The 72,089-nt window shown below is 37.8% G+C and overlaps 1 protein-coding gene across 2 annotated transcripts; it reads left to right on the top strand.

Annotated features, from left to right (window-relative positions):
- The first annotated feature begins 21,826 nt into the window (after positions 1 to 21,826).
- On the top strand, positions 21,827 to 61,340 carry Smc2 (structural maintenance of chromosomes 2). 2 transcript variants are annotated; one of them, XM_057790930.1, is made up of 25 exons: positions 21,827 to 21,978; positions 22,701 to 22,919; positions 23,517 to 23,666; positions 26,644 to 26,766; positions 27,619 to 27,657; positions 28,711 to 28,821; positions 29,005 to 29,049; positions 30,037 to 30,270; positions 30,434 to 30,583; positions 34,119 to 34,352; positions 35,593 to 35,752; positions 36,680 to 36,797; positions 37,586 to 37,724; positions 38,336 to 38,455; positions 39,835 to 40,039; positions 41,846 to 41,981; positions 43,853 to 43,977; positions 45,686 to 45,879; positions 46,696 to 46,839; positions 47,162 to 47,356; positions 48,928 to 49,128; positions 50,554 to 50,670; positions 55,130 to 55,290; positions 57,528 to 57,675; positions 59,601 to 61,340. In XM_057790930.1, the coding sequence occupies exons 2-25, from the start codon at positions 22,752 to 22,754 to the stop codon at positions 59,757 to 59,759; spliced, it is 3,576 nt and encodes a 1,191-aa protein (XP_057646913.1). In that variant the 5' UTR covers positions 21,827 to 21,978; positions 22,701 to 22,751; the 3' UTR covers positions 59,760 to 61,340. The 2 variants fall into 2 exon arrangements, with proteins under 2 accessions (XP_057646913.1, XP_057646914.1); XM_057790931.1 differs by lacking the exon at positions 21,827 to 21,978 and adding an exon at positions 22,111 to 22,192.
- The last annotated feature ends 10,749 nt before the right edge of the window (positions 61,341 to 72,089 follow it).

Below are 72,089 nucleotides of genomic sequence, written 5' to 3'. Positions count from 1 at the left end.
TGGCAAAAGAATTTATGTACATGACTCAATCATACTGAGAAGTAATGCATGGCAGGAGAGCGTTTTTCTTTTATAAATGGGAGAAATGATTGCTTAGTAGGCAATTAATACAATTAATAGATTCTGTCATAGTTAGCAGCCTGTGTACCTTGGTTTGTCTGGACAAATCTGAATTCAAGGCCAGGCTGGTCTACAGAGTGTGTTCCAGGTCACCTAGAGCAACACAGAGAAACTCTGTTTTGAAAAAAACAAACAAAAAATGGAATAGTATGTTTAAATATTTAGATTAATACTGGATTGGAGATATTTGCATAATAGTTGAATCGATAGAATTTGAAGTATGAGGAACGGTTGGAAATAGAGCTATAAACTCTGAGGTTATGAGAAAAACATATATTTAAAATATTGGGCCTTCTCTAGAGAATGAACACAGATGAAAGAGAAAAACTGTCTAGGAACTGATAGTCCTGAGATATTTCAGTGTTGGGAGATCAAGGAGATGTTTCTGAAAGGTAGGGGATCTCTGAAATATGATTGTACTGATTTAGTCATGTCCTAATAAATGTTTAGCAAATAGTTCTCAAAACTTAAAATTCTTAATTCTCAGTGCTTATCAAATTTAGTGATATATTTTTACCATGATCATTTTTCAATGAGCTGTGCCAAATGCTCCTAAAGAACAAGCCAGATCGAGATTACTAAATGATCATTAGAGGCTAAAGAGATGGCTCAGAAGTTAAAATCTCTTACTGCTCAATCACCAGGGCCATAGTTCAAATCCCAGAATCCGTACAAAATCCAACAGGACTAGAAGTCAGGGTTAAAAGTGGGGATAAAGGTGAGAGGGAATATTAATGACTCTCAAGTCTGGTCCAGTCGAAACCGATCTGTTCTTGTCCAAACCAGCAATGGATTTTATAATCTGAGTTGAGAGCTTTACTTAACTCTTGTCTGGACTGCACTGCCCTGGCATTTAAAGACATAGTCAATCTTACCTTTTATCAATCTCAGTTAACAGCCCTACCTCTGTGTTGTTTTTATGTCAGAAACTTCGACAACTGATGCTTTTTCTTCACTGTGTCAATCTCAACCATCATGCATCTCATCAGTTTCACCCACAGCTGTCTCCAAACTCTATTCTGTCTACCCTTCTCACTACTGCATTTCTTTGGTTTAGCCCTGCACAGAAATCTTTTACTCACCAATGGCTCTTCTTGCCTCCAGTCCATTGCTCTATACCAAAGAGACAGGAAGCATGATTTTTATCACCTGGTCTTCATAGAACACTTCCAAATTAAGAAAGATAGCAAAATGGTACCTTTTATTCAAATCTTACTTCTTTTTTAAGTAGAGAAAGAAACTCTTAAATGTAATAGCTAAACTGTGATATGCATCACTTTATTTTCAGGAATGTTTTCTCAACACTCATTCTGAAAAATATGGTAAACTATATGCACTGAAAATTGAATAATTATATTTGTACAAATACAGCACAAAGGATTTAGATAGTAATACATTTTATCTCAATAAATATAATTATTACTTTTGTATATGACAAATTGTGTATTTTGTTTTAAAAGCATGACCAAGCTCATTCCAATTTATGTTCTGTTACCATCTGCCAATTTAATGGCAACACAGAAATTATGAAACAGTAGTCAACGGTACTCTGTAAAAGATAGGTGAAGACAAATGAAAACGGGAAGAACTTCTCAGGGTTTTTAAAACCTCAAATTTCAACAGGCAAAATGAATCCGTGTGTAAGGGTGCCTGCTGCCAAACTTATGAAAACATAAGTTTCATCCTGAGAACCTACGTAGTGGAAAGAGAAAAGCCAATTTCCTCAAATTGTCCTTTGTGTCCTCTGACCTCCACACATGCACAATTACACACACACACGAGAGAGAGAGAGAGAGAGAGAGAGAGAGAGAGAGAGAGAGAGAGAGAGTAAATAATAAATAACGTTAAAAACCTTTCATTTCAATATGCATCATCCGCGTCATACATTTTGGGTATCATCTGCTTCAGCTTGGCCCTGTGCTGTAGCTCAATTCATGCTTCTCATCAATGCACTACCTCATTAATTGTTTAGCTTTCACGTGAAGCTTTGAACACATTCCACACCTTTGCGTGCAGATTGTAAATAACAGTTGACCACCATTACTCCAAAAGGCTCACCTTTCTGTAGCCAGTTAAGGTGCGATCCACTAAATGCCCCTTATTCACAATCAATCGTTTCTCTTCATGCGAATTCCTCTTGGGTTTGTCTATCCGGAAATTTATGCTGATAATGAGCTTTTGAATACTGATTTGGTGTGACACGGGGTCATAATTGAAAGCTTTCTATCAAAATAACTGGAAATGTAATTTTACATTCACCTCACTAATACAGCTGTCTTTAATCTCCGGGGATAAATAGTGACAAATGAGGCTTGGTTTTTGACCAGTTTAGCTTCATCTAAAAGAGAGTGGGTGTTTTAAGGGAGCTTTTAAGTGGATAACAGGCGTGCGGTGAGCATTCTGAGGGATGATAATGAGCTCCGTGTATAGATACAGAACTGTTTTTCACTATGCTTCTGCACAATAAAGTATTTGCAATTTATAAAAGAATCAGAAGTCTATTTACATGGCCACTGGAATACGTGCTAAATTTCCCTATGCATTTAAATATCCCCATTTTCACACCCACTCCAACCATTATTTAGTTTGCAGATTCATTAAACTGCACAATGTGTACTTATTAGCTGCCAAAGAAATCATGTCAAATTAGGTGTGCATTTTTATTACTAGAAAGGAAGGAAGGAAGGAAGGAAGGAAGGGAGGGAGGGAGGGAGGGAGGGAGGGAGGGAGGGAGGGAGGGAGGGAGGAAGGAAGGAAGGAAGGAAGGAAGGAAGGAAGGAAGGAAGGAAGGAAGGAAGGAAGGAAGGAAGAAAGAAAAGTATACAAGAATGCAACATGCTCAAAAATGTTTGACTCACAAAATAGTAACGAGGACAAAAATGCAAAAATGTTTGGATAAAAACCTTTCAACCAAGTCATAAAATTAATGTGTTTGGTGTACTCCAATTAAAGAAAATAATAGCTGTGATTTCAACGTTGACTTGAGGAAAGCAAATGTAATTCTCTACTTGCTAAAATGTTGAGAGACCACATAAATGGTCTGTGACTGTGGCCAGAATGGAGGAGCCATGGGATCGCTGCACATAGCAGAAACTCTTAGTCTAAGCAGATCTAAGTGTGGTTAGCTCAAATGTATATTAAGGGTAAATTAAAAGGCTGGGCAGCCTCATGATAGAGCCCTGACTCCTAATGGAACCAACAAGGGGTTTTCTCAAATATGCTAATATGAAGACCTACAAAAATGAGAATGCCAGTATACCTTATATTTATGTTTATCTGTACGCTATAAAGATGTGGTTTTAAGGAAACAGCCTGGACTGTGGTACAGAGAGCTCTTGATTCAGACCCTATCTCTGGCACTTCTTAGGCATACAACTGTAGGCGACGGCATATCCCTTTATTCTTTTTTCCACTATTAAAACATATCAAGGAGGGGCTGGGATGCAGTTCAACTGGTGCATTGCTTGCCTCCCATGCATAAAGCCTTGGGTTCCACACCTAGCACTGCATAAGCCAGGCGTGATGGCAGCACATGTCTGAAACGCCAGTAATTTGGAGGTAGAGGCAAAACCTCAGACATTCAAAGTTGCTTTCAGCTTTCTTAATGAGTTCAAGGCTAACCTGAGATACATGAGAGCAAGGCTCAAAATAAAGCACCAAAGAATAAAACTTCTAATTAAAATGATGAACTGAGCCAGGTAGTGGTGGCTCATGCTTTTAATCCCAGCACACGGGAGACAGAGACGGGCAGATTTCTGTGAGTTTAAGGCCAGCCAGGTCTACAAGAGCTAGTTCCAGGGCAGGCTTCAAAGCTACAGAGATACCCTATCTCTAAAAAAGCAAAAAATAAAGGATAAAAATAAAAAAATTAAAAAAATAAAATGATGAAATGACTTTATAGTCCCATAGAGTCAAAATATTCTGAAATTCTTTAAGTACTAAATAGATATTGTATGTGTATATACACTTTTAAGATATTTCTAGAATTATAGCAATAAAGTCTAACAATCATGCTTAAAAACTGCAACACGTCACTAAAATGAAAAGTTTCCCTATAATAACTGAAAGGTATGAGCAGGTCCTGTATTCAGGATCTTATCTGAAGACTTTTCCTTAGAGCAGCTGTATATTACAAGCATTAAAATTAAGAATTGCAGGAGGCTAAGAACTGAAAAGCAAGCAGAAGTGGCTACACACTGAGTACTGGCATCAAAGTTCACACAAAGGCACATGTCAAGTGTTTCTTACAAACGCTCATCATACATAAGTCTTTGGGATTTCCATACGCTAAGGTTAAACAAAACCAAGTTCACACTCAAAGACAGCAAAGCAAAAGCCTAGATGAACGTGGGTAAGAAAGGATGGCACAGTCTCGAATGCATTCTGAGGTCAGCATTATGTTTGTAACAAAACTATAAAACAGACATTGAAAGAGAACAAAACTATAAATTGATATTCTTTAATACACAAGTTATTAACAATGCATTTGTAAACAGATTGCAACAATGTTCACATATAAATGTAGATACATTCATATACATAGATATACAAATATATAAATACACAATATATGCATGTCTAGGTATGCAAAAGGATAATAAATCATGAGCCAATGACTGACTATATTATACTACTAAAAGCCATATGATCCTTTCCCAACGAAGCCTTTCCCAAAACTCAACATCTCTTCATGATGCAACCACAACAAATAAAAATAAAAGAATAAATTAAATTTTTTTTTAATTTTTTGAGACAGGGTTTCACTGGGTAGCTGTGACTGTCCTGGAACTAGCTCTGTAGATCAGGCTGACCTTGAACTCACAGAGATTCACCTGCCTCTGTCTCTCAAGTGCTGAGATTAAAGCCACCACAGCACAGCAAAGAAAAAGAATTTTTAATAAGCAAAAAATCATCTGAAGGTGAAAAAGGGGTGGTTGAGCTGACTCACAAATAAAGGCACTGAATGAGTGAAATCCTTTGGCCCACAGTGGAAGGAGAAGACAGGTTCCCAGAAGTTGACTTCTGGCCTCCACATACACACTGGTATGGGCATAATAACAACAATAATAAAATTTTCAAAAGATAAAACCTACAAACAATATGCTTAGTTATAGATGGCTAATTAGGTTCCCCCAAGAATGTACTTGGATTATTTTAACCAACATGGTACCTGTTAAAATTGACTAGTTCACTAAGTCAAGAAATATAAATAAAATCATTCTATTGATAACAATTATTCTTTCAATGTTCAGTACATAGCTTGCATTAGCTTTTTGTCTGTAATCCAAACCACTGAGGAAAAGAAGACTCATTTGGGTTCATGCTGCAGAGGTTTCAGTCATTCCTGGTGGGAAGGTAGAGTAAGGCAGGGCAAGATCAGGCACTCATCTCTTGGTGGTTAGGAAGTAGAGAGAGACAATGCCTATGCTAACTGGGTTCTTCCTCTTTGCCTGCTATTCTATCAAGGTCCTCAATGGACTGGGTGGTCCTGCTCGTATATCAGGGGCAGATCTTCCCTCCCAACAGAATAATCCTCCTAAAAACACCTCACATCCTGATTACAAATGTGCTTTACAAATCTAAGTGCCTCTCACACCAATCAAGTTGCCAAACAGAACTAGCCATCAAAATATCCTTACATAAAATTAATTTAAAAAATAAGAGAAATGAGGAAAAGTATATCTTAATGTGTAAATTATGCTTAATTGAGAAATTATGTAATTAGATGAAATCCTTATAACTAACATAATTAAAAGAAAATATTTTTATTTTTCAAAAAATAATTGATATTGAAATTCTTATTGTTACAGAATTTGTTTCTTTTTCCTGTCCAAAATGAAGTACTTAGGAAGAAATTGGTTAGAAATTATTCTATCATTCAGTATAATTTTACCTAACTTAGAATACAGTCTACAGTCAAGCTAATTTTTCTTGTAGAATTAATTTCAGGTTGATATTGATTTACTGTTTCTCGAACATTTAATTGAATGTTCAATAAGGAAGATAAAGCATTTCTGTAGATGGGTAATTACACTGATATTGGGAAACTAAAGAAAGCATGGAGGTAATAATTCTGTATATTAATTTATCATTCTGTTTTCTATTTTAGCACAAGAAGCATTATGTCAACACGGAATAAAATGAACTATAAAGAACAGGCTAGGGCTAGAATTCTGCTTAGTGGTAGTGTCTATGCTTAACAAGATGGCACTGGGTTCAGTTCCCAGTGCTGCAAAGAACAAAAGAAAGAGAGAGAGAGACAGAGACAGAAGGAGAGAGGGGGGGAGGGGGAGGGGAGGGGGAGGGAGAGGGAGAGACCAGGAAGGGGGAGAGACAGGGAGAGAGACAGACAGAAAAAAGGAAGGAAAGGGGTTCTCAAAGCAAGTGCATTGTTAGTACTTTTTCATAAAAAGGTTTGCTTTATCCATTTGCAGGTACATCATACACTTTAATGCATTTCCCTTGGCCTTATGTTATGGACTTTTCCTATTTTTCCATGTTGCTTTTTCCACCACAAAAATTAATAGATGATTTTTAATCTACAAATTGATACCATGTTATTTATTGAATTATTTATCTATTTCTAAATGTTACTATTTCAATTTATCAACATTATATGTAAGTTAATGATCATTCTGCATGTGATTTTTTGCCCCGCTCCTTAATACTAATGAAGAGTTTTGGCAATAGCCACAAGTCAGAACACTTGAACAATTTCAGTTTTGTTATTGGTTTGGAACGTTTACTATAATTTATATTTACAGCAATGTACATGAAGATATCACTTCCAGGACAAGCTCATTTATGAAACAGTTGTAATGGTAAGTTGTTGGCTTGGCTGGATGAGGGGACATACTGAGGAGAAAACAGAGTATTGAACCTACTATGAAAGCAATCTGCCACCAAAGTACATCCTGGCCTATGTCATCTGGTTCTACTTCTTTAATTAGCACATCAAATTTGTATTTCATATTTGTATCCTCTGTAGTGTATAAGAGGAATTTAGCCTTTCGAGTCATATAAATGTAATCCAATACTCAGTTCTAGTTATATCATTTTCTAAAGATTGGCATGTTTGCTAATGACTGTTGCATCAAAAATTACTACACATATGTATATACATAAATATTTTTGTACATAACAGCAATTAATGAAGGAAGGCTATGAATCAGAAAAAAGGCAAAGAGGAGTATATATCAGGGTATGGAGGGAGGAAAATTATGCAATTTCAAGCTAAAAAAATAAAAGTTTTTTGTAAATAAAGTAAAATAAAACACTAAAACTCAGTGGGTTAAAATATATATTTATTTATTTATAGGTCAGCTATATGATTCTTCTAGAATTGTCTGGGGTCATTCAAAGAACTATAAATACTTACAATTAAGAAGGTAGCTCAGAGAAGAGGTTAAGGAGCTAGCAAGGTTAAGGACACTACAAGGAAAAAAAGCCCACAGAATCAACCAAGAAGGGCTTCTAAAGACTCACAGAGACTGGAATGATAATCATAGACTCTGTATGAGTCTGAGCTAGGTCTTCTGAACATAGCTGTTGTTAGTTTAATAATTCTGTGGGACTCCAAAACAGTGGGAGTAGGGAGTATCTCTACTCCTTTGCCTGCTCTTGGGACCAGTGAAAGACACTATTTTGGGACTACTCCAATTACTGAAGCACCTAGCCTCTAGAGTCTCAGCTCTCAGGTGTGATTCTGCCATTACCATTTTACTATTTTAAAGCTGATTTAGTAAATTTACATTAAATATTAATAATATATCAATTATTATTGATTAATTATATATTTATATATTAATATATATTAATCCCATTGGATCTTTTCCTCTAGACTACCCTAATAAAGGCTTAAACTAAATGAATAATAATAATAGCAATAATGACGGTCACACCCATACATTCTTTTGGTCGAACACCAATCACAAGGGCAGCTCAGAATCAAGTCGTAAAAAGCAAACATGCAAGTCTTGCAGCATCAAAATTCTCATGAAGGAATGTGTGGTTTTCAAACTTATTACAAAATTAGGCAGAATATTTGGTTACAAAGACCTTAGCAATGGCTTTGTGTTTAATGCATTCTCTGTATGTACTAAACGTGTATCCTTTGTATGGTTTTGCCACCAAACCCCTGCCTGTAGTTGTTGTCTTATTGGAGTTACTATTGCTGTGATGAAACACCATGACAAAAAGCAAGTTGGGGAGGACAAGGTTTATCTAGCTTACACTTCTTCATCATTGTTCATCATTGGAGGAAGTCAGGACAGTCAAGACAGGAACTCAAGAAGGACAGGAACCTGGAGGCAGGAGCTGATGCAGAAGCCATGAAAGACTGCTGCTTATACTGGCTTGCTCCTCCCTTGCTTGCCTTATAGTACTTCTTATAGTACTCAGAACCACAGCCTAGGGGTGACTCCACCCACAATGGGCTGGACCCTCCAACATCAATCACTAATTAAGAAAATGCCCTACAGGCTTATCTACAGATTGACCTCATGGAGACATTTTGTCAGTTGAGGCTCCCTCCTCTCTGATGAGTGAAGTTGACATAAAACTATATAATAGGTCTACAAGGAATACTAAATGAACATATTATAATAAAAATTTTGGAATGTGTTCTGAAAACAGATTTTAAAGATCCTTTGGTATTACTACATAGCTAATTAAATACAATACTGCCAGAAAAGTATATTTAATTTATGTCCTGTAAAATATTCAGCTAAATGAATACTGATGCTAAAATCTATGGCAACTTAGCTATTCTTCTTCAACTCTTACGTTTCCTGATTTATATTTACAGGCACATAAGAAGTGGGGATTTTAAGAGGAGATATCTGATCATACTCAATATGTAATTTGTACAGGACCATTATTTTTGGCAATAGATTTTCTTTATAGTAGGAAAACAGAGTATATAAATTCTGCATCGTGTGCTGGGAGAGAATCAGTGTGACTACACACTTCTCATGCTTCAAGGATTTTTACTATAATAGAAATCTATAGGAACATGACACATTCGAACTTCACTGGCTCAGCGTGTTAGCGACAGACATGGTAAGAATATATTCCCATGAGCTTTACTTGCTGAAATAAAGCTCGTAGGCTGTGTAATAGCCAAAATATCACTACTTTCTTTACAATTTTAGAAGCTATTTTTCAAAGAACTTCGAAACATTTAAAAATAGGTAGACTAAAGTATGTTTCTACATCAGAGCTGAAGTTTGAGACAATGAGACAATATAATCATCTACAATAACAAAATGTTATCTCGCTAATTAATCTCCTGCAGGTTAAGATGTTCCTTTGGAATGCTGAAACCCCCCTTCAGCTAGGTGCAGCCATGCACACCTGCTATCCCAGCGCTCTGAAGGTGAAGGCAGTCAGACTGCTGTGAGAGCAAGGCCAGCTCAGTCAGAAGAGTGTGTCCAGGCCAGTCTGGACCAAAGAGTTTTCACTCAAAAAAAAAGACAGTCTTTAATCATGTAACACTATACCCAAGCTTGCAGGTATTGTGAATAAGAGTGAAGATTGAGCTTTGGGGCCTTTTGAGTCATGCCTCAAAATCATAAGCTAAGACTTTAGAATTATGTAATAAAAATCATGAGCTCAGCTATGTTTTCATTTTTATATCTTCTTTGTTCTTTTCTTATTTTTATATTTACATATAAAATATCATATTTTATACTCATTTAAGATATAGTTGTTCTTTCTAAAAGTCTTTATGTTTCCACAATCTTTGCTTCTTCTCAAAGATAATCTACTTTCATTAATCAAATGCTTATCATTTATATTTGTTTCTAATGTTTAACATCTATAAATACATGAGTGGTACATTGATCTTTAAGAATTAATAGTGTATAAATAATATCATTATGTATGTGTAACTTATCCATCCCTATATTGATAACCATTTTAAATATTTCCAATGCTTTCCCTTTTGCAGTAATGATTCCATAAATTTTTGAACGTATCTTCTTTTGTGTGTATGGAAAAGGTTCTCAGTAAAAAAAAAATGTAAGGAATATACGTCTTCAACTTTACTGTATATTACTATAATTCAACAGTTGTATGTGAAAATATCTGCGTTTTTGACAAATTTTCTTCCCAACGGAAGTTAGGTCTTACCTTTTGGTCATGGTAGAGCACCATCTCTAGCCTACTGCTCTTTCATCCTCTGTACTAAGACCTCAGTCTAGGACTCCACTATGACACTCGCCCACCTAGCTCATCAGCACGGTGGACCATGCTGATACAACAGGAAGAAACCATATCTGCAATGGCCCCTTGTTTCACAGCCAAGAGAAGGAGTTTATTTTGTGCCAGGTTGAGGTAACTAATGTGAGGATGGGCACTTCCCTGTGTCTCCATATGGAGGAAATGTCGGATTAAAGGCTGGCTATTTCCAGGTAAGACTTACTCAAATGAGTTTACAGAGGTCCAGAAGTCACAGAGTAAAACTTTATCTTCTTTTGTAGCCTGGAATTATTACTGAAACCTTCTCCCCTCTCCTATGTGATGTGTGTGTGTGTGTGTGTGTGTATGTGAGAGAGAGAGAGAGAGAGAGACAGAGACAGAGACAGAAAGAAAGAGACAGAGAGACAGAGACAGAGAGACCGAGACAGAAAGACACAGAGAGAATGCACTTGGGTATCATCTATCTTGGTTTTGTTCAGATGCAGTTTTCTTTGGTCCAGCACTCTTGGATTAAACTAAGCTGGTTGGCCATCAGCCCTAGTGATCTGCTTGTTGCTTATCTCCCCCAGGACTTTGACTACAAACTCATGCTACCATGGACTGTTTGTCATGATTTTGTTTGTTTGCCATGTGTATACTGTGCATGTATCTATGCATGTTCAGGTGTATGTATGGGTGCACATGTGGGTGCAAGTTCATCCATGTTGAATTCAGAAATTGATATTGAGTGTTCTCCTCAGTCAGCTCCCAAACATGAACCCAGAACTCAACAATTTGGCTAGTTTAAGAAGGCAGCTTGCTACAAGGGTTCCTTGTCTTTGTCTCCTGTGTTTTAGGGTTACAGGCAGATCTCCAAATAGCATCCTGGGATCCAAACTATGGTCCTCAGGCATATATGAAAAGAACTTTACCCATTGGTCCATTCATACCTAATAATAAGTCTCCATATCATGATTTGGAGGTTGGCAGTCTGAGAAGGCCTACTAAAGAATATAGCTTCAATTGATATGAGTCATGAGTCACATAGGCAGACAACCTTCTCCTGCCTGCATACTGAAGGACTGACTCAGCTATAGTTACCACTTTTTAAAGAAGAATTTAACTTTTGAAATGTGTATGACTGTTTTGCCTACATGTATATATGTGCACCACCATGCCTGACAAGTTCAGAAGAGGGTGTTGGAGTCCTTGGTACTGAAGTTAAAGATGGTTGTGAAGTACCTTTGTGGGTTCTGGTAATCAAACCCTGATCAGCTACAAGAGCAACAAGTGTTACTAGCCACTATGCATCTCTAGCCCCTATTGTCACATTTCTTAAGGTCATGCTCCTTCCTCTAGATCACATGCCATCACTGATTTATAAAAGAATATAAGTCCTGGAGTTTTAGCTTTGTCAACTTGGCACATGCTAGAATCATATGAAAAGAAAGCCTCAAATATGGGATTGCCTGGATCAGACTGGCCTGTAAGCATGTTTCTACAGGACTGTCTTGATTGTTAATTGATATAGGATAACCCACCCACTGTAGGCAGCACCATTCCCTAGGCACATGGTCTTACGCTACATAAGTAGACTAATCAACATGAGCATGAGTCACCAAGGTTTGTTCCTCTGTGGTTTCTGTTTCAAGTTCCAGCTTCATTCCTTGCCCTAACTCCTCACACTGGTGGAATGTTACCTTGAAGTATAAGCCAAATAGATTTTTTTCCTCTCCTAAATTGCTTTTAGTCAGAGTTTTTTTTTTTTTATCACATCAGAAATCAAACTAGAACAAGCATCTAGAACTAGTTCAATAGGTGCTGTAGAGAACACTGTAGAATTTATCCTGTTGGAGTTTCCTGTAATTGGGACTTCTTGTAGCCCAGCTTTTCCTTGTGCTCAGTACTGCTAATCTTTCTCTCATCACAGATGCTGATGTCAAAGGCCGTCTTTAATGAACAGTGAATGAACTAAAACAAATCCTGGTACCTGCTCTCTAGAGTACCCAACCCACAACAACCCATGTTATTTTCAGCTCCATTATTTACCACATAAATATATTTGTGGTTGGTTGAAAACCCAGTAACCAAGATTTTGATACTATTACTAAGTGGTAGATTCTCCATCTCAATCTGCAAAATTAACTGACTTAAGGTTGCTTTAGTGATCATAGGATCATAGTAGGAAAGGCATGTGATGTATGACTTTGGTACTAGGACATGTGGTTTCTGTTATTTGCTCTTGGGACATTCATTCTGAAATCCTTTTGATACCTTGTGAGAAATTTAACTTCCAAGTAGTGGCCATAGAAGCATAGCAAGTAATGAGACCTTAATGAAACCCATATCTGAAGAACTCTATCTGTTCTTAGTCCCCAAATGTTTGCACTTTTTAAATTAGATTCAAGGCTTGTTCTGTGAGACGTAATCCATACATGACACAATTAATGAGGCCAAGGATCATGCCCAGGCCCTACGGTTCTACCCCTCCTTCTGCTAATTGACCATAACAATAAAAGTGACTCCTAATACTACACAACAAAATCACTGCATCAGCAGAGAAGATTTTTTTTTTTTGCAGTAGATGTTAATTAAAGACCCACAACTGCACGATGTGCAGAAGTGAGAGACCCTGGGGCACTAAATGGGGTGTCTTTATCACATCCTTCCACTCAAGGCTCAGAGAACAAGGCAGAAGGCGAGGTGAGAAGATTGTAAGAGCCAAAGGTGGTAGACAACTCCAGGGAAACAGCAATTTTCAGACAGAACAGAGCTGAGGCACATACAAACTGTGACAGCATGCACAAGACCTTCACAAGTTCAAGCCAGACAAAATCCCAGCATGGTAAAAAGGAATTTGGCATAAAGCCCCAATCCTAGCCAAGAAGCTACTTGAAATTGACAGCTACTAGGGAAGAGAAAATCTGTTTTCTCTAATAGACACTGTGTTTATCAACCATACTTCAGGGTAGGCTTCATCCTTAGGAGTAGCTTTCATTTTGGTGTGTGTGTGTGTATGTGTGCTTTATTGTAGGGGTTTTGATTTTGTTTGGTTTGGTTGGTTGCTAGTTTTCTATTGTTGTTTGTTTATTTTGAAAGAGAGAAAAATATCAAGGTAAACGGGAGGACCTGAAGGAGTTGGGGAGGGAAAAACAAAATCAAAATATATGGTGAAAAAAAGATTCATTGAGCCAAGGCAAACCTCCAGTGAGCAAAATAAATGAATTATTGTGTTAAGCAATTGTTTTAGGGTAGACTGTTTACAGATGCAAAATAGCTGCAACAATAATTTAAAGATATTAATTCTCTCCCTCTCGATTTCTTGATCTATTTTATGAGAATATTTTCTAAGCCCCCGAACTCATCTTACATCTAGCCATATTGAGGAAATAACATTAATAGTATGTGTAAACTTGTTTTACAAGCTATAAGAGGCATTAAAGGAACAATTTATTATAATTATCACCATAAATCCTCATTAGCTAGGAGCTGATTGTACAGAATACCAAAAAAGCAAGTTGCTAACCTCAAGGAGAATGATATTAGCTCTCAATTTACAATTATTTTTCTAATCACAAAAATTTAAATAGAAATTTATTAAATGGAAAAATAGAAAATGAAAATCAAGTGAATTTAAAAACAACAAGGCAATATTTGTCTCTTTAAATCTACTCTTCTTATAGCTCAGATTAAAGGGAACTTTCAAGTATATCTGTGAGACATATAACTTTGTGATCTCTAGCTATTCCCACATTTTTCTCATTGAACACTGCCCACTATCAATCACTCTTTATTCCCTGCTGTATATATTTTGAATAAGCATATCTCCGACTAGATGTAAATATCTTTAAACAGTGTAGGGATTCTTCAAAGTCATATTCTGAAAGCATAGCGTTTTGTAAATAAAAAGTACATAATACAAATTTATAATACAAGTTCAAAAATACAAATATGATTCAATTCATATGGAAGCATCAGTGATTATTTATTACTAACCTTCTGTCTACTTAACTAATTCAACTACCTGCTTGCCCTAATTTCACCTCAATTTTTCAGTTTTTAGAATTTTCTGTTTTCCAACAATCTGCCAGAACTCCAGCCCCCTCCCATCCAGGCACATATGGGATTTGGATTTCTGAGCTCCATGTTATGAACAGTTAGAGTGAATTATAGGTTGAGTAATGTGTGTCACATTGGATGGAGCATTTAACTTCTGGTTCAAAAGCTCCCAGAATTCCTGTTCCCTCAGCACAGGATCCTTGGTGGCCAACCCATGGGCCCTGCTTCTTTAGTGTTTAACTGGAAAGGCCTTCGCCCTCTTATGACATGAAACAGAAATGTAGCATCAAGAGAAAACAAATGATTGCTACCCTTTAAGCCCTTAATATGTAGTCATCTGCATTCCTCCCCACATCCCTGCCCTGTGCAGCACTTCCTGAAATAGCCTTGCTGATACACTTGGTGACCACAATTGATTGATGAGTTTGGCAAAGCTTGATAGCAGACAAATCACAGCTAAGGTACAATTTCTCTCCATATAATTCTTTATCAGTGGAATCTAAATTGCTTTAGCAATTCAACACAGAAGTTGGGATACCAAATTGTTACCATAGAGACCATATAACACTTCTAATGACTGAATCATATGCACTCCTCAGGCTTTTCAAATTTACATTGAATTATGTTAAAATTTTCTCCCAAATTACATATGGTGCTGTCTTTGATAATTTCCTCGGGGTAAAGACTTGAAAAGAAAATTTTATTCTGAAAGTTTTTTAGGGAAAGCTGTCCAAAATATTTGTGCCCATGTGAAGAAGATACAATTAGTCAGCAGGAGAATTTGACCTGCGGTGCAGTCAGAACAAAGGCCTCACCTGATGGGGATAGGGGCTATTCATAGGATGCTTGAGTCTTGCAGCGGGGGAAACAGGGCTTTTCCATGCCGACATCAAATAGTCTTAGATACGGATCACCACAGAGGAGCAGGTCCAAGTCCCAGCTGGACAGCATCTCTCTGTGAAGGCAGAGACTCAGTAGTCAGGTGTCAGTAGCTGATACATGTTCAACTTGAAGAAACCTGTCCCAGCAGGGTTTCTAAATGCTATACCACAGCTTCTATTGCATTAGTAATATAAAATTCTTTTTCTATTTTATAATTTTTAAAATGTGTATATACATGTATTATGGACACATGTGTACACATGGCAATGACAAAGATTAACATTGAGTAATAATGTCTATCGCCCTGTAAATTATATTCTGAGAATATGTCTCTCAGTCAACTTAGACCTTGCTGTTTTTACTAGCCTGGCTGGTCAACAAGCTCCTGGGATACTCTTGACTCCATCCCCTGGCACCAAAGTAACACATACCACGGAACCTGACCTTTTACATGGGTCCTGGAGATCTTAGCTCAGGTGTTCATACCTGCACAGCAGATTTTCATCTCCCCCACATGATAGATTTCTAAAAATATGATGGGCAGGCCATTCAATACGACATCATTTCCTATTAAAACTACTACTTCAGTTTTTGTCTACCATGATGTGTAAGTTTGACTGCTATTTCTGTCTCCAGCTAGAAAATGTATACCTCTCATAAAGATACAGCTCACCTCTCACCTAGGAAAACCATCCCAGGAAACTTCTTCTTGTGGACGTTCTTGTGTTCTATCCTAATCCCATTTCAGATGTCTGTTTTGTATGAGGAACGGCTCGATGATAAAGCTGACTGCTCCTTGGTTATGAGAAAGAAACCAGAACAGAAGACAGACTGGAGCAGGGTAGTAACTTGAGAAATGAATAAGAACATTCTATGTCTTATGTGTTTTCCGGGGTCCTACACAGATAACACTAATCCTGCACATCCCAGATGATCTTGCCAACTGATAAAAACAGTGTCTCGTACACTAAATTCTCCTCTTTCATCCTTTTCTACCAACTGTTCCTGGCTGTTAGTCACAAAGCAAAGGTTTGTTTAGTCTTATTCTTTACTCAGTGCCGTAAGCAAGACAGATATTTCAATTCCTTCTGAGTCTTTCAGTCTGCCACCATTGTCTTAATCCCTAGCCATGGTCGCACTGTGGTCAAGGTATCAACTATTGAAAACCTTTCCCAGGAAGACGGTAACACTAGGCATTAAGTCTGGGCTGCTATGCCTCCTTTTCCTATCCTAAACCCTTCCTATAGAGTCAACCTTGGGTTATTTAACTTTTATTTTCTAGGAAAGCACTCTCTTTACACTTACAATTAAAATCATTTGTACACAAGTTTTACTGCCTCATTAGACCTGAAGTTACTTGAGATAAAAAGTAAATTTGGGGAAATCACCAGAAGCCTTAATTTCCCCATTTGTGGAAATGACTGGCTATAATTCTTCAAAGGCCCTTCCATCTGCAGAACTTGCTCATTTTGTGTGAGTCAGCCCGAAATGATAGGCCGTCAGGGTCCTAGAACGGCTAAGAATACCTTATCTGTGGTCTCCACATTAGCTTGCTGCCAACATCATTTTTGTTGCTGTCAGGCGAAATAACTGTTGTGGAAAAATGAAGTAAAACAAGGCACCTTCACAAGAGGCGCCATTAGAAACTCAGGGGCGATTTGACTTAGAGCAGCTTGAAATTTCAAAGGAAAAGCAGCAACCGCAATCTGTTTTCTCATTTGCTTCCTGTTTCCTCTTGAAACAGGCAGGCTGCATCTCCCCGAAGATCTTCCTCTAAACAGCAAACACACTGCACAGCCTGACCTGTAATTTAAATCACAATTAAGCTTCCCGTTAGAATGTATCTTCATCATAAATCTGCTATGGATCCCCAGTGTTCTGTTTAATTCCCTTAGCCTCTTAAACAGCATGACCCCTGTTTTAGTTTCCCTCGATAAAAAATGCTGAATTATAGCTTATTTATGAGTTTCATGAATAAGACTAATTTCATTGCCATTTGCAGAGAAATTCTCACCAGGTTATTATACTCCTAGATCCCATTAACTCATAAAATATACAAAATAAAAATTACTCCGAATTAGTCTTCCAAGCAGAATTGTTGACAACATTTCTTTGTATAAAAAGATGCCACCAACCAGCACTAATAGGAATAGTTCCTCTTTTCTCCCGTGATCAGCACTGCTACCGATACTACATTCAACTGGGTTTCTCTAAAGATGTATAAAGCAGTCTATTAACTTGTTCTGGTTTTTATTCTTAATGAAGACTTCTTTTACAGTAAGAATTCTATAGTGTTTACAATGATTCCAATTTTATGTTCTTGTCTAAAGCTTGAGCACCAACTATAAAAAACATACTAAATTGGAAATATCTGACCAGCTGGTGAACCAAACTAGTTGGGGCTTCAATGACTTGAGGTCTTTGGTAGTCACATGGGAAGACCTTCAAGTATTAAAGCTAATAACCATGGCAACGGGAAATTAATAACTCTATAATGGATTCTATGAAAACACAAGTAGACGGTGAAATGAAAGGAAGAAAACAGTTCCAGATTTGAAAGAAACAGAATCATTAAGAAAATCCAAACTCAGGGAAATCTAGAACGAAAAGTTTAGAAGTTCAAACAGGAACCCCAGAGGCAAGCTTCACAAATACAAGAGATGGACGAGATCATCTCAGGTATTGAAGATACAGGGAAAAAAATGAATCGCTTGGTCAAAAAAATCTTGGCACCAAACATCTAGAAAATTTTCAACATTATGAAAAGACCAAATCTAATAACAGAAATAGAGAAGGAAAAGAAACACAAGTTGAAAGACCCCTGGAGTGGGGAGACTCTCACTTAAGTCTCGGGATAACACGACCTTCCCAAGAACTCACAAGAGACCGTCCTTGCTGCAATCACACGAGGTTTATTGACAGGAACCAGGACGCTGGGGCTCACTCATTTTCCACGCAGGGGTAGAGGAGTTTGACCCCAGTAGCTGGGAGAAGGGGTATTTAGGGGAAGAAACCACAACCCAAACGGGGTAAGGAGGGTGTCATTGGAAAATCCTGAAAATACCAGTGATAATCACAAGGGGGGTAACTCCCTGTTTCTCAAGCTTATTCTCAAGATTATAATCTAACTTTATGGTCAGCTAGTTCCTGGAACAGAGTCAATGAACCTGCTAACCTAGATTTTTGGCTCTTCTCTTCCTCCTAAATTTTTGGCTCTATTCTTTCTGCTAGAGGGGTCTGGATTTATCCGGGTCTTTCAAAGTCAAAGTCAAAGAAAATATTTTCCACAAAATCATAGAAGAAAATTTCCCTAACGTAAAGAAGAAGCCTGTCAAGGTATAAGAAGTATACAAAACACCAAACAGACTGGACCAGAAAAAAAAGTTCCCCAGGCAGATAATAGTCAAAACACTAAATACAAAGGAAAAAAATATTAAAAGCTTCAATGGAAAAACACCAAGAAACATACAAAGGCAGACGTAATAAAATGATACTAAATTTCCCAATCTCTAAAAGCTGGAAGGGCCTGGACAGATGTGCTGCAGACACTAAGAGACCACAAATGCCATGCCAGACCACTATACCCAACAAAACTTTCATTTTCTATAGATGAAGAAAACAAGGCATCCATAAGCCAAATGTAAGCACTAACTACAGCTCAGCTGTGTTCACTGCTGCTCTAGTCATAGAAGCCAGGAATTGGACACACCCTAGATGTTCCTCAGCTGATAATGGATTAAAAAAAAAAATGTGGTACCTTTACACAATGGAGTACGAATCAGCTGTTTTAAAAAAGTGAAATCATGAATTTGGAAGGTAAATGGATGGAGCTAGACAAAATCATCCTGAGTGAGGTAACCCAGACCCAAAAAGACCAATATGGTATGTATTCTCTTATATGTGGATGTTAGCTGTTAAGTCCTCAACAAAGATACAATTCATATAAGCCACAGAGGTTAAGTATAGAGTAAGGGACTATACAACAGGGAAGAATTGCTCCTGGAAAGAAAACAGAACAGACAGTAACGGATGGAGGTGGGTGGTGGAACGCTGGAACAGGGGGACCAAACAAGAAGCAAGAAAAAGGACATAAGGGAGGAATATGGAGTAGGACAGTTAAAACACAGGACCATTTGAGGGTATTGGGAAAACCAATACATTAGAAGCTGCTGCTTCCTCCTCTTTTTCCTTTTTTTTTTTCTTTTCTTTTTTTTTTTTTTTTTTTTTTTTTGAGACAGGGTTTCTTTGTAGCTTTGGAGCCTGTCCTGGAACACTTGCTCTGTACACCAGGCTGGCCTCAAATTCACAAAGATCCTCCTGTCTCTGTCTCCTGAGTGCTGAGATTAAAGAATAAAATAAATACATATATTTAAGATATCTAAATTAAAATCACCTAATAATGGGGGAGACAAAGCACCAATCAGACATCTCTCACCAACAAATGAAACCTCTAGTGCTGGGAATGGGTTTCACTGAATGGAGAAGTTGGCCAAAGGTACCCTATAAAAATCCCCAAGCCACACAGGACATTGGTTGCGCTCTACAAACTGACGGTAAGGCCCAAATATTAACCTACACCTACACAACTCAGCAAGCACAGAGAAGTCCAGCTGATGCCTACCTAGAGCCGTCAGCCCTGCTGAATGGTATTCGTGGTACGGGAAGACACTCTGCACAGTACAAGATCAGAAAGATAAACACCAACGCAGCTACAATGTTCTGCTATACTCATGGATGAGCATATTGCTCAGCCATCATCAGAAAAGCAGCCTCACGCAGATGGAAACAAATACAGACTCACAACTGGACAATGTGCACAGCTGAGACCTCGGAAGACTCAGTCCCAAATGGAATGTCTCCATCAAATCCTTACGGCTTAGGGAACTCTGCAGAAGAAAAAGCAGAAAGATCCTCCGAGCCAGTGAGGAGGGAAGACACCTAGGAAAAGAGATGGAACAGGACTTGTGCATGTATGAACTCCTAGAGACTGGGGCAGCATGCACAGGGCTTGTACAGGTCTCTAAGCCAGATGGGGTCCCAGGGCTGAGAGCTAAGTAGAAACAATTCCCCATTCCTAACCCAGAAGCTATCACAGCTGTCTGAAAAGGACATCGTTTCTTCAGTGAAGTCTCACTGGGTATACAAGCCACACAGTAGGGCAGTCCCCATGTAAATGACCAACACAAAACAAATGCAGTGGCATTATTAAAGGGGTTTTGTTTCACACTGTTTGTTGGAACATTTTTTTTTAACCTTACAGACCTTTCTTTATATATTATGGTTTCTGCTTCTCTCTTTCTCGTGTGTGTGTGTGTGTGTGTGTGTGTGTGTGTGTGTGTGTGTTTCAGCATATGTATGATTCTGGTGCTTTTCCTTTGGTTCTCTTTTTCCTGATTATTTTATCCTATTCTGGTTTGTTTTCACCATTTTATTATCACTATCAGCATTATTATTTTAGAATCCTATTTGTATTCTACTGAGGGAGAAAAGAAAGTGTGTGGATTTGGGTGAGGGTCTGGGAGGAGTTGGGGAAGGAGAAAACTAGTCATAATATACGGTATGAAAACATGTTTTCAATAAAAATAACAAAGTCAGGCCCTTCCCAATTTAGCATCGATGCTCAGGTATAATTAACCCTAAAACCCTGCTGTTGTTAAAAACACTACACACTGCTGACTGGGTCATCTATTACCAGCACTGTAAAATTAGCAATTGTAGATAATGCTTTAGGGGGCACATGCTCTTGTAGGTAGGCTGCCTGGGTACAAAATCTGTGTCTTCACTTATAAGTCGTTTAGCCTAGTGACTCAAAGTTCTTAACCGTACAAAACGAAACAAAAACAAACGAGAACACTAGGCTTCTATGTTTGTGGAGGAATTTTTGACAGCCTTTGGAACGCAGCTATCCAGTACATAGAACTCTGTAAATACCAACTTTCCTAAGAAGCTTCAGCAAACTGTTCTGAACCGGCAGGTCAACCATAGCTTATCATTAAACAGCTTTTTGGCATAAGGAATCGTACAGTCATCTGCCCAGCACCTGCTACCCAACTTCCCGCTATTGCAGGCAACGGGTCGCCTCTGGAAACTTGAGACTTGTGTCCCCAAAACCAGAGCCTTCCTATTCGACTAATTACAGCCTCCATGTTCCAGGAATTTCAGCAGTCCGGAGAAAAAGAAGCCTCACAAGATACCTCCGGGCAGCCTGGGTTTCCACACCATAAGCTCCCAGAAAATCGGCCCGGAGGAGGCGGAGCCCGAGGGCAGAAGCCGCTGGCAGGAAAGGGCCAGAACGTGGGCGGGGTCGGAGCCGCGCGAGGCCCAGACCAGGAAAAAGTGCTGCCTGGAGTGTGCCTGACGCGGAATTGAGAACGACCCGTCTTCATTTGCACTTTCCATGGCCACAGCATTATAGCCCCTATCCTCCACTGCCGAGAACATCATTTACTATCGCCATGTTGTTTCCATATTTTTACTGGGGTCGAAAGAGGAAGCGCACCCGTCAGGCAGATACTGGGCACCAACAGAGGCGAGCCGCCTCGGAGGCGGGGTCCTTCGCTCGCGCCGAAATTCAAAGGAACAGTTCCGGCACGGTGGTTGGGCTGCGGCGGACGCTGTGCCGGGGATGCTGGCGTTCGCCCGGTAGCGCCCCGATCCGGGTCGGGTGGTCTCGTTCTCCGCCTTCGCGCTGTGAGGGAACGGTGCTGGTTTCCCAGGCCCGGGGCGGCTCTGTGGCGGGTGCGTAGTGCGGCCCTTGGCCCGGCCACAAGCCGTGTCTCGGCGGGAGACGGGGCGCGGGAAGGGTCAGGTTCAAGGAGGGACCTCAAGCGCTGATTAGATAGAGATGCTGACTCTTGTTCATCCGTAAGGCTGATCTACAAATACTCAGGGACGCGAGAAACCACTGAGTGTTTAAAAAGAGACTGTAGAACGGATCCACCTCGTCCCTAAGGTCCGCTAACTACCCGGGTCCTGAAAGTCTTATTCAGAGAGAGATTCACCGATGTGTGTAGGCAAAGAGCATAGCGGGATTTAGGGTGGCTTGGATAGACAGATAAACGGTGCTTAGTGTCATCTTTTACTGCCGCGGAGGAAAAAGGAAGGAGCGGTAAAGAGGCGTATCCATTCCAGTACCAGAAAGGCGCGCTTGTAGCAAGGAGAATTAAATGTGAAATAACCAACAGGCTTTATTAACTACAGTGTTTACAGTCAACACAAGCCTAGGAAAGTGGGCAGCAGTAATAATAAAGAGATGGTGACTTTCAGGCTGGATGGTTTAACTTCCAAACGGTGGCCAACTGCTTGATAATTTTAAATTCGAGGAAGCTTGCTTTTAGAATTAAAAGAAGTTCGGCAAGTGTATTTTTCCGGTGCTCTATATTCCTGTCATATTTACTGTGTTTTGGGTTTTTTTTTTTTTTTAACGTATACTTGAGTGATGTTATTTCTGTTTTACACAGACCTCGCTTGTTGCCCAACGGAGGCTTACGAGCCCAAGACAGTGTAGAATAATGTATGTCAAATCAATCATTCTCGAAGGATTCAAGTCCTATGCACAAAGGACTGAAGTCAATGGTTTTGACCCCCTCTTCAATGCTATCACTGGTTTAAACGGCAGTGGAAAATCCAATATTTTGGACTCCATCTGCTTTCTCCTAGGCATCTCCAACCTGTCTCAGGTACAGTATAAACTTTCTGATTTATGTAAATGTTTGTCCAAGGGTATTTTTGTTACCCTTTGGAGACTACATTTACCTGTTTTTTTTTTACTCTTTGGAGACTTCATTTGCATGTTTGTGCTTCACGTAAATTAGTTTATATTGCATTGCATCCATTTAAGCAGAGATTTTGATTACTCCATCCTTTAGATGAAAAAACAGAAACTTTGAATCCTTGCCTGCGTTTCCTCCTCTTAATGCCCCCAACAAGCAGTGTTATTTCAGTGTTTTCTCAGTTCAGAGTCTGTGTCTGCTCTTCTGCCTTACAGTGCCTTTTAGGGTGTACTAATGGACGGGGTGCCTAGTAAAGTTCATACCTCTCCCTTGAGTTTTTCAAGTTAGCTTTTGCTGAGTTAGTAAAGGTCAATTCAGAATAGAATGCAAAAGGTACTGATATTAGGTTATTGTCTATAGTCTTTGTTTTTCTTGCTGATGGATGGATGTGACTGCCTCTTTTTTACTTACTACTACACAGGTGGGTTTTTCAAAGCAAGACATAATTTAATGCTGCTATTGTAGAATATGAAGTTTTGTCAGTGAACTTTCCTTTAATTATAGGTGCGGGCTTCTAATTTACAAGATCTAGTTTATAAGAATGGTCAGGCTGGAATTACCAAAGCCTCCGTTTCAATCACTTTTGATAATTCTGACAAAAAGCAAAGTCCTTTAGGATTTGAAGCTCATGATGAAATCACAGTTACAAGACAGGTGAGTAGCTGTCAAGCCTTTGGATACTGTATATTGTGTGACACTATAAATAGTGTCCCCAGATAGGGGAACAACAGCCGACCAAGGTATGCATACCACCAAAGTTGAACTTGATGGTAACTGGTAACTAGTTAGTTACTCACAGGATCTGAGATAAGGCGTTACCACTTACAGGAGTAGAAATGACGCAGAGACAGTGTCTCATCTCGCAAGGGTGGCAGCTCACAGAACTAGGAAGCTGGAGCACAGTGCACAGCCCGAGGGCAGCTCAACAGATTGGAGAGTGTCTTTTCCAGGGATCTCATTGGTCTAACCTCTTCCAGGCGGCTGGTCTGCTCTTTTCTCCTCTTAGAGTCTTCTTTGCACGTTAGCTTCCTTCCTTCTGAGGGGGTGGGGGACTCATTTTTTTATAGCTTATCTCTAGTGAATCTGGTCAGTTTTGAGGAGTTTCCGGAGCTGTCAAGAACTGCTTATCTATGTAAAGGGTCCCTGCAGGATGTAATATTTGGAGGAAGCTATTACACAACACTGCACTGTAATAGAGCAGTGATTCTTAACCTGGGGGGTCAAATGACCCTTTCATAGGCACCACCTAAAAACATTGGAAACACAGATATTTACATTTGATTCATAACAGGAGCGAAATCACAGTTATGAAGTAGTGACAGGAGTAATTTTATGGCCGGAGGTCACAGCATCAGGAAAGCTGAGAAGCGCTGTATTAGAGTTCCTCTTTTAGGAGCTCAGCTGATGTGAGCATCTCTCAGACAGCTGCCGGTTAGCACTTCAGGTCGCTTGTCATATGTGAGAGTGTCTCAGCAGTAGTTCTGCAAGATTGATGGGGCTTAGAGGTGGGCCAGGGGTCTGTTCACTTCTAGGGATTTCCTGAAGGTTAAGTTTATGTCATGAGATTTAAGGCACTTCCCTACATTTTGGAATGTTTTCCTCCATTAAGAAAGAACATCCTGTGTCTCACGGAGCTTCTTACCAAGGTAGAATGTTCTCTCTTGGAGGAAATTGCTGTGTAACACTGTGTAAACATTTCAGGTCTAATGTGTTGCTTGACAGTCCGGCTCAGTAAAAGCTTCCTGGTTAGTGTTGATGAGCAAATCTTATGAATACTGGCTAGAATCCTTTAGAATATCTTATAGAGTCCTGAACTGCATAATGGTGCTTCTGTCAATATGAACTGTATATTTGATAGTGCCCTGTGAGATATATTGTCTGGAAGAGAGTGAAAGATCTTGAGTCTTCCATCCCATGAGCCCCCAGCTCAGCTGTGGTTAGAACTTAAGCTATCATGTCTAAATCTTCCCTGTGAGCTCCCGCAGTTACTTCAGCTCTTGCCTTCTATTCTGATTTATAAAGAGATTATTAAAAACTAATCTGAAATTCAGCAGGAGTTTGCTAACTTAGTTTTATGTATTAATCTTGGTTCTCTTGAGAGTTCGAATATGAAATCTTTGTGTATATTTCAATATTTAAGTTGTCTGCAGGTCCAAATATTTTCTAAGTAAAATCCTACAAGGCTTTGAGCTGCTTTCCAGGTCCTTCATTAGCCTAAACACGCCAACTATGTAGCAGCCTCTCAGCTGCATGCAATTCCGTAGAGATTTTTTTTAACCCGTGTGGCCTGAGGTTTAGTGGCGACAAAAAGGGTTAGTGAGAACAGATACAGACAGAATTAGCATTTCTTCATTTTAGACTTTCCACTGGTTTTCTTGGGTATTCTCTCAGTGTCCACAAAATGACTTGAAGCTGCTCTGAACTTGTTATATGTGTTATTACTTAGCTTCATTGCTGCCTTTGTGTTTAAAATCATTAAGGGCCTCGCATTAGTCCTTAAATGCTTTCAGCTTCTCAGTTTTGTTTTTAAAATTCTTTTAGTTCTCACTTTCTATTTTAGCATTTTGTTAATATAGATTTTCTTTTTTTTTTTTTTTTTCTTTCTTTCTTTGTGGTTTTTCGAGATAGGGTTTCTCTGGTTTTGGAGCCTGTCTTGGAACTAGCTCTTGTAGACCAGGCTGGTCTCGAACTCACAGAGCTCTGCCTGCCTCTGCCTCCCAAGTGCTGGGATTAAAGGTGTGCGCCACCACCGCCCGGCTGATTTTTTTTATTTTTAATCAAGCTTCTGGTTTTATTTATTTGTAGGGCAGGACAGAATTCAGCTCTTTAAGTTTTTTAGTAGCCATAAACAGGTACTTTTGGGCAAATGTCTCTACATCCCTATTTAGCCTACATAATTTTTTCTGTCTTTATTTGGATCATGAGACTGTATTCTTATCATTTTTTTGTATAAAATCCTTGTTTTATTTATGGACACAGCTCCCAACCTAATAATCATGTAAAGAAAGTAAACTAACTGTATTCATTATTTATTTATTACCGGTCTGTATTGAAGATTCTTAATGCAATGAGGTGTATATTATGAGAAGCAAGCCTCTATTAAAGTCTTTCAGACTTCGTTAAATGCGATGATCATTTAACCCTTAATGGCAATTTTGGAATTGAGGTAAAATCTGTTCAAGACAGGATCTAGAGTGTCATGATGAGCCCAAGCTGAAATACCATTATTCTCTTTTCTTTGAAGTTGTCAAAAGTCATGTTAATGAACTCTTTGTAGAGTTTTGTCGAGAATTCATTACAGAATCCATGTCTTTAGCTTTTAGTATCTTCTGTTCCCAGTAAAAAGTGGAAAACAGATATTAACCTCTAAGTGTGGTCAGTTTCAGAACATGATCAGGAAAGAAAAATACATTTTATATATATTGGAAAAATAACGTTAGATGTGCATAGTTCACTAGTTAGTGAAAGCACCTGAGTTGTCCTAACCCAAATCCGGAGTCCTTTCGATTGTGACATACATCTTCCACTATACTCAGAATACAGAATAGTGCAAAGTAATGGATTTTACAATTTATTATTTTGGTACAAAATGTTCCTTTATCTTTAAAGGTTGTTAAATACTTGTTTTTAGGTGGTTATTGGTGGCAGAAATAAATATCTAATCAATGGAGTGAATGCCAATAACACCAGAGTCCAGGATCTCTTCTGTTCCGTGGGCCTGAACGTTAACAACCCTCACTTCCTCATCATGCAGGTTGGGATCATTCTGTATCTTTCATAGCAGGTTTACTTTAATTTTCATTTGATGTGTATGAGAATTGTGGGTTTTTTAAATATCTATATTCTGTGTCTATTTTTATTGAATTTTCTGAATTTTTGTTGTGATGTGCTTTTTTGCAGTTATTTTATATGTAAAGCCAATACAAGATAATTTTTAAAAAGAAGTCACGTGTCAGGTTTTTTTGCTCACAGAATGGAACCCCCAAAGCTGCCAGAAAAAAGTCAGGGAAAGAAAGATTTTTCCTCAAGGTTTCCAAAGTTCCTTGCCCATTGTTGACCATCTCCATTGCTGTGTGCTTGCGGTGAGGCTGAAATACAGCAGTGGAACCGCATGGCAGAGGCAAGCTGCTAACACCTCCTGGGGTCCAAAGAGCAAAGGGAGGTGTGCCTTAGAACCCCAATATCTCAAGTGAGACCTCCACATCCTGTGGTTTCTAACCTTCTAACAGTTCAGTGGTACCTGCATCAGTGGATTCGACCATTGATTAGTTCAGTGTGCTCATGATCCTATCATGTCCTTAAAGCCCACCTCTGAATGTTTCGTTAAGGGTGATGCTGTCAACTATTAAAACCCTGTGGGAGAATGCTCAGTATCAACACCATAGAATCATTATCTTATTATAAAAGACTAGCTTTAAAGCAGTTTAATATTTCAGGAATAAACTAGTGTCTTTTTGTATCATTATCCTTTGTATCATTTAGTAACTTAATTTGTGTCACTCTGAGTGAGTTACAGCGGCTTCCACTTAAACATTATATGACCTACTTAGGTGACATTTTTTTATAGCTCATTGTAGTTAAACTAAATTTGCTGTTTTCTTTTCAGGGCAGAATTACAAAAGTATTAAATATGAAACCACCAGAGGTAAGAATACTATTTATAGATAATAAAAATAGTAATTATAAATACTCAATTTTCCAGGCAACCAGATTTTAAAAGTAGTTTCTTACATTAAGATTTTGGAAGCCTTGTCTGAGAATGATTAGTAAAGTAGCTTAACATTTAGCACTCTGTCTGTAATTCAAAGGTCTTGACTAGAGCAGTGTAGCTAACTAGTGTTCTATGTTGGGATGAATTACTAAGGAAAAAGTGCTAGAAAAAAAATGTATGTAAAATTAGCTTCTTTTCTAGAATACATGAGGTGTGGTAAAGGACTTGTAACTGCCTTGAAAGTACTTGGTGCAGTGAAATGAGTTTTTTTACTTTTGCTGTTGAAAAGAACTAAAGAGACTGTAATTGATGTTACTACTCTAATTAAGGTCAAGTTTACTTTCACTAAGGTAATGTCTTAGTGAGAATTACTAGTTTAAAACCTGCTGAACATGTACAAATCATAACGAGTTCAGTATAGCAGTGATCTTCTAGACATGGTTCTGAAGGTGAATAGGAGCTTCCTAAAAGGTGCTGGCATGCGTTTGCATTGCTTTTGTTTAGTTACTAGCGGCAGTATAAGACACTGGCCTCACTCTGAATAGAGAATTGGAAGTGTAAAGTTGCTTGTCACAACTTGTCACTAATGCATGTACCATAATCATTAAGTATGTATGCCATGCTTCAGCCTTGGAAAAAAATAGTTCAAGTCCAACTTAAAATAGGTTTAAGAACAAACTTTAAAAAATAGAAGGACTACTTTGTTTTTATTGCTGTTTTAGGCTTATATCAGGAAAATAGGAACAATCAGTAGCTTCAATTTCGGAAGCGATAAACATTGGGAAATTAGTGTAGCAGAAGGCTTGATTTGGGAATAAGAGTGAAGCTACAGATACTTCCCAGTTAAGTGTCAGGGCCAGATAGATGTTTGAATCTGGTTAACTTTTTTAGGTGGTAAAATTCTGTTGGGGTAAATGTAGTGGTATAGTTAATGCTAAATTCCTGTGAGATTCATTGCTTTGAATTCTTAATACAATTGTATTCCAGATATTATCAATGATTGAAGAAGCTGCTGGAACCAGAATGTATGAGTACAAAAAAATAGCTGCCCAGAAAACTATAGAAAAAAAGGAGGCTAAACTGAAAGAAATAAAAACGGTAATTAAATAGACGTGAAAGAGTTTTGGAGAAGACTCATATTTGTAGTTTATGCTATAAAGCGAGAATGTTGCTCTTCTCACTTCTGCTTTCTGTAGTCTTTCATGTACCAAGTCTTGAAAAACAACAGTGAGGTGTTTTTACTTGACCTACTGAAAATATCGTCTGCCTTTTGTTTTCCAGATATTGGAAGAAGAGATTACTCCAACTATTCAAAAATTAAAAGAGGTATATGCTATATGTTTGATAGGGTGTAGTTAGGGTGGTTCTCAAAACCAGATCCTAAGTTACACAAATACTGATGAAGTATCTACCATTTCTTGGGAATTCTTCTGTGGGATAAAATTGGTACTCAATAATTAGGCCTTCTACTTGCAGTGGAGATATATTTCCTATCTACTAAGTCAAAATGGTATTAGAGACTAGTCTTCATAATCTTAGATATAGATAGCATTTATAGCCCCAGGGATCATAAAACTTGGTGATTTCAGTAATAAGTGGAAAAAGAATTGTTTGTAAAGCACCATGTTTCTAAAGTTGTACCCACTTAAGACTTACTAAGTGCTCATTTAATTTAATATTGATTAACTCCTTATAGTATAGATGATTTAGGAAAATTGAAAAACTTTGATCTTAAGGCACTCCCTTTCATTAATAGCGAACAATAGATTGGAAAGTTAAATCTTGCCTTTGGACCCCTCTTTAGACACATTCTTTCTAAATCTGGTAGCAGGGAGAGGCCGTGAAGCTGCTGTGAGTTGTTCTTTATCTACCGCTTATGGAGTTCAGCTGCTCTGTTGCTTGAGTGGGTCCTTAGGTGAATCAGCTTCACTAACGTGCCAGCAAGTTGTAGGACTTGAAAGTTCCTCGTGACATGACTGCCAAGTGCATGTCACAGTGTGTCCCAGTGGGTAGACCTACTTTATAGACTTCTACCCGTAGCTGATAAACCTTGAAGACACTTTTCCGTGGTAATCCCAACTGCTTGATCGTAATTTACAAAAGATAAAAATGGCCACATAGGATTCTTTAGAGATGGGATAATGCTGTCTTAGAAGCCAAAAGTTCTGAGGTTAAAGTGACATCAGTAAAAGCAAAATACTATCAGATTATATAAAAAGAAATTTGATCCAAGTTTGCTGTAGCAAGATTCTCCCTAAATTTGGCTTAGAAGTATGAATTTTCAGTTATTATTTACTATGACTTTTCTTTCAGGAAAGATCTTCCTACTTGGAGTACCAAAAAGTAATGCGAGAAATAGAGCACCTGAGTCGTTTATATATTGCTTATCAGTTTTTGCTGGCTGAAGATACCAAGGAGCGCTCAGCTGAGGAGCTAAAGGAAATGCAGGATAAAATATTAAAACTTCAAGAAGTGCTGTCTGAGAACGAAAAGAAAATAAAGGCTCTCAATTGTGAGATAGAAGAGTTGGAGAAACGAAAAGATAAGGTCAGAACAGATTAGAAAACATCTGGGAAACGTTACCATAGCTAGGGTTCTCTGGGCATTGTCTCCACATTGATATGTTAATCTTAAAACAGTGATATAGCTTGTAGAAAAAACTGTATCGTGAGCCAGTTAAGTGTTGTGAGTGGTGTGCATTTGATTGTAGGAAACCGGAGGCGTACTCCGCTCTTTGGAGGATGCTTTCGCAGAGGCCCAGCGAGTCAATACTAAGACTCAAAGTGCATTTGACCTCAAGAAGAAAAACCTGGCCAGTGAAGAAACCAAACGCAAAGAACTAGAAAAAAATATGCTTGAGGTAAGCAAATAAAATGTGTTTACAGTGATGCTCATTTGACTATTCAGTTCATATTTAGTGTCTGCTACCACTTAAGTGTAGTTATGTGAAGCAGAAATAAAAAAGTGGGGGGGAAGTTATTTTTAAAAAAATCACTGCTTTTGGGTCCAGTTGGGAAAATGATAAGTAAAATATAAAGTTTGTTGTGCAGTGATAAGTGATGTGGTAAATATAAATAAAGAGGGGAGAAGAATAGGTGTAAGGGAATTTGTGGCAGTGAGTGTCTGAAGGCCAAGAGAGGTCCTGATAGAGTGTGGTCACATGGTATAGAATGACAGCAGAAACTATGGGAATGCGTCTGCTTTCTTTTCCTCTTTTGAGGCCAGGACATGTCTTTTTTAGCACAGACTACTCAAACATCCTGTGTTTGTAGTATAGGAGTACAGGAGTACACTGTCATGCCCAGTGTGTGGGCCTCATTCACGCTAAGGTATATCTACCAACCGAGATGCACTCCTGGCAACTCCTCCCTCGTTTTATTTATTTGTTTGTAAGGCTCTTTGTACTCCAGGCTCTTCTGAAATCCCCTGTGTTCTGAAGTTTGACCTCATTATTCCTGGGATGTGATACATCATGCCCAGTGAATAAAAACTATTCTAAAGATAAGTTTCCTTGAAAAGAAGAGGATGGAGGTGCTAACTGACCAGATACATAGGAGAATTTGGAAAGGGGCTTGATTTGACATGGTATAATTAATAACATATACAGAATAATTCATAAAATGGACACTGGTGGTACAAATCCAGTTGTTGAATATAGTAGCCAAGACTTCTAATCCCAGCACTCAGGAGGCTGAGATACAAATTTGAGATCAGTTTTGGCTTCAGTATCAGACTCTGTCTAAAAAAGACAAAAAGAAGGGAAAAAAGCGGGGGGAACCTTTTATGATTTAGAAACAGATGGAAGAAGGCGAGAATAGGATGGAATGAGGAAAGTAGAGGAAGCGGCTTGTGCAAGGGCTGCTGAAGAATAGGTCACTCATAAAAGGAGATGTCATTGTTTAAAGTCCAAACTGTTCTTCATACTGACTTTATCAGATAGTGTTATATATAAATCTAATTATACATATAAGCAATAAGAAAATTTTAAATGAAATATCAAAGCAGGGTTAGTATACCAGTTCTGTTTATGACACCCACACCCAGCTACAGAAATCCATTTTTGAATTTCTTTGTGTTTTTTTTTTCCTTTAATCAGGTTTATTAAGGCTTAAATGTGTGTGGTCCTCGCCTTGATTTTGGCTCATTTCCCCCTTATTTTTGCAGGTTTTTTACCTTGAACACAAAGTTACTGGTTGTTACATTTTTTGTCTCCTTTTCTGTATCCTTTATTCTTGATCTGTAAATGTTAGCATGCCCCAGGCTAGTGCATAGCCATCTTCTATTGTTTCTTAGGAGAGTTCTTTTGTTCCTGTGGCTTTAAATACAGCCAATACTTTCATGCTTTCAAATGCAAGCTGGGCTTAACTCCATGAACTCTGAAACAGTATGATTCTGTACTGGTTGTCTGGTTATCAGCTGTTTGAAACATCTAGTAAAACAGAAAGTACACAGACACAAAAGAATTTGTGAAGCAGGCTCAGATTTATTACTTTACTTAAAGAAGGTCAACCACATTCTAGAATTTGTGAGCTGATTTCTCAAGTTCAGGTAAGTTTCCCCAGGGGAGGTAGAATCTCATCTGCACCACAGCCATAGTCACCAGACCTCAGAAAGCCGCCTACCCTGGGTTTTATATCCCAAGATTATTTGAGGTACACTAGCCAAAGGACGACCAGTTGCTAGAGGAAGACCGGAATTCCACCATTCCCTTCTTAATTGAGGTTGTTATATTACCAACGACTTCTATAGCCATTCACTGAGTCCATAAACCCAGTTTTGTGAAGATGTTTTGTGAAGCATATTCATTCACTGTGCACTGGTTTCCAGACTGGCAGTCACACAGCAAGTTATGGGATTCAGATTGATTTCTTACCTATAGGTGGTAATTATGTAGAAGTCTGGGTGATATTGTGGGACTTCCCCCACGTGACCCTGGAAAGTTATCGTGGGTGGAAGGAGTCTCGTCTGTATATGTTCGTTTGACCTGCAACTGAGGGACCTCAGGAAGCATCCTGTTCAGGGATTTATGCACTGGAGGGATATGAGAGGCTGTGTTAAAGCATTAAAGGATATCATAGTCCTAAGGAGGGCAGGGATTAGAACACAGCCTTAGGGCGTCACTTTCCCAGCACATTCTGTAGTTATTTTTAAGAACTTCAACTAAACGGGAATGGACTGGGTCAGTTCAAAGCCATCTGAAGAATTGTCCTTTAATTATATTTTCATTCTTTCTGCTACTTAATATTTTTCCCTTAGTGACTAACAAAGTGTATAAACTTAACCACATCCACAATGGAAGTCATATTTTTTTCCACATCAGTAAGTGGCAGAACCACACTCCTCGTTATTTAGGCCAAAGCCCAGAGTTGATGGCGCTCTCACGTCCATCACTGAAAGTTCATTTTAGCTGTTAGCTCCCATTAGGGCTAATGCTGATTGGTGATCTGCTTTTTATCTAGCCACTCTATAGTTGTTCTTTACAGAAACTAAATGTAAGTTGGCTAATATCAAACATTCCAAGGTCATATGTGATTAAATCAGATTTTATCAAAGCCTTCTGTGTGCTTCATACTATGATACGTATCCTTTTATAGTCTCTGTTTCTACTTCATGCACATTTACTCAGAGTTCTGTCACCAGATTCAGTGCTGGCTGTCGTCTTCCTTCAGACTTCTGCTCAAATGTCATGCCGTGTAGGTTTTCATGTGTTCCCAACATAGCAGCTTCTACTGCTCTTATCTCCTAGGCTTGCTTTATTTTACCATGTTTTCTGCCTTAGAATACAACTCCCTAAACACTGGGTTAAATCTGTGCCTTTAAAGTCTTGGAACAGTATCCGGTATATAGTAAGCACCTAGTAAATATAGATGAATCATAAGTAATCAAGTGGCCCAAAATATCCCACCATGTTTATGTAACTAAGGTCTCCTTTTTCTCAGTTGTTATCTTGTCTAGTGTGAGCTATCTAATTAATGTTACTTAAAAGGTGTTAAGTGTTAGCAATACTAATTCTTCAATGCTTGAATCTTATGCCACTTTATAAAATATTTTTGTATATCTATTCTTAATCCTAAAACTTTTAAGCTTGATGGGGGTGGCTCTTGTTTAATTTTTATAGATTTCAGAACTGATTTTTAGCTCAAGTGATTTCTTTAAATATGTAGTAACATTATCCCATTTTGTCTGGGATTTTACTGTCCCATATGGAAAGAAAATTTTGTATTATTTAGGTGTCACTTACCCAAAGCAGTCAGTTACAAAGTGAGAATTTAAAGTAATGATGGTTAAATTACTTTTTTTATTATTCTCCCTCAAAATGCTATGAACTTTAATAACAAAGTAAGTTGAATTTTTTTTTTCTAAAATATCTTTTCACTTTGACATTCTTCCTAAAGGACTCTAAAACATTAGCTGCAAAGGAAAAAGAAGTTAAGAAGATAGCAGATGGACTGCACAGCCTTCAGGAAGCAAGTCATAAAGATGCTGAAGCTTTGGCTGCGGCACAGCAGCACTTCAATGCTGTTTCTGCTGGTTTGTCCAGCAATGAAGATGGAGCAGAAGCTACTCTGGCTGGTCAGATGATAGCCTGTAAAAACGATATAAGTAAAGCCCAGACGGAGGCCAAGCAGGTACACAAAGACACTTGCATGGGGTGGGAACCACTGCAGTTCGTGATAAGATAGTTTTCACATTATGCTCTGGGTTGCTACAATATCTTGAAAATAAGTAGTTGAATGTTAAGGATTTTTTTTTTTAATGTACATCTGTAATCTCTTATATGGAAAATCTAAATGTGATCATTGTTAAATATTAGTGTCCTTTGATCGTTAAGAGCTGTAATTCAGTAAATACTTTGCTGTTTGTAGCAGTGCTTGGAATTATGCATGAATACTTTTTTATTAAATGAAAGAACCACCTTTAAAATATTTACTTGGAAACATTTGTATGTTTTATTAATTAATATTAATCAGTTTAAAACATTTATATTTACAAGTATTTATGTTTTTCATTTAGTAATAACAGGCATAAAGTGTCTAAGAACTCAGTACTATAAAAGTTTTAAATTAGTTTTTAATAAACTTACTCTGAAGGAAATGGTAAAAACTAATCTGTCACCATTCTGTTATAGAGCCTGAGAATATTTAGTTTTATAGCTTGAGTATATATTTGATTATATACCCCTGAGAATAAAAGTATGACTTTAAAGCCGGGCGGTGGTGGCACACGCCTTTAATCCCAGCACTCGGGAGGCAGAGGCAGGAGGATCTCTGTGAGTTCGAGACCAGCCTGGTCTACAAGAGCTAGTTCCAGGACAGGAATCAAAAGCTACGGAGAAACCCTGTCTCGAAAAAAAAAAAAAAAAAAAAAAAAAGTATGACTTTAAGAAGCAGGGTTTATGTGTGTAAATCCAGAGAGCAAGCAGTAGTCACCACTGAGTATCAGATTGCTGTCACTGAATCTCTGAGCAGCCCTCCCTTCTGTGTATTGTCCTTCCTGTTGGTACCCAGGAGCCACAAAGATATGCAGATGAGGTTAGAACTGAAAAGAAAGAACAAAATAGTGACGTGCAGCTGTTGGGTGTGTTTTTAAGTAGCTGCTGTGAGTTACTCTCTCATAAAATTTCTCAACTTTATTAATAATGTCATACATTATGAATATCAAAAACAGACTTTTCTACTAAATTACTCATTTATATTTAATATCTTTAAGACAAGAATGCAGAGAAATGTAACTTTTTGAGTGTTATCTCAGGAGACCCCACAGTTCTGTCTTCCATTCTGATGTCCCCTTGTCTTCAGATCAGTCTCACTCTAGCTGTTGAGTTGCTAGCGCCGTCCGCCTCATAGTCTGTCACCGCTTCTGTCACAGGCGCAGATGAAGTTGAAGCATGCCCAGCAAGAGCTAAAGAACAAGCAAGCAGAAGTTAGGAAGATGGATAGTGGCTACAAGAAGGACCAAGAAGCTTTTGAAGCTGTAAGAAAAGCTAAGGAAAAACTTGAGACTGAAATGAAGAAACTAAATTATGAAGGTTTGTCTTCAGTGTATTTAAGGTCGACTCAGCAGGAGGGGTTTTATGCATAGAAACTAACAAAGGAAATAAGTAACTTTTTTTAAAACTTATTCATAGACGTTAGGGAAGTATTCACAAATACAGTCAAAGTTATCTAAAATAGGTAAATTTTTGATAATTTCTTGCTTGATCACTTGAAAGTTTAAAACAGACGTTTATCTATTTTCACTTTGTCGGGGTCCAGTGGCAGCCTGGACCCTAAATTAAGTCTCTCAGTCCAGACCCCAACATAAACTCTCTCTGGACCGGTGTGGAGGTACAGAAGTAAAGACTCAACTCACGTGGCTTTATCAGGAGGGAGATTCTCAGCGATCCCTCATGAAGTCCTGAGTTCACATCCTGAAGAATTCCTCTCGTTTATTCTCCAAACAGCTTTATACCAAAACTTCATCAAGGAGGAAAATACATTAGCATTCTGTTTCCTAGGTAACCAGGTGAATGGCTTTTCCACAACTACCTGTCTGCTTTGTATGCTAGCTGTCACATAGGTTTGAATTACCATCTCTATCAGGCATCCTCCAAATTACAAAGACGGGAGCAACAATATCCTGACCTTTTGTCAGGGTACGTGACCATCTCAGGTGGGGCCTATGGCTTTAGAGCCTGGCTGCCACATCACAAAAATATGGGCCTACACACTTCAGTAGGCATTTAGTTCCTGTGTTGTTTCTTGGGTTGAAAATCATATGATTCTGATGTTGGAAACATGCCCATTGGTACTTGATGGGAATTTAATAGTAAGCCTGCCTGCCGTTTATTTGGTGTTAACTAGAATTTGCATTTTGCTCTTGGAGTAAGTACTTCAGAAAGAGGCTGGGGCCTGTCTTGCCTTAGGTGGTAATGTGTTTCAGACCTGTTTTCAAGCTCCTTCTCATTACTCCTCAGAAAACAAAGAGGAGAGGCTTCTGGAAAAGCACAGGCAGCTCTCTCGTGACATCAATAACCTGAAAGGAAATTACGAAGCTCTCTTGGCCAGATTTCCAAACCTTCGGTTTGCATACAAGTAAGAGATTTAAACCGTGCATTTTAAAACAGTAAATCATCAACACACATTGGTGCTTACACTGGAAGGCAGTCCGGAAATTTTTCACAAGATTTTTAAATAACATTTCTTTATTTAGTATTTTTTCTTAAATATTCATTGAAGTGTGTCTACTGTTGGGTGGGGAGGGGGATTCTCGTGAACATAACCCCGACTTGTGCCACTCATCTTAACCAAACGGGTGACTCCATCCCCTCTGCTCAAGCTGCCTTCAGTCATTCTGTCGTTACTGCTGCATCCTCCCATTTCTCTGACTGCATGGAATTTTTATGACATTCATTTTTCTTTTTTCAGTGGCAGTAGTGAGTGTCAGGCATGTGAGGGAACCAGCCCCTCAGCTCCAGCCTTTGCTCTGGCACTCTTAATCATAATCAAGTAATAGAGAACTTGGACCCGAAAGTTTGCTGGAAGGGACTGGAGAGGTAGCTTATAGCTAAAGGAACTCGCTGCCTTTTCACTGGGCCCAAGTTCAGTTCCATCCCCCACATGGCAGGGGTGGGGCTGATCTCCAACTCTTGGCGACCCAAACCCCTCTTCTGTCCACAAGAAAATACACTCACATGCATTTACCCCACACACAGACACGTGAATGTTCATAATTATAGATTAAAAAATAAATCTTTTTTTTTTCATAAAGCTGACATTTTTAAATTTTGGTTTTCATAAAACTATACTAGTTTGTTTAGGGGTCTTAACTAAGGCACTACAATATTTACCTGAGATTAATTTTTGGTAACCTCTATTTTTAGGGATCCTGAGAAGAACTGGAATCGGAATTGTGTGAAAGGACTTGTAGCTTCTCTGATAAATGTAAAAGATAATTCTGCAGCCACAGCTCTGGAATTGGTGGCTGGTGAGCGACTCTACAATGTAGTAGTAGACACAGAGGTAAGTTAATTTTAATTAAAGAAAATATAAGATTAATATTTAGCCTGAAAATTCCTATACTACTACAAAAATTTGATGTTTTTTTTTAACTTTTTAAGGCATTTAATCTTTATATAATGAAATTAATCAGTTAATGATTGTTGTCTTACTACATTTTATTTTTTAGATTTAATTTGTGTTTGTTATGTGTCTGCACAAGTACCACATATGTGGGTACCCGCAGAGTCCAGAAGAAGGCATCATTTTATCTCTACACTCATTTAACTTTTTCTGTTACATCACAAATATGTGCCTCTTTAACTGCTGTCGTGCGTTTGCTCCCCTTCCTCCCCACTTCTCACCATCAGTTCTCCTCTATAGCAGTTTTTCCTTTTAGGACTCTGTATAAACATGACATTGTGTAATATTTTTTTCTGATTTGAATCACTTAGCAAAAATACCTCCCAAACAAGCTGTATTATAATCTATTTTATATACTTTAAAAATCTACTTCTTTGAGATAAACATACCACAGATATATTTGATGCTGTATTCCTAAGCTTTTATATGTTCCATTTTACTATTTTTAATCATTAGTAATTTTTTTTTCAAATTTCAAATGCATGTTTTAGGTTACTGGTAAGAAGCTACTAGAAAAGGGGGAGTTGAAGCGTCGGTACACAATCATTCCTCTGAATAAAATTTCAGCCCGATGTATTGCTCCTGAAACTCTGAAGGTCGCTCAGAATCTTGTAAGTCTCATTGTATCTTAATTAAATGTTTACTCTCTTTTAATTTTAGGAAACACTAATTGTAAGGAATATACTCATGTAGAATTCCAGTCAACTGACAAGGTCGCCCTATTGTCGTGTTTCTACTAGTAAGAAAGTAGACACGTACAAGGAAATACATTTTAAATTTACCATGCATTTTTGTTTTTAAAAGATTTTATGCTGGGCAGTGGTGGCATACACCTTTAATCCCAACAAGTTCAAGGCCAGTGTTGTCTACAGAGTGAGACAGGGGCAAAAAAGAAAATCTTTTTTATTGTTATTTGCTTTACTTACGTATATGTATGACTGTATATCATAAGCCCATGCTCTTGGAGGCCAGAAGAGGATGCTGGATCCCTGGATCTGGGGTTACAAACTTGTGATGTGGGTGCTGAGAGCTGAACTGTCCTCTGGAAAAACAGCCAGTCCCTAACAGCTGTCTCGCCAGCTCCTTACATGGATGTTGAATGCTGACTAAAAACATGAACCTAATGACATTTATCAACAAAATTAGCTTGTTATTGAGCAGTTATTGTGTTTGAGTTGAAAAAGTTAAGTGAAACCCAGAAATAGTACTTGTAGTTAAAGTACTGAGCAGATAGCCTTTGTATAATTTAGTATTACTGAGAAAATTTTCAGATGTCCTTGTAGTTGAAAGTGTGTGCTTTAGTTTGTGTCAGTGATGTTGACAAAATTAATTTACCTGGTTAAACCCTGGTTTAGTGAGCTGGAATTTCACACACCAGCATGGGCGCTTCCTTAGAGTGTATAGCCAGGCTTGTTTAATGGTGTCTGCTACCTCAGAAGACACACCTGAGCAGCAGCCTTTGTTGTGCTTTGCTGTTGCCATAGAGATGCTTGGTTCATCTAAAAAGGGGAAGTTGGATCGTGTAAACAAAGTTGACAAAGAGGCCACAGGCAGGCATAGAAGACCCTGCTTTGCCTAGCCTGTTTATTTTTTGTCACTCACTGTTTATTTCTGTAATTTCAAACTGGCTGCTATAGTACAATTTGAATAAAAAAGCACTTACTAAAACAGTCAGATTACTAATAATTAAAACAAAACACTTTCTGTGACTATGCTGATAAAAAGAGATTACTGTACTTTAATAGTTTTATTTATATAATCTACTTAGATGTTCGAATTTAGTATTGCCTTGATAGAAACTGCTAGTGCTTTCCGCTTAAACTACTTGAGTTACTAATAAATCTTTCAGTGTGTAAAGTGATATTCTTAAATAAGAAATTAATACTAGGTATATAAAATTTAAAGTTATATTGTCACAGGCTTTGTTAGTTTATATCCTAATGCTTCTAAGAAAAATGTGTCCTGTGGTCCATCTTTTGTTTTCCTGCAGGTTGGCCCTAACAACGTCCATGTAGCTCTTTCCTTGGTTGAATATAAACCAGAACTTCAAAAAGCAATGGAATTTGTCTTTGGAACAACATTTGTTTGTAACAACATGGATAATGCCAAAAAAGTGGCCTTTGATAAAAGGATAATGACTAGGACTGTGACTCTTGGTGGTGACGTGTTCGATCCTCATGGGACATTGAGTGGAGGTGTGTTATGTATCTGCTTGTGCTAACAGTGCTGTGGTGAATAGTTTGTCTCTGCAGCAGTTTCTCTTCTATTTCCCAGTTGCTTTTTAAAGTACAGAATAGTGTCAAAGCCCTCCAGTGATTTATGGTAAGCTGTCATGGTTCAACCCAGTAGCTTATTTCTCTAAAGCTTGTCCCTGTTGGTGCTTAGGTTTGTCTAGTCACTGAGGTGGTGATGTTAGTATTATCTTGCTTGTGCATAGTTTTTGAGCAATTGCAGTCACAAGAAGGAAGCTTTTATGTTATTATTTTGTAATTTCTTATCCTAACTACCCATTTTCTCAGGAAATTTAATAACTCACATAATGATTATGTTTTAACACTCTCCTAATAATATAGTAACAATGAACAATATTTTTTCTGTACCTGGAAATATTGAAGGCAGTGTTCTCCAGTACTGTAGCCACTAGCCACATTTGATAAAATAAGAGCAATTTTCTTACTTGAGGTGGCAGCTTTTCAGGGGCTCAGTAATCACACTTAGTTGGTAATTGGATTATACATGTATAGTACATTCTATGAAGCCCTATTCCATAGGCCTTAAATACATAATTAATTGTTAAAACAACTTTAAGATATGCATCTTTAATATGCAGTTGCAGAGATTTAAAAAGCACCAGTTAAGTAACTTGGTAATTTGCAAAGTTTGGAGTTGGAATCTTAGCAGCTGGAGCTTGTGATCATAATCCAATTTAATACCTTTTTAAATGTTCTTTGTAAGATTTATTGTTATTTATATAGCTGATAATGTGTGTGTTGTGTGTGCAGTGGCCCTCAGAGAACAGAAGTGGGCGTTAGATCCCCTGGAGCATGTAGGGAGCTGTGAACTGCCCTCCTTGGGTGCTAGAAACTGAACTCTGATCCTCTGGAAGAACAGGAAGCACTGTTAATCACTGAGCCATTTCTCCAGCGGAGACTTATGTCTTTGTAGGCCAGGTGAATGAATTAAGTTATCAAGTGTCTCACTCTTCAGTACATTATCACATGAGTACTGTCTGCATGGAAGACAAACTAAATAGTTTTAAATTTCTCAAGCTAAAGAAATTCTTGAAATTTTATTGATTCAGATGTGCTTAGAATTACTGTATAAGAAGTGGCGTATGTATAATACATATTTTATTAGCTCTAATGACATTGTTAATTAACCTAGCATCCTTCTATCAAACCTACAGAGCTTCCTTGCTAGCGTAGTATCTCAAGCTGCCACTCTGGATGAGTACCGTTCCTTGTACGGTATGTGAAAGCAGTTGATTCTGATGGTTTGCTGCATCTTCAGAGGCTATGACAAGTTAGAACAGGTTTATTTCAGTTATACTGCATTTGCTCCAGGTCAGCTGCCTCGGCTCCCTGTTCTCATACTGTAATACTGTAACTTACTCTGAAGAAATCCTCTTTTCAGTATGCTTTCCTTAGTGCAGATGGTGAATTATACATAATATTCAAAGGAGTTTGCTTCCCTTTTATTGGCCCGAACAAATCACATGGCTACGTTCAGTGTCTGGAGTGAAAAATTTGCCTTAGCAGAATAAATCCAATAGGTAGGGCAGTGGTTATTTTGAATAAATACATTATGACATCTACAAAGATTTTTTTCTTTTTGGTCAGTTTTTTCTTTGTTAAGTCTTGGTTAATGGAATAGATTCCTTATCGTCTTAAGTTCACTGGAGGATTTGCTGTCACTTTATTTCTAGTAGAATTCTCTTAGAAAAGAATGCTTAATAAATGTAACTTAATATCCAAAGCCTCTGTTAATTTGCTTCTATCCAGGTGCCAGGTCCCAGGCAGCTTCTATTTTAACCAAGTTTCAAGAACTCAAAGATGTTCAGGATGAACTGAGGATCAAGGAGAATGAGCTACAGGCTCTAGCAGAAGAATTAGCAGGTCTTAAAAATATTGCTGAAAAGTAAGAGTTCTGCTGTACTAATCTACACATGTTCTGCACGATAGCAAATTATTGGATTTTGACTGTTTGATTTTACTTTTAATTTTATAATAGACCTTTGAGTAATTTCATATCTACTTTTTATCTGATTTAAAAGAATATCTTTGTTAAAAGAGGTTAACAGAATCTAATTAAGCAAATAGGAAAAAGAGCATCCTCTTTTGTTGAAAAACTATGTGGTGTTGGTGTCCATTTGAGCTTGGTGAGGGAATCCAGAGAGGACTCTTGACATTATCTACTCTAATACATATTAATTGAGTGCTTTGTGTATGCCTAATACCCTTCATATGAGCTTTACTAAAATATTTCTGCATTCCTGTTTTAATACCTAAGAAAAAACATAAATTGGTAAAATATGTTAAATCTGTAAAGCAAAAGGTAAATCTGGAAAGGAACTAGGAACTGTCCAGGAAATAAATAGGAGGTACTGAGATTTTGGTAGGATACCCATGAACACCTTGCCAAACACAACTACTGAGCAAACACCTTAACTGTGGAAATGTCCCTATAGTCACCTAGAAGTCTGTGCTTGCCAGAAAGCTTCAGCACTGAGTGCTGCAACTTAGAAGCTTTGCTTGAAATGTAATTGTAATTTTTCCATTCCCTCTGAAGATGATAAACAGGAATTGATTTAAAAAAAAAACACTATTTAGAATTTACAATGCTGAATAAATGTAAAATATATTTAAATGGTAAAATGATTTGTATAAGTCGGTAGCATTCAATTTTTGAAGTTTAAAATTACACCGAGACATGAATTCCTCTGTATATATGGGAGAGATCTTCACATTCTATTAGAGTGGTCATTCCAATATGGAAGTACCCATTTCCCGCCACATCTTCATTTACCTTACTCAGTTGTAGAGCAACTGAATTTTTTTTCTGTGAAAAAGATACAACCAAGTTCTTCTGTTCTGTAGAAGCTCTAGCAAGGTGCTAATGAGTTTGGAATGCATTGGGCTTTGCAGTCTTCATTTGTTTTAGGTACAGGGATTATTTATTCTTCAGGCTTGCTTATTGACTAATTGTAGCACTGAGGTATACGAAACTGATTTTGAAAATTTAGAAATGTAAGGATCAGCCAAAACTATTCGTGTATATTTTAGCAGTACATTGATATAGTTTTCTTAAAAATTTCTGTGTTCATATTTTTTTTTAATGAATTGGAGTTGAAAGTGCTATTTTATTTACTGTCAAGCAGTTTCAATAGGAATACTCAAGACAGTATTTATATTTGGGTTAATCCTTTTCTCCTCAAAGCTCATGAATTTCTAGTGACTAGGGTATGTTGTGAATTTATATGCACTTGAAATTTCATTGCAACTGAGTTAGCTAAATACTTTGCAAAGAGATAAGGAGCCAGAACATGGATAGAAGCATATTACAAATGCTTAAGGTGAATACATGATTTCTTAAACTGTCAGCTTCCCTATAAACCGTGCCTACATTATTAAAGACATTTGAAAATGGGAACTAATAAGTAGGTGCCAGATTTAGGGGAGTTTTTATGTAATTGACATTAATTTTATTTTTATAGTTATTAGTGGTTGTGTATAGGTATATTTAATAATTAAATAAACTTAATTTATTCAAAGATTACTTTTAGTGTTTTCTGAAATTAAAGGTTTTTTGAAAAATAGTAATTTGAGGTCTTGATCATTTACAGTTTACCTTCAGTGATAGCTTCCCATGCTCCCCAGTGGCATGTCATTCTATTTATACTACATGAGTTTATGTTATTTGTATTGCACATGAGTTTATATGAGGTAAGAGCCTCAAGTTTGAATGCATGTTTCAGATGCCAAGGGTATTTATAAACTTGTCTTTTTAAGATATCGCCAACTGAAACAGCAATGGGAGATGAAGACCGAGGAGGGAGATTTGCTGCAAACCAAACTTCAGCAAAGTTCTTACCATAAACAACAAGAGGAATTAGATGCACTTAAAAAGACCATTGGTAAGATGAAAACCCAGTGTGCCTAATCTCTTTTTTGTACTGCTTTCCTCTCCCTCAAACTCAGAAGATTTAAAGATTTCTGAGCACAAGTGGGCCTTTTCTGCAGGACAAGTTCAAGTGTGCGACTTTTGGGTCTTAGGGTGTGGTCATTGTAGCATGAATTCTCGCTGGTCTTTATAATAAAAACCCAGAGTCACATATTAGGGGATGAAAGCTAATGGGTCAGAGAAGCATAGGAGCAAGCCACTAGAGAGTTCTTACCTCTACATATGCTCAGGCTGAAGGGGCGATCCTGTCCTCAGAGTATTGCTCTCTACAAAACTTCAGACTGCATCTGAGCTCCTGTCTCCTTTTTTCTTATTTTCCTCTCTCCGCTCAGCCTTATCCCTTCCTGTCTCCACCTTTCTAGTGCTGGGATTAAAGGTGTGAGCCGACACCCCGAGCTGTTTCTCCTTTAGACTAGATCAGTCTTGTGTAGCCCAGGGTGGCCTTGAACTCACAGAGGTCTGTCTGCACCTGTCTCCCAAATGCTGGGAATTGAATTAAAGGTCTGTGTCACCACTTCCTGGCCTCTCTGACTGCTTAGCTCAGCACTCTGATATTCAATCAAGCTTTATTTGTTAGATTACAAATAAAATATCACTACAGATCATCTTCATTTTTATTATGCAACACCAAAGTGTCCTTTTACTAATATTTACATTAGTATGGGAAAGTCTTTATTTCTTTATGTCCTCATTTCTGTAAATTATTTTATAGACATTTCAAGAACAACCCATGCTATGGAGGAACAGGAATTAAAAGACTCTGTTCTTATTTACTTGGAGATTTCTCATAAGGTCTCAGAAATCTCACACAGCCTCATCATGGGCATGTTCCGACACTTCCTGTGCAAGTTCCTGAAGGGTTTTTTATTTATTTTTTTTTATATATATATATATATATATATATATATATATGTATATGTATGTATATATGTATATGTATATATGTATGTATATATATATATTTTTTAAAAAAAAAGCTTTGTTCTTTCTTTTCATTATAATTTGTATATAGCACTTTGTTTTGTTTTTGTCATTCATTATGACAAAAATCTACATGTGCATTTTGCTACTAATATTTTATTCTGCACTAAAAGTCATGGGAAAATGTCCAGTGTTTTCTTCTGAAATTATATTTGCATGATGGGTCCTAGCTCTGACTGATGTCACACATGAGAGGAGCTTATTCACTTTTCCTTGTTTGCTTATGTTTCATACCTCAGCTTCAATGTAAACATCCTCTCATCATCCTCTATCATCACGAAAGGCTGCTTGGTGGCCGTAAATAGACAGAATCACTATAAGCTCATGCTAGCTATAAAATCAATTAAAATAGTGTGGCACCAGTATTGATTTGAGTTGTAAGGTAGGAGACGTAATTCAGTAGTGCATCATGTGCTTTATATATGCAAAGCTTAAAAACAAAAGCACTTTCCCACACAGAAATACAAAATGTGATCTTTCAGTAGAAATAATTTCATAGGTCTTGAATCAGTCTTTAGTAGGATTTTTGTTTCATTATTCCATTTCCAAAACAGCTACAATGCTTTAAAAAATTCAAGCTCTAGCTCCTAGTTTTCCCAAAACATTGCTTAAATTAATTTAATTTGTAAGTTTTTATCTGTGTTACTAAATTAACCATCTTTAACTACCTCGTGATTCAGAGGAAAGTGAGGAAACATTAAAAAACACCAAAGAAATCCAAAAGAAAGCCGAAGAAAAGTATGAGGCATTGGAGAATAAAATGAAAAATGCAGAAGCTGAAAGAGAGAAAGAACTAAAGGATGCTCAGAAAAAACTGGATTGTGCCAAAACAAAGGCAGACGCATCTAGCAAGAAAACGAAAGAAAAGCAACAGGTAAGAACCTCCCTTCAAATGGTGGCAATCCTTTTAAATCGTCATAGAGCAGGTGAGGAAATGTCATTGGCTGTTTTTATTCGTCAGTAGTGATTCTAAAATCTAAGTACCTTGTGTAAATTTTAAATTATGCTTCTTATAAGCCAAACACTGTTCTCTGTAAACCCTGCGATTGTGAGTCATGCAGCTCAGGAGCAAATCATGTGATGTGGCGTGTGTCTTAACAGGTTATGTTCTTATTATCACTACCTTCGTGGATGTGCACTGTCAGAAACTGAAGAGCAAGCATACTATATTTACAAGGAGTCTTAGGATTGTAGACTTATTCTTAGTATCTTTTGAATTCTGCCAGAGCTGGTATTTGAACTTTTTTGTCTCTAAAGACTGCACCCTACACTCCAAACTTTACCTCTTTACCCAGCTTAAAATTCTTTCAATAAATAGATTCACAATTATTTTTCAGTGAACAAAAGTCTATTTTGGAAAACAAAATCAAGAAACAAAAGTTTTTGCATACTGAAATATTTTGTCAATAAAGCTCACTAGTGCATAGGTTCTGTAGAATTTTATTACTTTGCTTTAGTATAATTAGATATAAACGAAATAATTTATGCAATATTCCAACCTTAAAATTTATGCATTTTTAAAAGGAAATAAGCTTCTGTTTTCTTTTTCTTCCGAAGAAATAACTTGGTTTGTTGGTAAATTAATACTAAATAGTTAGTCTTAGTTAAATGAGAATGCTGTTAATTTTTAATCCCTGTATGAATCTAAATTATTTGCCAGAAAGTAACCTTAAAAGCAATGTTTTTGTAGGAAGTTGAAGCTATCACTCTGGAGCTGGAAGAGCTCAAAAGAGAACATGCTTCTAATAAACATCAGCTTGACGCTGTGAATGAAGCCATCAAAGCCTATGAAGGTCAGATTGAAATGATGGCAGCTGAGGTAGCTAAAAATAAGGTAAGGATTATTGGTCAAATTAGAGAAATTAAAAAAAAAAAAAATTCAGAAGGTTTTGGTTTCAAAGAGCACACTGAAGCAGATTGTCGTTTGGGGTTAGAGATTTATTAACACTGCAGAAGACTACATGCTGAGGGATCTGAGAGACCAGGCCCCGAGGCTAGATGCATAGTATGGTAGAGGGCTCCCAGGAGAGCTCTGGTCCCTTCCACAGAAAGGTCACAACGACATGTTTTCCAGAAGTCTGTCAGACAAACTTGGGACAGAACTAAAATCCTTACGTATTACCTTAACTTTGTGTTTCTCATTTTTGTTTTTTTAGGAATTAGTAAATAAAGCTCAAGAAGAGCTGACAAAGCAAAAAGAAATAATAACGGCCCAAGACAATATAATTAAAGAAAAATGTGCAGAAGTGGCTAAACACAATTTACAGAACAATGATTCTCAACTTAAGATTAAGGAGTTAGACCACAGCATCAGCAAACATAAGCGTGAAGCCGACGATGCTGCTGCAAAGGTATGGTTGTGTTCAGTTCTACAACCTGGGTGATCGAGTTGTTACCTCTGAGCTCTTGAAAAATTCTAGCAACTCTTCAACAGGAAACTTAGTACAAATGGCAGAGCCATAGCCTAAAGTCTATTTGAGTTTACGATATATTAACTGTTCTAACAGTCATTTTCAGTAAACGGCCCAAATGATTTGTTTTTAAATTTAATTGTAACATTTATTCCTCTTTATGAGCTATATTTCTATATAATTGATATCTAGTAGCATTGGTATTTTAATCCTTACCCATTGATAAAACTTATTATTATAATGATAATATACACTCTATCTTATTACAAGTTGAATTTGAAGAACTCATAATTATGTGTATATATAGGTCTCATTTTAAAAGACTTTGGTTTTCGGGTTCCCTTATATTCAGATGTCAATGCTATTTATACAACTTTATTACAAATACAATGCTGTGCAATTAAGTTATTTTAAAGTTATTCCATATTTTAATTGGATTTGAAGTCTTCCTTTGCTGTGGCACAGTACCTTGAGTATATGGTTGCCTATATAAAATTTCTTATATCAGACACTATGCTGAAGATGCAAACGTAAGTAACATGTCCACACAGTACCTTCAGAGATCTTACAGGTCATCTCAGAAACTAGATAGAATTGAAAGTTTTAGAGGTCCCATTGCAGTGGAAGCAGTGAGGGTAAATAGATTGACAAGTATTACATTCCACTAATCAGAATGAATCTCACCCAGTTGTAGAGGAAAACCATTAAGGATTATAATTTCAAGTTTGAAGTGGTATTATATGGAAAGGTTACATTTTACCTTGTCAGAAGGGGTGGAAGTAGGAACAATCAATATTTGAAGTATTTTTTTCTATGATTATAATTCTGGGATAATTATTAGGTAGTCACAATTAGGTTTCTATGATTTCATCAAATATATGACTATTTCTAAGGAAATTTCACTACATACAAATTAATTTTTGCTGTAATAGTTTGGATTTAGTAAAATCTGAATGAGCTCATCTGACTTATATTTTAATAGAGATGTTTTGAATACACAAATGAAGCATCTTCAATCTAAAAATCCTAAGTGCTCCATAATTTAAAACATGTTGTAATTCAATATGCCATAAGGAAAAAGTTCCACACCTGGCCTCATGTACTAGGTCAGAATGAAAGTAAAGAAGCAGTAAAAACGTCGTATAAAATTGTCTTGATACTGTGTGGATTCAGATACTGTGAGAAGCACTTCTGGACCAACCTATTTTGGAAGAAAGGACTCTCAACTTTGTAAACTTCCTCTTTTACTCATCGTGCTGCTGAGTGGTGGGAAGACCCTGCTCAGTGCAGTCTGTGCTTGGGTTTGCGATCACCTGCCTAGGGCCCATCCTTATTGCTGTAGATGAGCTACCCTAGCCTTTCTATGTCTATGTCATTGTGATTCCTTTTTTTCTTTTCTTTCTTTTTCCTTCCAAATATTTGCTTCCAAAGTAGTAAACATTTAGGAAACTGGTTTGAAAATGTTTGGTTCGAATACAATTTTAGTTCTTTCCTTTCTCATATGTGGCCAGGTATCCAAAATGTTGAATGATTATGACTGGATTAGTGCTGAGAAGCACCTCTTTGGTCAACCTAACAGCGCCTATGATTTCAATACAAACAACCCGAAAGAAGCTGGTCAGAGACTTCAGAAGTTACAAGAAGTGAAAGAGAAGCTAGGAAGAAGTGTCAACATGAGAGCTATGAATGTCCTGACGGAAGCCGAGGAGCGGGTGAGTCTGCTCCTGTCACTGTTCAGCCATGTAGAACAGCGTGGCATCTGTGATGGAAGATGGCCTCTAAGCTGCTGTTGTTAGATCAGACCTTGGCCTCATGTAGTAGGTGCTTGTGTTTAAGATGCTTAGTGTGGTAGGACTTGTTTATTTTTATTAGATCAGGATAACTTAACTTTAATACCCTTTTTTAAAAAGAATGTTCAAAGAAAAATGTTTAAAGCATTAGAAAAGGTTGTCCTGGTTAGGGTTACTCCTGCTGTGGTAAACTCTGTGACAAAAAGCCATTCGGGGAGGACAGGGTGTATTTGCCTTTCATACATACCCTGGGTAGTCTGTCATTGAGGAAAGCCAGTGCAGCAACTGGAGGAATCTAGAGGCAGGAGCTGAAGCAGAGACCACAGAGAAGAGCTGTTCACTGGCTTGCTCAGCCTGCATTCTTATATAACCCAGGACAATATGCCCAAAGGTGGCCACTGCTCACAGTGAGGTAGGCTTTCTTGCTTAATCGTTAATCAAAGTGCCCCACAGACTTCCCTATAGTATAGACAAAGGTGCTCAAGAAATTTTTCAATTCAAGTTCCTCTTCCCGGATGATTCTAGCTTGGACAGGTTGACAAAACCTGAAGAAGCCACCAAGGTTCTCTATTGATGAACAGTTAACCTCTCCCCTCATGTTTGTGTCTGTTTATATGAGAACTGAACTCACAGAATAAGATATTAATGTAAAGGCTGCAGGACTGACTCAAGCCCTCGAGCTGTGGAACTAAGGAGAAATGGGTTAGGAAGGGCATTAGCGAGTTCCGTGCTGTCAGTCATGCAGCTTCCCACGGCAGCCCTCAGCAGGAAGGCTGTGATGCAGGAGACGAGAGCTGAGCTGAGGGACTGATACTCAGATCAGAGAGCGCATTCCAGGAATGCAGAGCAGTGCAGGAAACATAGAACACGGATAGGTTTTTAGGTTCAAAGGACTGAAAGAGACCAAAACTACAGAACCCGAGGAAGACTCTGATTGTGTAGTCAGAGAGATAAAGGACAGTTACTGTGTTACACAGGACATGCACGTCACTGTGAAGAAGTAAAAGTCTATTCATGGTACTGCTGAAACTGACCACTTGTACTTTAGTTTTCTAGTTTTCATGTGCTCTTCTCGGTCACTGGGAAGAAAAGGACTATTAGTATAGTCTAAATATTTTTAGGACTTAAAAATTCTTGGTTCTGGTAGTTGGTTTTTTTTTGTATATTGGTAATATGTTTACTTTTCTCATCATTTGGTTTGCATTATAGTTCTGATACATTGTATCTTTCTAGGAAATAGGATTGTGTTATGTTTAAAAATAATGAAATTTTTTTATGACTGACTACATCCCAGAATGTGGAAGAAATTTTGTATTTTACAAATAAATTATCCCATTTCCCCTACAGTATAATGATTTGATGAAGAAGAAAAGAATTGTAGAAAATGACAAATCCAAAATCCTTGCCACTATCGAAGATCTTGATCAGAAGAAAAACCAGGCCCTAAATATTGCTTGGCAAAAGGTACTTGTTTCCCAAAATGTAATCCCAAGTCGAGGATGATCACATGAGCGGGTTTACACTGAGAGCAGCTCAGTGTGACTTGAGTGAGGCCTGTGCTCACACCTGAGTTATAGCCTCCGCCACTTCTCAAAGGTGCCTTTGTCTTGACTTCATCACAAGACTTAAAGAAGCACGTTTATGTCACATCCTCATTTATCATGACTGTTACTTTCAAAGGAAGCACTGTTTATTCTCCTTCCTCTGTGAGAGTGCGGTTTCTTCTATTTCACCGTGAAAGCAGCACTCCTCACTTGACAGCTAGCTAGAAACAAAGGCCTTCCAGGGACACAGGTTCTCTATCTTTTATTTCACTTACCATTTCAGTACATTCCTATACTCCAATAAACTCCAGTGCCAAAACACAGATTTGAGATATGGTTGGTGTTGGTATAATTATGATGACTTGCAAGTTCCGTAAATTGAAGTTTAAAAAAAATATAGTAAAACTTTTCAAATAAAATACCGTTGTAATTGCCATGTAGTAACTATGCATGTTTAAAGGGTATGATGTGACATTTCAGTATGTGCAGTATGGAATAATAAGACAGGCACGCAACACACTCGCTTCAAACATTTAATACCTCTTTCTACTAAGAACATCAAAATCTGGGTAGTTTTATTGTTTTTGGGGGGGGTTGATTTTGGGTTTTGGCTGGGGTGTTTGGAACTATTTTGAATTTTCTATTAATTGCAGTCAACAATAGCTATCATCCTGTGATATAAAACAGGGTAATTCATTCCTCTTAATCTGAAGGCATGCCTGCACCGCCAATTAGCATCGCTCTTCTCTGCTCTTCTCTCCATTCTTCAGGCTCATAATGCCTCTTTCCTCTCATGCTTACATTTCATACAGGTGTTAGTTAATATTTCTCATTGCTTGACAGAAGGAAGGGCTATGTTGGCTCACATCTTGTGAATATACTTTGTCATAGCAGGAACGTCCTGAGGCAGTGGCCAGTGACTGACCACATTGTACCCACAGTCAGGAAGCAGAGAGGCATAGCTGTGGGGTGGTCTCCTCACTCTTTAATTCAGTCTGGGACTCTAACCCTGAGCTACATAGAAGATATGCCTTCTTGTTTCAGTTAAACCTTTCCAGAACCGCCCTTATAGATGTGAGCAGGGAGTTGTCTCCTGGGTGACTGCAAATCCTGTCAGGTGTGGGTGAAGATGAAGTGTTGTCTGTGTTTATCAGCCATACCCCATTTTCACCGTGTGTTTGTCAGTGGACCCTAGGTTGGTGTCATGTTGTGACTCTTCATCTTTGCTGGAAGAAACTGCTCTTTTTTTATGTTGATCATTTTAACTTGAGTGAGGTAGTCGGTCATTGAGGTTTTGATTTACGTTAGTGATGTTGAACATTTTTTCTTTCCTTGTTGGCCTTTCGTGTAGCTATTTTGAAGAAATTTCTCTTTGGGTCATTTATCCATTTTTAAATCAGGTTTTGTTCTTAAGTTATGTGTATATTCAATATAGTAATACTTTGTAAATTTATAGATGTTTTCCCCAATTCTTCAGATTCTTTCTTAACTCTTGCTTCTTCTTAGTTTTAGTTTTTGAGGTCATATTCTAAATATCTTGGTCTCTTCATAGTTTTTTTTAATGTCTTATATCTGATTTAAGTATAGCTGCTGCTGCTCACTTTAGATTTCTGTTTATATGCTGTATCTTTTCATTTCCAGTCTGTGTGTGTGTGTGTGTGTGTGTGTGTGTGTGTGTGTGTGTATTGCTGGTAAACTTAGTTTCCTCCATGTGTGGGATCACTGTATCTAAGTTTTGTTTTTATCCATCACTTAGTCTTTACTCTTAAAGAAATTTAACCCCTTTGCCTTGGAAGATATTAATGGTAAAGATGTACAACCTCATTCCATTAATTTTTTCTGTTTCATATCTTTTTTATTTCTTTGTTCATCTTTGTTGTTTAGTGATTTTTTTTGTGTTGGTAGATTTTTATTCTCTTACTTGTATCTTTTCTATTGTGCTATAAACTTTTGTGTTTGTTTTATGTGATTATATTCAGCATTTCTTTAGTGTAGAACTCTAAAGCAGGACCAGTTGGGTGGTGATAAATTCCCTTAGTTTGTTTTACCTCAGAAAGTCCTTCTTTTTTCTGGTGGAAGCTTTGCAGGCTAGCTTTGTCTTGATTGCCTATTTTCTTTTGTTTTCATGAATTTGAATATCACTCCATATTTAGCAAAAAATAATTTCTTGTATTTTATCTGAATAGACAATAAAATAAAAGTATTGAGGTAGCAAGAGAAACTAAAGAATATATACAAATTTGGAGAGACTAAGTACCCAGCTACTGAATCAGGAATGGGTTATTGAAAAACTTAAACTTTTAGGTTTTGAGGCAGGGTTTCTTTGTGTAGTCCTAACTGTTCTGAAACTCGCTCAATAGACCAGGCTGGCCTCAAGATCTTCCTGCCTCTGCCTCCTAAGTGCTAGAATTGAAAACATGGGTCACCCAGCTAAAGAAACTTATTAACTCTAGATTTGAATGAGGTACAACATACAATAATATATGAAACATAATAAAAACAGTGCTATGATGGAAATTTTGACCTTAAAAAAAAAGTAAACCTACATTTGAAAAGGTCAAAGTGATTATATAAGTAACTTACTGATGCAGCTCGGGACCTTAGAAAAACAAGAGAAAGCCAAAGGCCAAATCAGAAGATGCAATGTCATTGTTAGGACATAAATTAATGAACTAGTTACAAATGAAAAGGAAAATATAACAATCAGGGAGGTACAGAGTCATTAAAACAGGTAGCAGTGTGACTCAGAAAATTACCGTCTACTAAATTAGAAAATGTAAAAGGAGTGAGCTTCCGGACTCATCCTACTGTTTAGTTACTGTTCTGTTATGAAGAAACACCGTGTCCAAGGAAGTATTTAATTGGGGGCTCACAGTTTCAGAGGGCCCATGATCACCGTGATAGGAAGCATAGTGGTGCACAGACAGGCATGGTAGTGGAGAAGTAGCTGAAAACTTATATGCTGATCTGCAGGCAGGAGACAGAGACACTGCCTGGGCGTTTGAAACCTAAAAGCCCACCCCTGTAATATACCTCCTCTAACAAGACCACACCTCCTAATTCCTCCCAAATAGTTCCAACTGGGGACCAAATGTATGAACCTGTCAGGGTTGTTCTCATTCAGACCATCACACCTACCAAAATTCAACCATAGTGGGATTAACAGGCAGACATCTAGCAAGCCATAGAATTGGAGAAGGAATGCTCAATAGTTGTTGACTGTTATCTGGCGCTCTCCTAATTCCCAGGGTTCACCAGTGCAGCTTTGAATATTCAGCATCCAAGTCAATCATTCTTCTCTTTCTCAGTGTTCAGTAATAACCTACTATGGTAGAAGCTATTTATATGGGCATATTTAGCTTTTTGCCTGAGATAATATAAGTTCTTTAGTTAGGTCCATATTCAGGAATACTGCTAGTCTTAATCTTTAAGTTATATAATAGGAAAACAGTTAATTATATGATTTGTAAAACAATTCCATGCCTAGATAGAATCACCGCTGAATCCCACCAAACCTTTAAAGAACCAGTGCTTCTGATTGATTCTGTAAAATCAAAATGGATGGCATGCTACCAAACCATTTTTATCAAGTCACTATTGGTCATATCAAATCCAGTGAAACACACACAGACATACACACACACACTGAAGAAAACAAAAAGAAAATTATAGGTCAATCTCCTTGCATGCAGAAACTTCACACCCAGATATTTTTATAGTACACATAGAGTTACCTCTCAGTGGTTCCCAAATTTAGTACAATTGAGAATATTTTGTAAATTGATTTTGTTATTTTCTAATTCCCAAGACTCTTGCGATGCAAATGATGTCTGTTGACTATTCAGTATGTGAATCATCATACCTCATTTTCTCAATTTTCAACAATAACCTAATACAGTAGAAGTTACTCATATTGGCATATGTACTTTGGCTGAGGTAACATGTGTTACTTGGTTAGGTCCATTTCCAGGAATACTGTTTGCCTCTAGATTTCCTAAGTATATTTACTTGTGTATTTTGGGTGTCTACTGCTGAATCTATGAAATCCTGGAGGACAGGCATTTGATTAGGGACAGTACTGGTTTCCCTGTGGTATTCTCACATTTGTCTTCTGAACTCTAAAGTTATTGGTCATATTTGTAAGACAGAAGGCTAAATGCTGATCAGTGCAAGTATATGCACTGAATCTTCCAGTATGCCATGAATTTGGGCCTAAATCTGTGTAGTCACCTGCTTCAGCAAAGCAATTCAGACAGGACGGTTTCCCCAGACCTTTTCTTTCTGACAGTACAGTTGACCTACTGAGTTGCATGTATATGTACTAACAATTAGAAAGTGTTCTGAAGATGTAATATGGCTTTTTTAATCTATTAATCTAGGTAAACAAAGACTTTGGCTCTATTTTTTCTACCCTTTTGCCTGGTGCCACTGCTATGCTTGCACCACCAGAAGGACAGACAGTTTTAGATGGTCTGGAGTTCAAGGTTGCCTTAGGAAATACATGGAAAGAAAACCTAACTGAGCTTAGTGGTGGTCAGAGGTAAGTGATCCCTTTGTAATTTATAATTTCTCAGTTATTTTATTATAATTCATCATTTCTTTACTCTAATTCTGTTTCAGTTTTGATTTGATTGGCTGCCTTTGTAAAACTGGAAAAGCCTAATATATAAAACTACAAATTTGGTATTATCATTTGTTTAAATTAGACAGTAACTAGAGCTAGGGATATATAGCTCAGTGTTGGATGTACTCAGTGTTGGAGGACCTGCCTAGCATATGCAGGGCTCTGAGTTTGCTCCCTAGCACTGAACGAATAAACAACGACTATAGGAGAAACAACTTGTTAGACATTTTAAAATGAGCAAGTCATGTAGGAATCTGAACACCCGAACGGAAAAATGAAAATGCCAGTCCTGTGCTTACCCAGCTTCCTCCCTGTGACAATTGCTGTCATCAGAATCAGGGAGGGGAAGCCAACTAGCATTTAACAGTATATGCCAGACACTTGGATTCTAGTTTGAGGAAGCTACAGAAAACTAAGCATTGGGTCTGCATGTTCCTAAGGTGAACACTGCTTTAGACAAATCTAGAAAACTGAATAGTAGACCCTGACATCAATTTTATCACTCACACACACAATAGTGCTCTTTAAAAAAGGTAGCAAAGGAAATTCTAAACCTAATGTCCAGCATTTAGTAAGAATTACAAGATACCAGGTATTATCCTTACATCTGTATTGGAGAATGCCAAAAGCAAAAGGAAAAAAAAGATTGCCAAAATTGTGAGACCATCTTGGTCTGGAACAGTGAGCTAGCTCAACCAGGGCTACACAGCAAAAGCCTGTATTTAAAATAATAATAATATCAGTAAATTTGCAAAAGAAAACTCAGTATGTTAACCTAGAAAAGAATAATTCTTTAAAAGAAACAAACCTAGAAATATGAGACTTCAAGTGGATGTGAAATTGTTTTCACAATTAGATAACAGAGAGATAAAACCTGTTAAAAAATAGTCATGTGAAAGTGTAGAGGTAAAATATAACTGAAATGTATATTTCACAAGATTAATGAATTAGATTCTATAAAATGAAGAGTTAACTTGATGTAGCAGTCAAATCTACTTAACTCAGGAGGAAAAAAACAGCAATAACTCAAAGTTAGTTTGGTGTTTTGTGGAAGCTGCCTGACACACATGAAATTAATATTCCAAAAATAGAGGAAAACAGGAAACAGAAATATTTAAAGAAATAATGACCCCAAATCTCCCAGATACCATGAATTCTGTAAAAGACCACCATTTGAGCTAGTCTAAGATAAGCATTTAGATATATTGATATAGCAAAGCATATACAGACCTGTACAGTTATAAAATTTAAAGACAGCCAGCGAAAAATACATATCATGGAGGTAAGGATGATTTGATACTTTAGACTTCTTATCCTAAACTGCCAGCTACAAGTGTTAGAGCATTAAAAATGCCAAAGAAAAGGGGTCAACCTAGAATTGTATCTAAGAGGAACATTCATATTGAAGCCAATAAACTTTTTCAGACAAAAGCCAGAAGAATTTTATAATTCAGAAAATTATTTTTAAAATTGAGACCTGTTGTTTTTCCTTTTGAAGCTCTTTGTTATGTTTTGTGTAGAAATATAATCTGTACATAAAGTTTGTATGAGTGTATTTGTGCAAATACGTGTATAATTAAATTTTAAAGGGGTCACTAAGTCTTTATTGCTTCCTTAATAAATATATAGCCACTCTCTTACCTGTTATCTAGGCTCTAAATAAACAATTGAGGTAGGGATAAATGTCATTTGTTAGAAAGGAACAAGATCTAGGACTGGAAAGATATCTCATAGGTGTTAGCATTGGCTGCTCTTCTAGAGGACATGGGTTTAGTTGCCAGCACCCTTGTGGCAACTCATAACCATTTGTGACTCCAGTTGCACCAGTTATGACACCCTCTTCTGGCCTGTGAGGATACAATGCATGTAGCAGTGCACAAACATATATGCAGGCAAAACCCCAATACATATAATGAATTCGTTTTTAAAAATAACATGATCTTCAGTCAGTATAAATGCAAAGTGTATTGAGAATATTAAAATTGTGTCGTGAAAATCATATGCTTGTGAAGAGAGCTTTGGAACCTAGAATCTTTATGACTTTGAGATGAGTCTGTGCTGTTTATCATATTAAGGATCTTGCAAAATTGCTTTAGTGTTTTGGTGAATGTCTGTAAATGTTTATGGCTTTACTTCCTCCAACCTTTTCTCAGGTCTCTAGTGGCTCTGTCACTAATATTGTCCATGCTCCTCTTCAAACCCGCTCCAATTTATATCTTGGATGAGGTGGATGCAGCCTTGGATCTTTCTCACACGCAGAACATTGGGCAGATGCTGCGGACACACTTCACACATTCTCAGGTAGGCCACTCCAGAAGAAATTCCTTAAAGCTAAAAAGGAGCTTTTTTTTCCTCTTTTTTTTTTTTTTTTTTTTTTAAATGTATTGTTGTTAAAGGAGCTATAGCTGTCAAGCATGGCTGAATAAACCTACATGTAGTACACTTCTGGGGTCTTGACTCCTCGTAGTCACTCAAGAATATCTATTATGGCAGTTTGGGGGCGCCTACCATTAAGTGGTGCCTTTTCCTAAGTATCTGAAGGTGGTGTTTGGACTCAGGCAGAACTGCAAGAATTTGCAATCTTTTTTGGTGTTATTAAACTCATCACATTAAAAAAAAAATATTTCACTCAGTGGTTCACAGCACTGGCTACTCTTCTAGAAGACCTGAGTTCAATTCCTAGCAACCACATGGTGGCTCACAATCATCTGTAATGAGAGGCGCCCTCTTCTGGCCTGCTAGCATGTGTGCCAACAAAACACTGTATACATGACATAATAAATAATTGTTTTTGTTGTTTGTTTGTTTTTGTTTTTCAAGACAGAGTTTCTCTGTAGCTTTGAAGCCTGTCCTGGAACTAGCTCTTGTAAACCAGGCTGGCCTCAAACTCACAGAGATCCGCCTGCCTCTGCCTCCCGAGTGCTAGTATTAAAGGTGTGCGCCACCACTGCCCAGCTTAAATAAATCTTTTAAAAAAGAAAATTATTTCACTAAATGATTAGAGCTAATAATAAAATAGGGAATGCTGTCCACAAAAGTCAGCTACTGGGAATTAATATCCTTACATAATCAACTCTGAAAGTAAAATGAAGAAACTTCTAAGATAAAAAGAACATTACTGTTCATTTGGATACATAGGGCCATACCTGTTTTCAGTTGGTATTTGAGAATGCATTTTCTTGGTGTTGTGTGTTTAAGGAAAGAACAGAATGACCTCCATATAATTCTCTTTTTAAATTCAAATATAGTTATATCATTTTCACCCTTCCTTTTACTCCATCCTCCCCTCCCATGTAACTCTCCCATTCCTCAGGATTGCCTGAGCTTAGATCCAGGAGTTGTGTTACAGATGCATCAGAACTATGGACCATAAGATCACTTGTTCTCTGCATTTTGACCTGTTGTGGTTTTCTAAGAAGTTTCTTTGATGAGGGCTGAGAGGTACACTCATCTGTGGATGTAAGGATAAACATTTAAAATCAGTTAGGAATTAGGCTAGTTTAATAAAAGGCAGTTGTAGGTTCTCCTCAGAAACCCATGACCTCATGGCCACGTTTCCACACCCAGGCATGGTTTTCCTTAAGGATAATCAGAAAGTTATTGATTATTGCCAGGGTGTGCATGCCACTGTTGCACCATCAGGGTTATCATTGCCATGCTGGGTAGGACTGGTAGTTGCTTCTCTTCTATGGAAACTTGCATGGCACCTTCTGATACCATGAAAGCTAAGTCTCAGGGAAGAGGTTTTCAGGTCAGAACCAGCCGAGTGTCCTCTAGATCCTTTGTCCAAAGTGCATGATGTCCTCAGCAGTAGTGTATCTTCCACCAGGGGCAACAACAATAACCTGTGTAATGTTTTGGGAGTTTCTTGGACAATCCTGACTAACAACTCGAAATGAAGCATCTCATATCCACGTGTCTAATATCAGTTTGTTAGTCATTAGCTCTTAGGAGAGGGGAGTATTGTCAGCCCATATGGGAAATTTTCATTTAGTGTGTGTGTGTGTGTGTGTGTGTGTGTGTACAATATTGTACTTGCTTTGAACTCCCTCCCTAATAAAGCCTTCCACCACTCAGAGTTTATCATTTACCCTGCTGTTCTTTCTATCCCCCTATGACACCCCCCCCCCCAATGTTCTATTTTGACTTTTGTGGTCTCTGTTTAAATGCTATTATTTAAGAGAGTGAACTTCCTTAATGTTTTTGCTTCTTTCTCTTCCCTTAAGTTCATTGTGGTGTCCCTCAAAGAAGGTATGTTCAACAATGCAAACGTCCTCTTCAAAACCAAGTTTGTGGATGGTGTTTCTACAGTAGCTAGGTTCACTCAGAGTCAAAATGGGAAGATTCCAAAGGAAGCAAAGTCCAAAGGAAAAGAACCCAAATGAACATGTGCTGGAAGTTCAGAGAACAGACTTCTTACCTTGGCCTGCTTTTACACATTAATGTTCAAGAATTTGGGTCTAAGTTGTTTATATAATAACATCATCATTATTTTACTTAAGTCTTCTTTTTATCACTTGTAAAAGAATAGATTCCTCTTTTCTTGCCTAGTGTGATTATGATCTAATTATTGTATCTATGATTACATGAATATCATCAACTTTTTTTTTACTTAGAAAAATCTTTTTATGTATTAAGGAACCTGAGATATGCCTCGCTGTTAAATTCTGATGCAAAAGCCAAAATATAAAGAAACAGATGAAGTTATAGGAAAACTATAGCTGACAACATTTAACTAGTTTAATTTCTAAGGGCAATATTAATGAATTTTCTTTTGCTTATAAAATCATTTGAGTCTAGAATATTTATAAAGCATGTCTCTGACCAGCAAAGGGAACACAGCAATGATGGATGCACTGAGCTGAGACCAGTCCTGTGGGAATACCATGCCAGATTCTCAGATGGGAAATGGAGATTGAGAAAATGTTTCACTTTAATGGTGTTGGGCTATCATGTTTGTATATGTGTGATAATTGATTGGTCTTTGGGAATTTTAATAGAAGCTTGGGGAGAAATGTGCTGCACTGTTTTACACTTGTTTCCCTTGGTATTACTTTATCTAAAGTCCTCTAATATTTTTTCAAGGTTTTTGTCAGATTTTTCATAATCCAATCAATAGCCTTTTGGTGAATATAGGACGTAGCAGATTAAGTGAAAAATATATTTTGTAAGAATCTGATAAACCTAAATCTGTCTTTTCTACCAAAATAGCCCAAAGGCTTGATGATTGATTTAATTAGTGCCTTCTGCCTGTCCTGATCAAATGGTGAGACTCCTTTAGGAAAGCAGGAGGCGGAGCTAATACCTGAGATCCTCACTTGCAGTCTCTCTAGACAAAATTCCACCTCAACAACACCTCCACACTTGGAATCCTCAGAACTCTGATGTGATCTAATCTGATTTTACATATTTTGGTCCCATATTTCTTCCTGATATATAAGCTTTAGTTGCTTGATGTTCTACTTTTTCTCATATATTTTACAAACCCTGAGTTGGACATTTCTCAAACTTCATTTGCCATACATATCTGTGATGCCCTTAGGTAATTTGTACCCTGGGACATATTAGAAATGATTTCGTCTGGAGTAGTTCTGTCTACTTTGGGAGAGAAGAAACTAAGCTGTAAATACTGACCTACAGACAGTATTGATCACAGATAATGGACATTTCCCCAAGGTATTATAAACTGTTGGTCAAAACAGTTGTGTCTAGTCACAGTATCAGTCATACAGTATTCTAATTTGATCACAATCTAATCAATGCAAACTGTTAATATTTTAGATTATGCAGTTATAAAATAGCATTGAATTGCTGTTTTAGCCAACATTTTTAAAATCACTTATAAGGTTGACCATTTTATGTGTTTTCCTTTCTTTGACTATAAATTATTTCCTTGTATGCTTTTTTTTTGTATTATGTATAATTTTGCTTTTTGAAAATTCTTGTGCATATATTAAATTTCTGTAAGACATTAAATTTTTTTAGTAATGTTTTTTTCAGTGTAAGGAAGTTGTGGTATTTTATGTATATATATATCCATAAGACAGCGAATTAACGTTAATAACTTAAGCCGGACACTTTTCATTTATATATATTTTCTTCTTTAGGCCTCACATAACTCAATGAGGTAATCTTTATCAGCATTGTATGACTGAGGAATCACTGAACAGAAGTTAAGTAACTCACACACAGTAATAACACTTAGAGGATGGCTGACTCTAGCACTGGACGCTTAGGATGATCATGTCTAATCCAGAAGTGTAGCAGATTGGGAGTTGCCTTACTTGTTTTTCTAATACTGTGATAAAACTCCATAACCAAAGATATATATTTTGAAAAATTTTATAGTGTACTGACAAACTTTATATTGATGAGTGTTCTAGAGTTACTACATTTTATACTTTCTATTGCCTCCTATAATTGTGAGGGCAGCAGATTGAACAACTGAGAATACTGTTTGACCTGTGTACCACCTGACAGGGTAGCTTCAAGAAGGACACAAGAGAAGGTTCAGTAAAAAGTAAAACAGCTTTATCCCTTAAGAGCATATGGCAAGGCAGAGACTCCGTGGTGTAAGTGCCATTGTTAAGGGCACCATGTAGAATTTACAGTAAACTCCAGTGGGATCCCTAAGTCAAGACCATGCTATCTACATCAACAGCCTCACCATCTTCTGAAGCATACTAGTGTGCTACCAGACCTTGAGGAGGAGGAGCATCTAACCATGGGTAGAAAATAATCATACAGCCTCAAAGCCCATCTTTATCTCTGTTTTGTTGGATTCATCAACTCATGATTGCCGGGAGCCATCCCTGGCAGTACACAGGTCCCAGCAGGGGATGTAAGGAATAGGCCAGGCATGGAATGAGCCATTTTAATATCTGACAAAATAGACTTCAAACCAAACTAATCAGAAGAGATAGGGAAGGACACTACATACTCATCAGAGGAAAATTCCACCTAGAGGGTATTGCAGTTTTTAACATCTATGCACCAAACACAGGGCACTGAAGTTCGTAAAGAAGCACTACTACATTACAAATCACACAGAGAACCTCACACATACATAGGAGACTTCACTACCCCACTTTGACAAACAGGTCACCAAAACAAAGATGAATAGAGAGATGCTGGCTTTAAATCATGTCCTAAATCCAATGGACCTAACAAGAATACACCACTTGGCACCTAATGGGACATTTTTCAAACTTGACCACATAATTCAGACACAAAGTAGTTCTCAACAGATATAAGAAAATGGAAATAACACCCTATATTCTGTCTTGTCACGTCAGATTAAAGCTGGATATCAACAACAAAAAGCTTTCAAGCTCATGGAAACTAAACAACTCTCTAGTGAATAAAAAAAATGGGTCAAGACAGAAATTAAGGGGGAAAAAACACTTTTTAGTATTGAATGAAAATGAAAACACAACATAGCCAAATAATGGAACACAAGGCAGTTCTAAGAGGCAAGTTCTTAATACTCAGTTTCTACATTAAAAAAAAAAAGTTGGAGAGATCCTATATTAGTAACTTAAAAAGACTCTAGAACAAAAAGAATAATACCAAATGTGAAGAAAAAAATCACACTCGGGGCTGCAATCAGTAAAATAGAAACAAACAAAAAGCCCAATACAAACCATCAGTGTTACACCGAGTTGTTTCTTTGAGAAAGTCAATAGGATTTACAAACCCTTAGCAAAATTAAAAGGCTGAAAGAAGATATTCAGGTTAACAACATTAAAGATGAAAAGAGGGCATAACAGATACTGAGGAAACCCAGAGAATAGCAGGGACATACTTCAAAAACCTGTACTCCACAAAAATCAGAAAATCTAGAAGATACAGATAATTTTTGCAACACATACTACTTATCAAAGTTAAATCAGGATCAGATAAGAGTTTTAAACAGACCTATAATCCCCAGTAAAATAGAAGCAGTAATTAAAAATCTCCCAACCAGAAAAAGCCCAGGGCTGGATGGTATTAGCACAGAATTCTACAAGACTTTCAAAGAAGAGTAAATCCCAATACTCCTCAAATCACCCTACAAAAAAAAACAGCACTGCCTAATTTTTTTTATGAAACCATGGTTACTCTGGCTCCCGAGCCACATAAAGAACCAATAAAGAATTACAGATCAATTGTCCTTATGAACATAGATGCAAAAATTCTTGATAAAATATTTGCAAACCAAAGAAGGCATCAAAAAGATCGTCCCCCACGATCAAGTAGACTTGCTTCATCCCAGAGATGAAGTGGTTTGGGGGTGGTTCAACATACAGAAATTGATAAACAAGATCCATCATATAGAGAAACCAGAGAACAAAATACACATTAGCACCTCAGATGCACAAGAGACCTTTCACAAGATTCAACAACTCCCCACCCCTTCAAGATAAGAGTTCTGGGGAGATGCAGTGAGACAAGCCATAGCATAGCCAACATTAACTATAAATCATTCCACTAAAATCAGGAACAAGACAAGATTGTCTCCTCTCTCCATATATACCCAATAGAGTACCTGAAGTCTTAACTTCAGCAATAAGACAACAGAAGGAAATGGCCTTAGAAATTCCATGAAAGTTAGGATTAAAAAATACACAAAAATCAGTAGCGTTCTGTGGTAGTTTAGATGTAATTAACCCCCATAATCTCATAGGGAGTGTGGCTTTGTTGGAGTGGGTATGGCCTTATTCAAGGAAGTGCCACTGTGAGGGCAGGTTTTGATGTTTCCTATGCTTAGGATACAGCCCAGTGTCTGGATGGACTTGCCTGTAAGGTGTAGGATTCAGCTAATTCTGCAGGGCACCATAATTATAATGACCTGAACCTCTGAACTGTAAGCAAACCACCCCAATTAAATGTTTACATTTATAAGAGTTGCCATAGTCATGGTGTCTCTTCACAGCAATAGAAATCAAAACTAAAGCACCTTATATGCAAAGAATAAACAGACTAAGAAAGAAACAAGAGAAACAAAACTTTTAGCAATAGCTTCAAAAACCATTAAATATCATGGAGTAACTCTAACCAAGCAAGTGAAAGACTTGTATAATAAAAATTTTCACATGTTGGGGAAAAAAATGAAGACGATATCAGAAGATGGGAAGATCTCTCATGCTTATGGACTGGTAAGGTTAATATAGTAAAACTGGCCACCACACCAAAAGCAACCTACAGATTCAATGCATCCCCACCAAAATCCCAATGCAAACCAGGCAGTGGTGGCATACACCTTTAATCCCAGCACTCGGGAGGGAGAGACAGGTGGATCTCTGTAAATTCGTGGCCAGTCTGGTATACAAAGTGAGTTCCAGGACCTATTCCAAAGCTACACAGAGAAATCCTGTCTCAAAAATAAAATAAAATAAATAAATACTAACTTAATTCTTTATAGATCCTGAAAAAACAATTCTCAGCTTCATATGGAAACATAAAAAACCCAGGATAGATATAACATTCCTGAACTGGTGGAGATAGCACCATCTACAGCTATATAAAGCTATAGAGCTAAAAGGACATAGTATTGGCACAAAAACAGACACATTGATCAATGTAATCAAATCGAAGACCTAGACATAAGTTCACCCACCTATGGACACCTGATTTTGATAAAGAAGCCAGAAATGCACAATGGAATATAAGAAGGCATCTTCAACAAATGGTGCTAGTCAAACTGAATGGCTGCACGTACAAGAATTCCAGTTTATGAATTTGGTCCAAATTAGATCCATTCTTATCACCCTGTCCAAAACTCAAGTCCAAATGGATCTAAGACTTCAACATAAGGTCAGCTACACTGAATCTCGTAGGAGAGAAAGTGGAGTCTAGCATGGAACTCATTGGCACAAGAAAAAACTTTCCAAACCATACAGTGTTAGCACAGACCGTAAGAAGAACAATAAACGGGACCTCAGGAAACTGAAAAGCTTCTGTATGGCAAAGGACTCCATCATTCAAAGTGACAGGTCACATGCAGAATGGGAAAAGTCTGTACTTGGTACAACTCTCCAGCATTGGATTTTTCTAGTTCAGAAGCGGTTCTAAAGAGTAGGCTGGAACTCTTCAGGCCTTCATCACAGCTTGACTTCCCCCTCTACTCAGTCTTATTTCCTTTAACTCTTTTATAGAGATTATTCCTAAGGGAACACCTCCACAGCCAGCCAGCAATCCAAAGTGAGCCCTTGAGCTGGCTCAACCACTCCTCTCATGCTGTGTCTTTAGCATCTTATTCCACTTCTCCTATGAGCTTTCTAGAACACTTTATCCTAGGGACACCTGATAAGTGTTTTACTCTTCTCGTATTGGCTTTCCAGAAAAGGTATAATTTTAAAATAAAAAGCACATAAAGTAGCCAGAAAGAAAATACTACAATGTATCTAATCCCCTCAAGGACTACATAAAGTATCCAAGTCTTTTGATTTAATAATCTTGCTCCAATATAATGACTTGCTCATAAATGTGATGCTGGGAACACTGGTCTCTTTCCAGGACTGGCATGATTTATTAATGGTATTGTTACTTTGTGAAATGATTTGACAAATCTGGGACGATTACACTTTTCATTTCTCCTGTTAAAAGTAAGTGGTTCCTCTTCTGATTGGCATCTCTAATGACAGTGTGGGGTTTGGCATTCTGTGCCCAGCCTCAAGGACAGCAAAAAGGTGAAAAAGCTGCCAGTTTGACTGGCACTTCAGGCAAATGACATGAATCAATGCATCTCTTGTACATGGCTCATTGAAAATTATAATTGTGTACTTAAAAATGTATATAAGCCATATTTTATATTGAAAGCATGTGTTTTGTGGATCATGTAACATATGACAAGAAACAAACATCATTACACTGCCCAGGAAATGAGGCCTCTAAAATAAAGCACATGATTTCATTCTTGAGAATGAAAAGTGTCCCTTTAGTGAGAAATTTTAATTATTAAAGTCTGTAACTAAGGCCCATAGAGGACTGTGATCCACATATTCTTTGATAACTTAACTGGTAATTTGGTTTGGAAACTGGAATGATATGAGGCTTCTGTCATTAAGAAGAAAAACTCATTAATTCCCAGTTTCTAATTTACTTTAGAAAATCATTAATGTTGAAAAGATTAGTTGGGAGAAAGATTGATGAGTTTAGTTTTCTCAGGGAACACCGAGGTTGTAAAAAGTCAACTGTGATTTATCATTTTTATATTGTTTGTACTTCGTCTCTTAATGAACAAGTTGACATTTGAGGTACTCAATTTCTATTATTTTATAGCTCACTAAGAGAATAAACTTTGGTGGAGTTTCCATCTTAGCTGAGATTTAACAGTGTAATGGATATAAGCAAAGACGTGAGACTCAGAAATCCAAATCCCAATTCTGGCTATTACCTACATGTCTAGATTTATCTTTCTATTATTATTAGCCAAATTGCACTTATCTGTAAAATGAGGGCGGTGATAGTAATCACTTAATGGACTTGCAAGGATTAAATGAGATAGTACACCCACCCTTGGTAAGTGTTCTCAGGCGGCAGCTACTCATTATAATTTCAGTGGAGTCAAGATTGAGAAACACTGCAATTAATGCTCCTTGAATATCAGAGAAAAGTGACTCTAACCAAATGTTCATGAATTCCCAGAGACTAGTGACAAATGAATAATCTGACTATGCTAAATCCCAATTTCGTGTCTCCCTACAACTTACCCCAGATACAACAGGCTGCTTTGTGAAGAGAGAATTTTGATAACTGTAGGTGAAATGTGCAATAGGCTTTTCTTTGGGACTCTAGAGGGGAAACTCGAAATCAGCATACACTGTAAACATTTGATGTGAGGTAATCACAAGGAAGAAATAAATACTGAGATCTTACATTATACCATACTGCTAAGTACTTTTTCAAAATTTAGTATCATCTCTATCTTTTTCCTCATGACACGTGAGCTGTCATAAAAAACATACTTCTTATTTTTGTATACACATTACATATACTATGCAATTTAATCCTCACATTGACATTCATTGTCATTTTGTCTGATCTATTATTATTTGGCCTAGTCTCTTCTGCCTAATCTAAATCAAGAGGTGAAAATTGAAGGACATTGTCCTGGACCACTCTGTGGATATTCACACTAAACCTAGAACCCACTTCTCTTCAGCTAAGCCCCTCCAGAGAAGACTTATCCTGTTCCAGGTCGCTTTGTCTTGGTTTAGAACAGAAAGAGCTGGAGAGTGTGATCTATGGGCAGCGCTGCAGAGGTCACACGGAGGGATGGCATGAGCTGTTAGCTGGGTCCATGCACACAGCACATCATCTCCACGGTGCCACAGATTCTTTGATGTGTTGTGTCCTCTGGGCATCGCTTACCAACACACAGATACTGTCGTGGCATAACGCACTCCCTCCCCATTGTGATGGTCCCAAGTTTGTCTACCCCCTACAAAACTCTCAGCTTCTTAGAGGGACCTATTTTGTTGCACTGTGTGTGGGTCATGCTTCTACACAGCGCCTGGAGAGACTGGCTTGTGTAGCATGTAAGCCTTGCTTAGGATGTGTGTAGATAGCAGTTCTTTCATAGTAATCCTGTACTTCGGACTTTATCCTGTTGACGTACACATGATGCAAGCCTTGCTGGCAGCGGGGCCTTCAGCTGTTGACAGAGTTCACTCAGGTTTTCTCCACTGGGGACTATCTAGAACCCATAGCCCCAACATTCAACTCATAGCTCAAAATACAGCCTATTTCTTCCTGACCATGTGGCCTCATAAATAAATTATAGCATTTCTGTTAGGAAATAAACCAAGTTAAAGTAGTGGCCTCATAGCCAAAAAGAAACATTTAATCAACTTTAGAGGTTCCAGGTAAATTTATATACATAATCTGCAAAGCCACATAGACTTCTGTAGATCGTTTGTATTAAATTTAGAATACTCTATTCAAAGGCACCAAGAGACACACAGAGGTCTCAAAGGGGAAATTCTGTTGGAAGAAAATAATATATTATTGAAGTAATATCTTCTTGAGAGAGAAAAAAAAAGGCCTAAAGCACCTGAGATGGTTTCTTATCTGAGGCATTGAGATCTCAATTGTGAAAGAGTTTTCACCTGGGAACCTGAAAAGAAAACATCCCAGAAGCTCTAGCGAGTTCAAAAGAAAGGTCACTGACTGAGACAATCAAGGTGAATGATGCTTGTATAATGCCCAAGGCCCAGATTGAGGACCAGAGGGACCCAAGGTTTACTGATTTCAAGGATAATGTGAAAGCTTAGCCAGCGAGCTGGAAGGTCAGTGGAGACATCTAGTAAATCAGACGCAATTAGTTCAGTACCCAGTGCACGATATGGAAATTGAGGAAGAAAAAGATCTGTTTGCCAGTAGCTTCTTGGACAGCGGTTTATGCCGAGATTTACACTGCAGCCTTCCGAGTTCTCTGCTAGAGCCTTGATTACATCCTCGCTGCTAACCGTGGCTGGGATATTTAAAGACTGCAAAAGCAGTCTTGGGGGAGGGCTGCTGCTCATGGTTCATGCCGGATTCATCATGAGGTTTGTGTGTAAAATATAGAAAATATAAGGTCATAACTGTCCTGCTCTGCAGTTAAGGTCATGGTACACCAGACAGGGTTATTCCATATCACAGCTGGCCTGGAAACCTGCGTCTTTTCATTTCCACCACAGTATTATTTTCCAGTGCATGTCCCTCTCAATAAAAGAATTGTCACAAGAAACAGGAAAAAAAAAAAAAGCATATTGTAAAAGAAGGCATCCAAGAACTCACTGGACATGCTGGCAGATTTTTCCAGGGCTGCTTACTTTCTGCTAGTCTCTTTTTTATTTCAACAAATAACTATTGTGCCCCAGATTTATTTAAACCTCTCAATCTTTTTGTTCTTATTTAAACCTCACAATATTTTTGGGAGGTAGTAATTATTCCACCTAGCAGTGATGAAGCTGAGGCTTTATGAGGTTAAATAATTCTGTTCAAAAGACCAAAGTAATTACCAAACTAGATTCCAATCCTCATGTCTTTTGATTACAAAGTCTACTGTGCTTTCCCTGGGGATTTAAGTATGAGTTTTGCAAGGAGGTCTGACCTGGCCTCCAGCCTACTTACAGTTTAACTGGTCAATTCCCTGGAGAATTCTGAAGTTGAAGCATGACTTCAGAGATATTTACTGATTGAGGAAATCGTTTTCAGGCATTTATATTTTGGCATGGGCCAGTCCTTCCATTAGCTGTCAGCTACTTTAATCTGTAGAACAGTGGTCCTCCAATTGTGCTGCTACCGAGGCATTTTCCAGCAATTAAGCTAAACCAGGGAGCTGGTGATTTATAAGTATACAAAAGAGCAAGAATGGATCAGCAAACGGAATAGCTAATCGCGGACTCCAGCAGGGACTGGTTGTTCATATGACAGCAGATTTTGTTTGTTTGTTTAACCAACATGTATTTCCTAGTTTAGACGCTGGCCACTTCTCAGGCCCCTCTGGCTTGCAGATGGCTCTCTTCTTGCTGTGTCTTTCCCACATGGGTACTTAGAAATCTAAATGTTTAATGCCATAATTTCCCTTTAAAAATGATTGTTTAACAGTTTGGAACTTATATATGATATAGTTTGGTCTTTTTAAAATACACATTGGTATCTCTTTCCTCCTTCCACTCCTACTGAACCCCTCTTTCCAACAAATCCCCCTCCCATTTTCTAGTCCTATTATTAATTTGCTGTATTTTATTGTGATCTTTTGAGCTTAATTAGGGCTGCCTAGCCAGGTGTGGTGACACACTCTAATCCCAGCATCCAGGAGGCAGAGGTAGGTAGATCTCTGTGAGTTCGAGGCCAGCCTGGTCTACACAGTTAGTTGGAAGGGAGCCAGGGCTACATAGTGAGACTCCATGTTGAAACAAATCAAAACAAAACAAAAATTAGGGTTGCTTGCATGAGTGGGTGGGTGTTCTTTCCTGGACCATGGATAACTTCATAGTGTTATACCACTGAAGAAAATGTCCCCTCCCCCAGCAACTGTTAACTACCCATAACTCCTCCAGGAAGGGTGAGGTCTCGTGCGCCACTCCCTCACCCATTATGGAATATTGACAGGCTCAGACATTTTTAGGCTTTCGTGCACATCACTACACTGGCTGTGAGTTCCTAAGGGCAATGGCATGGCATGTCTGGCAGACAGTGTTTCCCATCCTCTTGCTTTCACACTCTTTCTGCTCCTCTTCCTTATAGTTCCTTGATTCTTAGAGGGTGCCGTAAAGTCACAATGTTTGGGGTCAAATGCTTGAGAAGGACTTACTCTCAGCACCTGGACCAGCTACCAGTGCAGAAACCATCATATACCATCACTCATTATATAGAGAGGCTTCTCTGACCAAGATACACACTAAAAATTATTTTAAATTATGTGCATGCTTCTTGTGTGTATGTATCTGTGTGTGCATGCACGCATGTGTGCACTTGCCTGAGCACAGTTGCCTGTGGATACCAGAAGAGGGCACTGGAGCCTTTGGAGCTGGAGCTGGAGTCAGAGGCAGTTATGAGCCTCTAGAAGTAGGTGCTTGGAACTGAACTCTTGTCTTCTAAAACAACAACAATGACAACAAAAGCAGTATCCAAGATGCACACTTCTTAAGATGAGTGTTGACTTTGATAACACTGTTCTTTTCAGTCTGGAAGAAGACATTTTATGTGAAAAAAACGAGGCTATTCCACTTCACTATCTGAATCATTCTGTTTGTAAAATCTTAGCTGATAAATTGAAATGTTAGTCCTCAGTGAGATATAATTTGGTACCAACAGTTATTCCGTGTGTGCAGTGAAGATGCACAAAATCTAATCTGTTAACTTTCAAGCAAACAATTCAGTACTAGTATTAAATATGACCCCGTGGACATCATCCAGCCAGAACTCAGTATAGAATTCAAAAATTGTAGCTTTTTATCCTTCTCCCCATTTCCCCTAATTTCTCACCCTTAGCAGTCACAGTTCTCCCTATACTTGGATTTTGGAATTCATATTAATGAATCACATAGAATATTCTTTATCCACTTATTTACTTAGTGTAACATACCTGAGGCTCGCCCATGTTCTCACAAATGACAGAATCATGTTTTTATGACTGGATAATATTTATCATCTCTCTTCCTCTAAGATCTTGTGACCTTAGCATGTACACGATCTTTATTCTTCTATCTCTCATTGAACACTTAGATTCAAATTTCTTGTCTATTGTAGACTATTCTGCAAACACATAGTAAAGTTCAGTTACTTCTTTGAGATACTGATTTCATTGTCTTTGAATATATACCCCAAAGTGGATCGCTGGGTTCTATGCCAATGCCAGTTTTAGTTTTCAAGGAACCTCTGTACTGTTTTCCATCTTGGCTATTACCATGTATCTTCCACCAGCAGTGTTCAAAGGAACCTTCATCAACATTTACTATCTCTTGCCTTTTGTTTTAAATTGACTTACAGAGTAACATCTTTCTGTGTGGCACTTTTACACATTTTTTCATTTTGGTAGATTGTCCCCACCCTGCCTTGCTGAATCTCTGTGATCCCCATTTTACTCCCTGCATCCCCCTTCTTTTATTTTGATTTATTTTCTTCCCCAAACTCCTCTCTTACTGTTTCCTCTTTCTAGTCTCATAGTCTCCTTTGTAGATGTCTGGATTTTACCCATATTTCATCCCACCTGGATACATATGTTTAGCAATACAAAGGCT

This window comes from Chionomys nivalis, chromosome 16 (assembly GCF_950005125.1).
Source record: "Chionomys nivalis chromosome 16, mChiNiv1.1, whole genome shotgun sequence".
NCBI classification, from domain to species: domain Eukaryota; kingdom Metazoa; phylum Chordata; class Mammalia; order Rodentia; family Cricetidae; genus Chionomys; species Chionomys nivalis.
Note: the sequence above shows the minus strand (reverse complement) of the source record. Positions and strands in the feature narration are given on the sequence as shown.

Coding starts and splice junctions, on each gene's coding strand:
- Smc2 (XM_057790930.1), top strand. CDS start 22,752: ATGTATGTCAAATCAATCATTCTCGAAGGATTCAAGTCCTATGCACAA. Junction 29,050..30,036: donor CTATTCAAAAATTAAAAGAG/GTATATGCTATA, acceptor CTTTTCTTTCAG/GAAAGATCTTCCTACTTGGA. Junction 35,753..36,679: donor GAAGAAACTAAATTATGAAG/GTTTGTCTTCAG, acceptor ATTACTCCTCAG/AAAACAAAGAGGAGAGGCTT.